The sequence below is a fragment of the Diospyros lotus genome, chromosome 6, assembly GCF_014633365.1.
Source record: "Diospyros lotus cultivar Yz01 chromosome 6, ASM1463336v1, whole genome shotgun sequence".
Classification (NCBI taxonomy): Eukaryota; Viridiplantae; Streptophyta; class Magnoliopsida; order Ericales; family Ebenaceae; genus Diospyros; species Diospyros lotus.
The window spans coordinates 8,665,064-8,727,989 of NC_068343.1; the positions used below are offsets into that span (position 1 = coordinate 8,665,064).

At 38.0% G+C, this 62,926-nt stretch overlaps 7 protein-coding genes, 1 long non-coding RNA gene and 1 other non-coding gene across 12 annotated transcripts in view; 7 read left to right on the top strand and 2 right to left on the bottom strand.

Moving 5' to 3' along the window:
- Positions 1-2,456: 2,456 nt before the first annotated feature.
- LOC127804628 (uncharacterized) lies at positions 2,457-17,113 on the bottom strand. Of its 2 annotated transcripts, none has more exons than XR_008023702.1 (4): positions 16,981-17,113; positions 13,368-13,464; positions 11,068-11,242; positions 2,457-2,642 (listed from the first exon to the last, which is right to left on the bottom strand). It is a non-coding gene; the product is annotated as an uncharacterized LOC127804628 (long non-coding RNA). The 2 variants fall into 2 exon arrangements; XR_008023701.1 differs by lacking the exon at positions 2,457-2,642 and adding an exon at positions 10,395-10,729.
- On the top strand, positions 14,711-17,742 carry LOC127804626 (BTB/POZ domain-containing protein At5g66560). Its single transcript, XM_052341508.1, has 4 exons — positions 14,711-15,359; positions 15,453-15,522; positions 15,622-16,920; positions 17,011-17,742. The coding sequence occupies exons 1-4, from the start codon at positions 15,319-15,321 to the stop codon at positions 17,614-17,616; spliced, it is 2,016 nt and encodes a 671-aa protein (XP_052197468.1). The 5' UTR covers positions 14,711-15,318; the 3' UTR covers positions 17,617-17,742.
- Positions 17,743-17,885: 143 nt separating this feature from the next.
- Positions 17,886-21,439, top strand: LOC127804627 (cold-regulated 413 plasma membrane protein 2-like). The gene is made up of 5 exons (XM_052341509.1): positions 17,886-18,449; positions 18,613-18,799; positions 20,320-20,427; positions 20,516-20,586; positions 20,957-21,439. The coding sequence occupies exons 2-5, from the start codon at positions 18,627-18,629 to the stop codon at positions 21,208-21,210; spliced, it is 606 nt and encodes a 201-aa protein (XP_052197469.1). The 5' UTR covers positions 17,886-18,449; positions 18,613-18,626; the 3' UTR covers positions 21,211-21,439.
- A 753-nt stretch (positions 21,440-22,192) lies between these two features.
- Positions 22,193-22,286, top strand: LOC127805437 (small nucleolar RNA SNOR75). The gene has a single exon (XR_008024162.1). It is a non-coding gene; the product is annotated as a small nucleolar RNA SNOR75 (small nucleolar RNA).
- A 10,131-nt stretch (positions 22,287-32,417) lies between these two features.
- Positions 32,418-34,454, top strand: LOC127804758 (oxygen-evolving enhancer protein 1, chloroplastic). Its single transcript, XM_052341735.1, has 2 exons — positions 32,418-32,775; positions 33,583-34,454. Exons 1-2 carry the CDS (start codon positions 32,536-32,538, stop codon positions 34,339-34,341), a joined length of 999 nt encoding a protein of 332 aa, XP_052197695.1. The 5' UTR covers positions 32,418-32,535; the 3' UTR covers positions 34,342-34,454.
- A 1,244-nt stretch (positions 34,455-35,698) lies between these two features.
- Positions 35,699-38,950, bottom strand: LOC127803216 (pentatricopeptide repeat-containing protein At1g20230-like). Its single transcript, XM_052339294.1, has one exon. The coding sequence runs from the start codon at positions 38,472-38,474 to the stop codon at positions 36,414-36,416; it is 2,061 nt and encodes a 686-aa protein (XP_052195254.1). The 5' UTR covers positions 38,475-38,950; the 3' UTR covers positions 35,699-36,413.
- A 1,053-nt stretch (positions 38,951-40,003) lies between these two features.
- LOC127803210 (pentatricopeptide repeat-containing protein At3g29230-like) lies at positions 40,004-44,343 on the top strand. Of its 3 annotated transcripts, none has more exons than XR_008023467.1 (2): positions 40,004-42,672; positions 43,618-44,343. XR_008023467.1 is itself a non-coding variant. In XM_052339288.1 (2 exons), exons 1-2 carry the CDS (start codon positions 40,111-40,113, stop codon positions 42,100-42,102), a joined length of 1,887 nt encoding a protein of 628 aa, XP_052195248.1. In that variant the 5' UTR covers positions 40,004-40,110; the 3' UTR covers positions 42,103-42,929. The 3 variants fall into 3 exon arrangements, 2 of the variants coding, with proteins under 2 accessions (XP_052195248.1, XP_052195247.1); XM_052339288.1 differs by lacking the exon at positions 43,618-44,343 and having other exon boundaries at positions 40,004-40,836; positions 40,942-42,929; XM_052339287.1 differs by lacking the exon at positions 43,618-44,343 and having other exon boundaries at positions 40,004-42,929.
- A 3,651-nt stretch (positions 44,344-47,994) lies between these two features.
- LOC127804205 (uncharacterized) lies at positions 47,995-48,572 on the top strand. Its single transcript, XM_052341015.1, has one exon. It carries the CDS (start codon positions 48,078-48,080, stop codon positions 48,558-48,560), a length of 483 nt encoding a protein of 160 aa, XP_052196975.1. The 5' UTR covers positions 47,995-48,077; the 3' UTR covers positions 48,561-48,572.
- A 13,697-nt stretch (positions 48,573-62,269) lies between these two features.
- The window catches only part of LOC127804948 (STS14 protein), an 893-nt gene continuing 236 nt past the window's right edge, over positions 62,270-62,926 (top strand). The window contains exon 1 of the mRNA XM_052342066.1: positions 62,270-62,926. This exon is cut by the window's right edge and continues 236 nt beyond it. Within this exon, the coding sequence (XP_052198026.1) occupies positions 62,413-62,926 (514 nt within the window). The 5' untranslated portion in view covers positions 62,270-62,412.

Consider the following 62,926-nt stretch of genomic DNA (forward strand, 5'->3'; position numbering starts at 1 on the left):
GTCGATCACCGTCGACTTCCTTCCAATCGTCATTAATCGTTGCGACCACCTATTTCAGCGTCTTCTCTGGCCATCTTCTTTCTAGACTGCTCGCCTTCTCCATAGTCTATCTCTCATTTGTCATAACTGTCGATGACTAGATTTGATCGTTTGGTTGCTTCGACTACTGCCTTCTTCATCTTCTCCAATTGCCACAATCATTGTTGTTGTCAAGCCTTCACCTTTGCTATTCGTTTGCCTTTGTCCTTTGTCAATTGACTTGCGACCATTGGTCTATGTTCTTCCATAGTTGCCTATGCCCATCATTGTCGTCGTCGACACCTCCCAAGCTTCTTGCCATCTTTGTCGTCGAGGTCACCGTCATTGTTGACCTTCCTTTGTTTCTGTTCGTCAATGGCTAGTTTAAGCCTAGCCCAGATCTGGTCCAAATCTAATCCATCAAGACTAGATTTGACTTGGCAGCAAAATTTGATAGATCCATATCTATCTCGCCCAAATTTGTTGTTAAGATCACTATGTTGGTCTGTTTTCTAGTAAGCCTTTTGTTTATTAACTTTTGACACTATTTAGGGTATTTGATATGGGCAATAAAATTTTTGAAGTATGATATTCTATTATTAAAGTGAAATAACAAGTTAAGATGCGTACAATTTTGGCACAGATGGATTTAGATAATACACTTTTGGACTTTGATAAAATATCATAATTATGGAGTACTAAAGAAAAACAACGCAAAGATCATAAATATTTATTTTAGATACATCTATATTCATCGAATTCAATTTTGTAAGATATTTTAAAAGAAAATACCACTGTTGCTCTATGGTTGATACTAGAACAATTATGAATGATTAAAAACTTAACAGTAAATTGCATCTAAAGTAGAGGTTACATTCTTATTGAATGATAGAAAATACGTTTATTAAAAGCTATTTAATAGTTTTTAAGGAAATTATTTTTGATTTGAAAAATATGGAGGTTAAATATGATGATAAAGATTTAGACTTAATTTTATTATTATATTCTCTATTGGTCTTGTGTATTCAACTTTTAGAAACACTATACTTTATAGTTGTGATATTTTCACCTTAAATGAAGTTTATGACGTTTTGTTCTTGAAATAAAAAATTGATATGTAGTTATTGAAAAATTTAGAAAATTAGGAAAATGGTCTTTTGATTAGATGGACAACATATGATAGAAATTCTAGTGGCAAAGGAAAATGTAGATCAATGTCTAAAAACAAAGATAAAACCTATAACTATTTTTAGAAGAAATGACACATAAAAAAATGAGTGTTTTAAGTTGTCGAACAAATTTTAAAATCAAGAATTTGATTAAAAGGGAAAACAACTAGATACTTCAAATAGAATCAATATTATTGAAGATAACACTAGTGATGGAAAATTTATAGCGATAACTAATGAAATTACCAAGTCTTGTAAAGATTGAATTTTTGACACAGCATGCATGTTTCATTTGTCTCCTAATAAGGATTGATTTTGGACATATAAAACTTACTGGTGATGTGTTGATGACAAATAATTCTTTTTATAAAATTAGTAGTATTGGAATAGTTAAAATTAAAATGTTTGATGACATTATTAGAAGTTTAATTGATGTTAAAGATGTTTCGACCTTAAGAGGAGTTTTATCTTATTGAATACTCTTGATTTAAATGGGTACAAGTTTATTGGTGAAGATGAAATCATAAGATTAATAAATGTGCTCTTCTTGTGATGAAAGGTAAAAAATAGCATGGAAGATTATATGTTCTGTTGTTACATGTGATACTTGAAAGGTGACGACCATAAGCGCGTTAAAAATACTAACATGGTGTGGATTTATGCAAGGGTTTTATAATCAAAATATTTTTTAATAGAAAAATAGCATAGCAAAAGCACAAAACAAACACAACGGATTCCAAAATTGACCTTGCAAGACTCAATATTCATCAGTCATATGTAACAAAAGAAAACCCATGCTATAGGGGGTTTTAGATATACCTTTCAGAGAAAGATCCGGTGTTGGTTGTTCACGCGGTGACTGCTTTCTCGCTGATTAGCAAGCATCCAATGATCTCCTCGTTCGCTCCTCGTCCTTGCAAGCACCTAGGTGACCAACCCGCTTCCACAAGCGTATAGGATCTAGTCGTATAATACCCCAAGAGCCTAGAGAATGGTAGTATATATTGAGGATAAGTAAGGAAGGAAACAATATCAGTTGGATACCTTTTGGGCTGAATGTAGGCAAAGTGTAACTCCCTATTTTCCCACAACGAGCGTTAACTCGAGATTTCGGGAATATTTTTTTTTTCAACATCGAACACACAACATAAGTCTCTCAATACATATACCTTCATCATAATCATTTCCCGTCAATCCCGATCGTACCTTCTTAGCATATCAAAATTTAATAATAAACTAAGACAGGTATCAACAATCACATCAGCGGAAGCAAGATCGAAACCTCAATGATATATAACCGACAATTCCTTTACAATAACCAAATCGATGTTTCACATGAAAATATCAAAATATTACATAACCTCTGAACATCGTAATCATGGACAAAACCTATGAAAACTAAACATAGCCGCTACATCTCGATGATATTCTTTCCCTTGGCGCCACTGCTTTCACCTGGAACGTTTGAATATTCTAGGGACATAGTCCAAATTAGATACTGAATCATCTAAGTGAGAGTTCAAAAACGTTTTCATGCAGATATGAAAAATCATATACAAAATCGATAAATCCCGACATGCACCAGCCTAAGAGAATCCCACATAGCACTTAACCCTAACCGGGGAAAATGCAATCTCTCTAAAGGCGACACAACCACTTCGGCCCATTGGCAAAACAGTCCTGCTTAAGAGGGACAACCTCGGCATATGAACCCGGGAATCACTCCATTGTCATTGTTAGGCTTTACGCTCCAACTCAAAAGCAATCCAAAACCCAACGCAACCCTAGCCCCAAGAGTGCCACATTAGCACTATCCTCGGAATCGACGTCACCTCGGCATTAATGCTATTGCTCAAAAGAACTTGGGGTGGTGTCCACTCGCAGCCCCACCACTTGAGCCAACAACCGGGGTGGTGTCCACTCTCAGTCCCACCACTTGGGTCCCGTAGGGTGAAGTCCGTCTCAGCCCCGTCCCAAGTGGGTCACCTAGCATTAAACCTAGGTACGCATCCTGAGTGCTGTCACTCTGGGCTACGTCACAAGTTACCAACCCACGTCCCACATGGACGACACAAAACAAGCCAATACCGAAAAAATCATAACATGCATAAAATCAACATTTCAATGTATGCAATTTTCCGTACGAAATTCAATGCATGTGTAAATAATTGTTGGACAACCATAATAAACCAAGCCATAGGGATGAACATTCACAGTAAACCATTCACATGTCACTTAAAGTCTTTTCGGGTAGAACCACTCACAAGTCAAAACAAAGTTGGGGGCGAACACTCACCTTTGGCTAAATTTCAAATTCTTCTCGACAAGCGCGGTACGCCTCGATTTGCGTGCCTGCCTCGATTTGCGTGCCTTCTTCGAACTTCGCACGAGTCACTTCGTCTCAACCCTCAAGGCACCCTAATCATCACATTTATCCAACAATTATAATTTTCCTTAATTTTCTCACAATTTTTCTATTTTTCTCCCATTTTCTTCTCTAAGAATCCAAAATAAATATCTACACAACTATTTTCTCAAATATTTTTACATAATAATTCATAAAACAATATTTATAAGCCTCTGGGATTTTCTGGAAATTTTCCAGATTTTTCTCCTATTTTCTCAAATTTTCATAATTACTTTTCCTTGAGAAAATTTATTGCTCATCGATTTACTTTGAATATACTTCAATAAAAATCACTGAAACTCATAAAATAAATTCCTTATACTTCTGGAATTTTTTCAGAATTTTCTAAAAATTCCTCCTATTTATTTTCTATTTACATTTCCTTTCAAAAATTAAAAATAATTATTTTCTCAAGAAATTTTCAAGATAAAAATTCATCAAAATAAACTATTCATATTTCTAGAATTTATGGATATTTTTTCAGAATTTTAATTCCTTTAATTCTATTTTTCCTCTAATTTTCTTTATTTTCAGAATTTAAAAAAATAAAAAAATACCTCCGGTCATCTTCTCCGGTGACGGCACACCGGAAAATTGAAGCGACGACACCAGGCTGTTCCTCTCCCTTAGTCGATCCCAAAGGTACCAATCTTGCTCGGAAAAGACCACCGGAAGCCTTCCGATTTGGCCAAAAACAGTCGGCCGAAGCTATCCCGCCACCGAACTCCGGCGAATCAAATTGACCCTCGATTCGAACTCCGATTGGCACGAAACTTTCCAGATCAGTTACCCATCACCTTGCGAACAAAAGACCCTTATTAGATCGCTCGATCGATCACTCTACAACCCGATTTGGTATTTCACGCAAAATGTATATATATATACGGCCGAATGTATATATATGCGAAAACACCCTCTATACTACCCCCAAAATTCTCAAAATCTCCAGAAATGATCCTCTTCCCTCAAGGATCAAAAGCCCTTATTGGTTTCCCTCGATTTGCTCTCAAAACCGAGCAATTTGATGCTTCATTTTCAGCCGAAACCCTTGGCTATTTATAGCCAAATTCGACCCCCACGTGGCCGATTTCCGGCCAAGGCTTCTTCTCCACGCTTCCTAGACCACCCTAGGCCACTCCCTGACGACCCTAGACTGCCCAAATTGTCGGAAAATCAGGCCAAAATCTCAGCCAAATCTGCCATGCTATGGCAGATTTTCAAAAATTGCGATTTGGCCCCCTTTGAATTTCCTTTTACATTTTGGCCCTTATTCTCAAGCCCCTTAATTATCCAACTATACCACTAAGACCCAAAAGATTATAACTTCTCATTTCTTTCTTGAAATTTTCAAAAATTTACCGTTTTGACCTCCCTCGGGCATTTTTAGAAAATTACACTTAGGCCCAACTGATTTATTTGACCTCAAATCCACTCGATTCAACCTGAAACCTCTTAAGGGTTGTTCTATACATCGAATACTAGTCCTTGATACCCTCATTTGACTTTGTGGACATCGTTTACAGCAATTCGGTAATACGACCTAATTGGCAGTTGTATTTTTGTTGTACCGAAAACTGTTCCCGATCTCATTTCTTTCATCACTAAAAATCATAATTTTAATTGCTCGTCAATACTATACCATTTTCCTTGACTATCTAGGGTCCGAGGTACTCCCTCTGATTAATTCGGTCGTCCAAAGCTGTGTTAGTGTGCCCTATAGTCTTATTTTTCCCAAAATTCCAATTATGCCCTTTATCAAACATCATTTTTATCCACAAAATTATTCTCGGGTGTTACACAAAGAACTTCCGGGTTAAGCGTGCTTGAACTAGGGAAGCTCAAGGATGGGTGATCTCTTGGGAAGTTCGTGTAGGCCCATCAGGGTAAATTGTTCTGATCCTTTCTATCGCTCGATGCGGGATGTTACTGGTGGTATCAGAGCTGACCCATGGTGAAAGCGGTTCGATGAGAGCGGGGAGTGGCATCGAGGCTCAAGGGCCTGTACAAGGAGCGGCTTCTGGCAGACTTCTAGGATGGCAGCCCCTTAAGGGGAGAAGATCTAGGACCAATTGCAAGGTCGTATGACGAGTTCTTCATGTACTCAAGTAGGGGAGAATGTAATACCCCAAGAGCATAGATAATGGTAGTATATATCGAGGATAAGTACGGAAGGAAACAACACCAGTTGGATACCTTTTGGGCTGAATGTAAGCAAAGAACTTTCGGATTAAGCGTGCTTGAACTAGGGAAGTTCAAGGATGGGTGACCCCCTGGGAGGTTCGTGTAGGCCCATCAGGGTAAGTTGTTCTGGTCCTTCCTATCACTCAATGCGGGATGTTATAAGTCGGTCCACGCCTAAGTTGCCACAGAACCCTCCAATAGAGCTGTGTTAAGACCCTCTCGATAGAGATGACCCAAAGCTGTGCGTGGTTCTTTCCTCGGTTGCTCGGTGGCTGTCCAATGATCTCTCTATGAGGGAGAGAGTGATGAGGAAGCTGTGCTAACCAAGCTCGAAGCAAGAACAAGCAAGGCTACAACTCAAGCAAGGAAGAAGAAGAAACGGACAACAAGTAAGAGCAAAGGAAATGGCAATGGCAGAAAAAGAATAAAGAAGAAGAAAACGCATAAAGGAGCAACTTGTGAGCCTCTTCACCCTCTCCAAAATCTCTTCTATTCTCTCAACCAACCCCCATCTGCCAAGGCCATCTCTCATCTCTTCTTGTAGTCCACGCCTCCACCTTCTCCCATACCTTGCCCATCACTTACATTTGACAGAGCTAATATGCGATAAGTGACAGAAACAGTCGACATCATAAGGAACCCAGTTGATCGTTTTGAGGCGGTCGACTTTCCTTATGCTCTGGTCGACAAAAGGCAATCGATCAATAACATGCGAGCATTGGTTGACCATTCCAAACGGTCAACTGCTCCATATACCTGTAGAAGATTCTATCTGCCTAGCCCAACTTCGTCCAAATGCCATTAAGGCCCTGCTATCAAATAGCAGATTCCCATAACTATAGATCCACGAGTCCCACACACACAAGCAACATACATCATTGATTAACAGCGACGAGGAAACCACTAACAACAATGGATCACTAATTCGTTACATTACTCAGTATGCGTGTGACTTTCTAAGTTTATAGCCATGTAGCAATCATGACACGTTAACTCCTTGACGTCAACCGATCCCCATCGACCTACTAAGAGGATCTTTCCAAATCTGCAGAGCATCCTAAAAAATCCTGAGTATCCTCTAACCAGGACTTAGGACGATCTTTTAATGTGTCGACGTTTGATTTCGGCCGACCGTGATTCGTTCTGGGCCGCGGTGAGTCAATCCAAAAATACCGAGAAGGAAAGGAAAACCTCCCTCCCCCCCAAAATTCCAAGCGTGTACACCAGACTCTTTTACGTGGTTCGGCCAGAACGATGCCTAGTCCACGGCCGCCGTCTGATTATTCTCTCAGAGTGGCGGTATCTGATTATTCTTTTCGTCCCTTGCCCCTCATGGTCTCTTTGATTCCCATTTATATTGAAGGGCTTTTACAATTTAGATAATATATAAAAATACAGTGATTGTATAGTGGGGGACAAACAGTTCTTATCGCCTTCAGTGGGATTCTCATTACGAGGGGCATGGGCTGTTACAGATAAAGTGATCGGACCCTACCTCTGACTTCTCAGCAGCTTTGCCACTCATGCGAGCTGGAGGTTTTAGGCCAGCGACCTGAATGGGCCAGCGATCTGGAGGATATTTCAGGAGCTCGTTAGTCGATTGCTTGGAGCTCGTTGGGGGATTACCGGGAGCTCGCCATACGCTCGCTTTACGAGTTCCGGATCTTTGGTGGAGGCTGGACTTTCCTTGACGAGGTCGTCCGGGCCTCCTTGGCCTTGGGTGATTGGGCCGGTCTATCGGACCGAGTCTGGCCCATGCGGGGTGATGCGGGAAATACATATAACATAATGGTAGCGAAGTCCAACTTTATATGAACCGATTAAGGCTTCTCGATTACCGTATACTATAGTCCTTCCATTGATTAACATTCTGGCCGAGTGAGAGTTATGAATTGATTGAACTCATAGGTCTTGGTAACTATGACAGATTCAACATGGTGTGTGATATAGGTAGCATGTCAAATCCAATATGACATTATAACTCTTTCCAATCTTATGCTCACATTAGCCAGGGGATTTTCTATCGCAATCACTTACAAGGATTACATAGGATGTTCGCCCCTAATAAATGGAGGTCAATGGATCACATCAATAAACATTTGCCTCCATACACCACTACATTGAGACCGTACAAAGAGCGTTCCCACCTCTTACCCTAAATGGTTCCGCTCAACGATAAATCCCTAACACCAGTACTGCACAAGACAATATGTCGCATGTAGTCAAATAATCAGATACACAATCGAGAGCTAGCGACGGATCATTAATCCTTAAGTTATATAATCTGTCGCAGGGTGTCACATTCAACGGATGTTCTTCCAACACCCACCCACATGTCTACTAACTACTATATACATCTCATGTAATGTGGCGTGTGACTCACCACCCTATCTCATTAGCAACTCCATACTAAACAATGGTAGTAGCTCATGTGCCAGTCTACTAATCGACATATCATAGTCTTATTCTAATAAGTCTAAGGACTGAGAATATTTTTAAAAAATCCTAGAATAGATATTCAAGTCATACAGTCTCGACACCTTGAGTGTCAGAAGTCTACCAAGAAGTGTAGGTACTCATTTATAGAAATGAAATAGAAAGATATGAATGAAATCATCAAGAATAATCAAGAGTGCTGCTCACTTATATCTCAAAGTGTAAATCTAGCATCTGTGGCACTTTCACTAACAATACTACTATTACTACTTATTCTTTGTCAAATGGTGATATCATTAAATTATGGCATATGCATCTTGAACATATGAGTGAAATAGGTATGACTAAATTAAGTAGAAAAGGATTTTAGATGGGAAAAGTACTAGAAAATTGAAGTTTTGTGAATATTGTGTCATTGCCAAGTAAAAACGAGTTAGAGTTAATAAAGGTATTCACAATACAAAAGGGACACTAGATTATGCCCATTTTGATCTCTGGAGTCCTACTAGAGTACATTTTAAAGATGGTGTCAAATATATGTTGATTTTTATTAATGACTTTTTTGGAAAAGTTTAGGTATTCTTCTTGAAATAAAAAAACTGATATTTTTGTTAACTTCAAATAGTGGAAGAATATGATTGAGAAACAAACTAAAAAGTAAATTAAGTTCTCCACAAAGATAATGGTTTATAATTTTATTCAAATGAATTTAATAATTTCTGTAGGAAAGAAAGAATTTTAAAGCATTTAACAATTTCAAGTATACCACAACAAAATGGTGTAACCAAGAGAATGAACAAAAGTTTGATGAAAAATGTATGTTGTATGCTGTTTAATTCTAGTTTACCTAAATCATTTTAGGTCGAGATTGTAAATACTACGTGTTTTCTAATTAAATGGTTTTCTTTCTTTGTCATTGATAAAAAAACTCTAGAAGAGGTATGATTTGGTACTTCTGCAAATTATTTTGATTTGAAAATTTTTGGATGTTCTATATTTGCTCATGTTGATGATGGAAAATTGGGACCAAGGTCTAAAAAGTGTCTTTATTGGTTATAAATCTGGTGTTAAAGATTATAAGTTATAGGATTTAGAAGTATCTAAAGTTATAATTAATATAAATGTTATATTTGATGAAATTGTCATGCTTTGTGGTTGTCTCCAAAAGAATTTAACCCTACAAATCAACAGGGTTATGATATTAGGTAGACCTTGAAATTGATAAGAGGTATACATACGAGTCTTCGTCTGAAATTAAGTCAAGCCTCAAGTCAAGTCTAAAAGAAAGTGTCGATCCATCAAAATATTGTATTACAAAAGATAAATCCAGAAAAAATATCAAACCTCCTCAAAAGTATGTTGAGATTGATCTTGTTGCTTATGCTTTGAGTATGGTTGAAGGTATCCACTGCAGTGAGCATTGTGTGGATTTGGTTGATATTTCCCATTGTGTAGATTTGGTTGATATTCATCAAAGAGATTAATTCTCCATGATTTTGTTGGAATAAAGAATTATGAATAATCCCTATTTAAATTTTGTGTTAAGGTGAAAATTGACTCTAAATTCAAATTTGATTGTGTGACTTTAAATTTAATTGTGATTAGGATGTCAAATTTGACTTTAATTGGGATACGTCTACAAGTAAAGATCTTCTTGATTTATTTTTTGATTAGAATATAGATTTGTTTAAATTATTTTTTATATACATTTATAGACGAGTCGTAGATTTATAAATAGGTATTTAATATCCTAAAATTAATATCAACTATATCACTATTGTAATAGCAATATTATCATAATGATATTTTATTTTTTGTACATTTAATTTTTCTTCATTTGAGTTTTTCATGTAAATTTTTTGTATCCCTTGATAATTTCATTGTTGTTTGTTTTAAATCCTAAATCCTAACACAAAATTATGAATCTTATACATTAATGGAGAAAAGTTTTGGGCCAGCTTTGGTACGCGGATGACATGCTAACTCAGTCATGATTGTGATTAGTGATGACTATGAGATTCCGCTTGGTATATATAACAGGATAAATTTTTCAGTTGTGATGGCACGTAGTCTTAGCCTGTTAGCCAAATGCGTATGAGAGGTTTGCACACAACCACCACCATAGGGTAACCAGCGCATACTCACAAGTCACAATAAATAGCCAACACAATTTACATGGAAAGACATTTCAACCTTTATTAATCAACTGAAATTACAAGAGATTGCTGGGTTTGTGTTTTCATTCTATAGCACTTGGTTGGTCACACAAATATCGCTCATCTTTAACTGTTAGGTAGTTATTGTCGGTTGACACTCCCAATTGCCTAGGGTTATAACCAAAGTTTTTTGTGCCCTCAGCTAGTGTCTGGACAAATATAAATTCTAAAGACTCCAGCATTATTAGTCCAAAGATTAATAGTACCGGCAGACACCGCCTCGGTTGTATCATCGGGATTATACCTCGTGAGATTTTGAAACTAGCGCATTGGTATCATAGGATGACCCGTGTGCTTACCCTCTGCGTAGATGTAGCTAGGTTAACTGGGGAAGGCATGATCAATTACGCAAAGCTCGTAAATCCTAAGACTATATAAAAAAATTAGCAGCTAGGTGGATTTCTACGCAGAACGATAGGTTCAAAGCTGCTCACAGAAGCAATCTACCATGGGACAAAATTCGGTGTTATCAAGGTGATTGAGATTGGCCAATAAAAACTGCATCAAAAGTGGGTAGAATGGCAGAATATACATATATATATATATATATATGTCCGATCCATTTGAGATATCCACAGAGAGAGAGAGAGAGAGAGAGAGAGAGAGAGACTTTAAAGCCAGAATAGAAAGAATGTGTTACCGGGTGGAGTGCAAGCAATGTGGCAAGTACTCATGGGGAGGGTGCGGGCAACATTTGAGCACCCTTTACGCCAGCATTGATCAAGGCCGCCACTGCTTGTGCCGCCCTTGGCCTGGCGTTGTCACCCCTCCACATAAGCAGCCGCCGCCATCTGGGTCAGGACCTGCTCCTCCTCCTGCACCAAAGGTATCTCATATATGTGAATATATAATGACCGCCATAATGTAACCATAAATCAAAATGTAATTATTACCTCATTAAAGTGGCATTTTTTATATTAGAGTTCTTCTAAAGTGTTGCTATTTCTTATTGATCTAGTTAACCTAATTTTGTGGTCATAATATGAATACGAATATTTCTAGGCTCTTAAATTTTGTGGACAGTATTGTTATGGGCATCAATTATGCATTGTGATTGTGTTATCGATATATAAACTTGTTTTTAGCTTTCATGGCTAGCTTTTGTAAAAGTTGAAGTCAATTTTATGTGGGAAGATAGCATGTGGCATGTGCAAGAAGGCTAAAGGCTATTGACTTCAAGGTTTCGAAAGTTTAATATCCTTCTTACCTCTGCTATCTTTATTTAAAACAACCTCTCTTTAAGCTATGCTATGGAGCTTAGGCATAAGGTTAGCTCCTAATTTGGTGGACAATTAAGAGGACAAGCCAGGTTGTTGTACAGGAATAAATCCTCAAGTTGTTGAAGAGCCACGGCCACGGCGCTCTGTTATATTTTATAGATGTGTGAGTCATTTTTTAACTCGTTTAGATAATATAGACCCATATCCTGTTTCCTTTTCAAGTTACAGAAATCAAAATTAGAGATGGGTACAGAACAAGTGGCAAAGGCAACTGTTCTCCTGCGTAATTAAACAACAAAAAACTGCCCCCTTCACGGGTGCAATCAAGAATTTCATTTACTCCCAACCAATTTGACATGGGTTTGTCTTCTTTATTTGTTGCAGATAAGATGAAATCTCGAAAGGTGCCTCTCTCCAGAACCAGTCATAAGGAGCCAAGCATAATAAGAACATGGTATTTGTTTGATGGGATAGTACACAGTGGATATGTGTTTGGGTGTTGGGAGAGATAGAGAGAAGTTAAGTCTTGACTTGAATAATGATAGGAAAATAAGGTAATAAAGGTCAAAATGCATTGACCTCCTTTACCTTTTGAAGCTGCTGGTTGAGGGTAGGGAATAATTAATGGAAATCCACAACCCTTGCACATCTCGTGCAGGGTGCCTCTATTTATCTAATATTTTTCACACTTATTCATGAGTTTTAAATTAATTCTCTCTCTCTCTCTCTCTCTCTCTTATTTTCTTTCACCCCAATGTTACTTTACATTTTACTTATTGAGGGGCCATATTAATCAGTTGTTAGAGACAGAGAGGAGGACATGATTGGGGCCGTGATTAGGGCGCGCCTTAAAATGAGACTAAAGCAGCGGGGAGCAAGAGCAACTGTGCTTCGTAAATGACAATGGTGACCCACGGACCAAAATCCGATGTGGCCCGAAACAAACCATGTTCGATTCATGGCTATGCTGCTGGCCACATGAAAAAGTACCCTAAGCCTAGGCCCCCCTACCCCCCACCCAGGGGTTAGGTTTCGTGCACTTTGTCCAATGATTAGTCGCTAATTCCCATGGATCCCATCACTAAACAGTAACACAACACAATCCTCCAACTCATTTACTGCCAACCTCTAAATGGTACCTCCTATCGTTTTCACATCCGTGCTCTCTTCAATTCTATATCTATACACTTTTAAGCCTTTATAAGAAAATCAAAATTTTATTTGAATGATAAAGAAAAATTTTTAAAAATTCATCAAACTCAATTAAGTTTTAATAAATTTTAATATTTATTAGTTAATATTTAATATTTATTTAATAAATTAAAAATGATACTTAACTTATCAAGTGAATAAATGGTTAATATTTAATATGATACTCATATTATAATTCTAGATATGTTATTGTTGTATATATATTATTTTATATATTTAAGAAATTATATGAATATCAGAATATGAAATTTCTAATTATTGATTGGCGATTAGATTCTTATGCTTGGTTAAATCCTAATTATATTTTTTATTTCTGAATATAATTGGAAAATTTCCAAAATGGGTTAAGGACGAGTGGATATAATGTAATATTCATACAGGAGGGGAGGGGAGGGGCTACCTCGCTTCTCCTCCTGTCCACTGTGCGGTCCAGTTAAGGAGGCAATGAATGCAACGCTACGTGGGGTACAAAGGGTAGATATGCTGTTAATTAGTGTCCAGTGCTCACCTGTTTTAATGCCCTTCAGACCGTTCGCCCGACGACGACTGTACATGTGTGAAACTACGTTTCAGGCACGGCTTTCAGAATGGGCTCAAAAAAGGTGCTGCAACAGAAGTATATATATTTATCAGCATTAATCTAATTAATTAATGGCTTCCTAAAATATTACTAGCAGCACATCACATTCACAATTACAATTTATGAACAAATCTTCTGACAGCCCAAAATACGACCTGGTAAGCTGGATACATGGGCCTTGCTGAGAAAGATGTACAGAGGAAAATGGAGTTATGCAAGGAGGTCACCAACACGGGCCACCCTTTTCCATTTTTTATTTTATTTTCTTAATAGATATACTATTATCACTATCATATTCTATAATAATCAACAGTATTTATTCCATTAACCATTGTTTTATAATTTAATTAAGGCTCTCTGGCCCAGAAAGGGAAGAAAACAAATGAGAGCCTAATAATGTCGGAATGATCATGGCTTCAAGATGCACGCCACTACAATTTGCACAGTCCTTCTGATTTCCAAAGAGTACTGGTGATTTTATTTTTTGGGGGTGGGCACTGGGGGGGTTACATCAGCAAAATTTAAAGATCACCTAATATTATTTGTTCTTTAATTCTTAAAGTAATATATCAACATTCTTTCATGTTCTAACTTGAATGGAAAAGAGTGCATGCTTGCCACTTTGCATGCTCCCCCACCCAAAATAAAGTGAGCATTTTCATTTACACATGGATTTCCCTCCCAAAAATTTGAACCAATTTGTTGTTCTCTTGCTCTTAGCTAAATTTATTTTTATGCAACAGTAAAGATAGGGATGGAAATAAGAATAAAACTCCATTTGTTTGGCACACTGATGCTTTCCAAATACCACAAAAAAAAGCATCTGAATAAAGACTGTTTAAATTGAAACAAACTGATGCATGGTATATGAGTCCATAAAAACGTGTTTCTCTTGCATATTATCCACACACAGATATGGAATGGTATTGAAATATCTACGGGACCGCTGCAACTTTGAAACTATGTATAATCATAGTAATCGTCTTAATCACACGCACGCACGCATATATATATATATATATATATATATATCTTCAGGATTAGAAAGAATCAACTCGTTGAGTTGAGAAAGTAAATGGTGTCTTTATTATTTAATAAAGGTCCTAGGCTCATCTGCATCATTCCTGACAGGGGAGATGAATTTTAGTCCATGAGGCCCACATGTGAAGGTGTCACTGTAGTGGCTAAAATACTGGGAAATATATTTAAAACAAAAAAGCAAAAGAGAAAAAACCAGTTGGAAAGCAATCCGTGCTGCGGCTGGTGTTAAGCAGATGAGGATCAATGATTCGTGACGCTCTCATTTGTCAAATAAGCTCGCTCTTCAAAAGTGCATTTCATTCAAAGTTGCCTTTTGTAATTCCCTCTTTTCCTCCTCCCCTTGAAGAGGGCGAAGAAAAAAAAAAAAAAAAAAAAAGAAAGAGAAAGAGGGAGATGATTCTCATCTGATTCAAAAAACGAAAATACCAACCTGTATATATATATATATATATATATATATAGTGTGATACTGATTCCCCCTTTTCCGATATTTGTTCAAGCCCCGTTTGTCCGTTGTGCGCTTCTCGATTCCAACCCTTTTCTCTACCTGCCCCCCTTTTCCCACATTTTCCTTCTTTTTTCTCCAGCCACCATCATAGCGCATCATAGCGGGCACTTTGATTTGATCCTTGATCCCCCAGCTCAATCTTCCGATTCAGTTCTCTATTCCAGAAAAGCAAAGTCCATCGATTTTTCACTTTCAGGTTCAGCTACTGAAAGAAAAGTTGTTCCTCTCGAAGGCCTTGCTAGCTACTCATTGCGCGTTGAATATTAATGGATCTGTTTTAGTTCTTGAAGCTTCTCCCCTCTCTTTCTTTGTCTGCAAAACACTCAAGATATGGCCGCCGAGAAGACTTCGAGTTCGAAGGGCCAGGCGTGGTATGCAAGTTCAAGCCTTGGTCCATCTCCTCTCCTCTCCTCTCTATGCTCTGTTGTAAATCTTTTGAGAGGCTGACCAATTTCCTCTTGCAGGTTTTGTACCACTGGGTTACCAAGTGACGTTGTCATCGAAGTCGATGACATGACCTTCCATCTCCATAAGGTCCGTTTATCAACTGAAACGTTGGGGATTTTCCCCTTTTTTTTTCTTGTTCAAATTTGATTCCTAACAGTGTCTGTATTATGTCGGTTGATTGGTCAGTTCCCTCTAATGTCGAAAAGTAAGAGGCTTCACGAGCTGATTACTGAGCAAGAGACGAATCCTACTGCTGCTAGAGTCCAAAATTCCTCTGCATCTGCAGCCGCAGGAGGGGGAGAAAATGACGGTCAGGAAGAGATAGAAGAAGAAGAAGAGCAAGAAGAGGAAGAGGACGCCTATTTCCAAATCTCTCTCCCGGAGTTCCCGGGCGGCTCCGAGGCGTTCGAGACCGCAGCCAAGTTCTGCTATGGCGTTAAGATTGAGCTCTCGTCTTCAAACGTCGCTCCTCTCCGCTGCGCCGGAGAGGTTCTGGAGATGACCGAAGAGTACTCCGAAGACAACCTCATCTCCAGAACTGAGAGGTTTCTCTCTCAATCTGTCCTAAAAAACATCAAGGATTCCATCAGAACCCTAAAGTCATGCGAGCGATTGATGCCTCTGGCAGAGACCCTCGGCATTGTTCAGAGGTGCATTGACTCAATCGCTGCCAGGGCTTCCTCCTCCGATCCGTCGTTGTTCGGGTGGCCTGTCAATGAAAAGGCCGGAAATGGACGGAGTACTGCTGCTTCCGTCGGAGCTGAAACTCTTGGTCGTCGGAAAACCACTGGTGCAGACTCTTGGTTTGATGAACTGGCACTTCTGAATCTACCGCTATATAAACGCTTGATTTTTGCGCTGAAAGCTCGAGATCTGAGTCCAGAGATTATCGAGAACTGTCTCATTTACTATGCTAAGAGATATATTCCAGGCATTTCTCGTTCTAATCGGAAGCCATCTTCGTCGTCTATTCCTTCAGAGAATGAACAGAGAGAGCTCCTGGAAACAGTAATTGTTAATCTGCCACTGGAGAAGAGCTCTGGATCTTCAACTGCAACGAGACTTTTATTTGGATTGTTGAGGACTGCAAACATATTAAACGTTCCGGAAAGTTGCAGAGCCGCATTAGAGAAAAAAATTGGATCACAGCTCGAGCAAGCGACACTAGACGACCTTCTCATACCTAGCTATTCGTATCTGAACGAGACGCTCTACGACGTCGATTGCATTGAGAGGATCCTAGGCTGCTTTCTAGAAGGCTTGGAAGAGAGATCGGCAGCGAGAATCGAAGGTGAGGAAGAGAATAGCGGCGTCCGGTCAGCAGCTCTGATGCTAGTTGGCAAACTGATCGACGGCTACTTGTCGGAGATCGCTTCCGATGCCAATTTGAAGCCGGACAAGTTTTACGAACTCGCCGTTTCTTTGCCTGACCACGCCAGGCTCTTTGACGACGGTCTCTACAGAGCCGTGGACGTCTACCTTAAGGTATAGACTGTTTATCTATGTACAATTAATGTAGTGAGATTGTGTTTATTGTGTTTGAACCTGCAAGTTACGCGTAATCTCCAATGGCAGGCGCATCCTTCGATACCGGACCCGGACAGGGAGAAGATCTGCGGCGTGATTGACTGTCAGAAACTAACGCTAGAGGCGTGCACACACGCGGCGCAGAACGAGAGGCTTCCGCTGCGGGCAGTAATTCAGGTGCTCTTCTTCGAGCAGCTGCAGCTCCGGCAGGCCATTGCCGGAACGCTCCTATCGGCCGACGTAGGGGCGGAGGATATCCAACGGACGTCAAATCCGCTGGCGGGGGGAGATGAAGTAGAAAGAAGCGTGGCTGTGACGGGGGATCAGGAGGCGGCGCAAGAAGGCGAGAGCAACACGTGGAGATCGGCGGTGAGGGAGAATCAGATGTTGAGGCTGGACATGGATAGCATGAGGTCGAGAGTGCAGGAGCTGGAGCGTGAGTGTTCGTCAATGAGGAGAGCGATTGAGAAGATCGAGAAGCCGAGGCCGAAGCCGGCCCCACGGGGCGCAGGCGGAGGGAGCGGAGGCTGGAGGGGCTCGCTTTCGAAGAGTTTCGGGTGCAAGTTCAAGACGCAAGTGTGTGACTCGCATGAACCCACGGTGGTAGAAGCCAGGAAAGGACGAAACCACCACCACCACCCCCATCATCAATAGACTCACTCCCATTCATTAGACATATTTTGTTTATTTATTTTCGAGTCATTTCACGACCTTTCTCTCTTGTGTATTCTGTAAGTCGGAACGGATCTGTTATACTGTGAAGCTCTTCATAATTTGTCACGCGGGTGCTCCATCGATTATGCCACGCGTGTTGACTTCTTGCGACAATGTGTATGGAGACACCGAACCCGACCAGGCGCAAGCAAGCGGAGTCACTGTAATAACTAAGGGATTAAAAATCTGTTTTAATCTGTTTAACCGCAAAATGTTTAATCACCACAATATATATATCTTTATATGTATATATGTATCACATCTTGCTTTAAGAGACTGTATATTATTCATTCTTTTACTATTATTTTTAAATGTTAATATAATTTATCAATATAATTCTATTTAAAATTGACTATGATTGATTACAGAATAAAGTCAAATAATATGCCGGGTGTTTAGTAACTATGTAAAAGGATCCGCCGAGTCCGTCCTTTTTCAATTAGACTAGGTCTGTATGCTGACGCAATGCTCAATTTCCGGACCAGAAAAGCCCCAAGACTCGGCTGGATGATTCGGTAAGACCCAAACTCGGATTTTGGCAATTACAGCGGAGCTAGAAACAGGGAAATAATACGTAGTTACGTACAGACAGTAAGAGACAAAAGTGTCGTCTCTCACTCTCCTGTCTTCCAAACTGGCTGCGATTGAAGCGCCAAACGCAGGGCAAAAACTCCAATCTCTCTCTCTCTCTCTCCATACCACCTGGTGGCACCCCGCAAAGTCGAACGAACTGGTGGTATCTGATGTTCCCCGATGGATTGACCTGGAAATACGTGCGGCCTCTTATTTCATCTATTTGTAGTTCGATTACTGTATTTATACCATACACTCTTCCTTTATCTGTTCTTCTTTCTTCTTATTATTATACATTCAAAGTAACTCTCTCTCTCTCTCTCTCTCTCTCTCTCTCTCTCTCTCCTGTTTGGGTTTGATCAGATCCGTGTGAGAAAATGGGGAGGAAAATGGAGTATCTGGCGATGCAGACAGACCCAGGGGATTTGATAAATTCGGACATAAATGACCTCAAGATCGCGGCCACGAGCCTGCTTATGCATCTCTCCAAGCACGGCGGTCTAGGGCTCGGTACTTCCTTGTTCAAATGGGTTGCCTCATTCGCTGCTTTGTGAGTTCTGTCAGCTTCTCCACAATTGTTAGTACTGACAAACAAAATAAAAAAATTCTTGAACTGGATTGATATTGTTGATTAAATTTTGTTATTGATCTCTCTCATAATGTAAGCAATTGCATTACGGTTATAACTTACATATTTCAAGAAATGGAAGAGTGTAGGCAGCCGTCATTTTGTCTTCCTTTTTGGGGAAGTGCGGATTCGTATTTGGTAACTATTTTTTGAATTGTGATGGGAATGAAGATGTCAAAGTCAGATTGTCACCAAGAAATAGAGAAAGGAATGCAAAATTATATGACTGCAAACAGGATGTAATTTCTGCCAAGTTCTGTTGTCAAAAATGGTAGGAGAGAATGAGTTGTATTCCATTTCCTATCAAGTGGATACTGTTATATCTTATCTAGTGCAGTTCTCTATCCTCCCTGTTTTGTATGTGACAGCTTGAGCTGTTTGTGAGTCTTGACTAATTCAACTATTTCTGTTATATGGCATTGCAACTTTGCAGCCTTTTATGACTTCGATAGGAAAATTCATTGGTGGGTTGATGTACAGAGAAAATGATTAGTTGACTTCTTGTTCTCTTTGCTTGTATGATATGAATAACCAGACAATGAAGCCTGTCCTCACTGAGGCAATCATCCAATCAAGTTCGGGTCCAGGGTTGTTGAATTTAATTTCCATTATGTGTCCCGTTTTTCATTAGAGATAGATAAGGATTGCAACTTGCAGTCGGCTAAATTGGAAGTCCATCAAGGCCCTCAATTAAGCTTTTCATTTATTTTCCAAAATTCTTTACTCTAGCCATGGACATGAAAAGTTGGACCACTAATTCAGAGCTGAAATCCTGTTATCAAGTTGGTGAATTTGTGTTCAATAACACTGAGTGCTTGTACTGGAAAATGTGTTATAGTTCGATCAAGTTAAATGATGATGAGAAATATGGGTGAAGGAAGTTTTGCCCACAACAAATCACAGCTTCATGATCAACAACCTTGCAGGCACCCAATCAACCCTTTGCCAGCCAGCACTTGTTGAATGATCATATCACCCACAGTTGGATTTTCGTTGCAAATGATACCTTAATAACTTTTTAGGGTGCTCTGACCGAGAGATATAAAAAACCACTCTTTGATTAGGAATAAAAACGCAAGCAAATTAAGCTAGGGTCAATCCCATTGTTTTTTTCTCTGTTTTTGCTTGAAATTTTCTTGCACATTAATATTCAGACGTGCAGCTTGTTGTGTCTGGATTGAAATTATACCTTCAAAGTGAGTGAGAAACAAAATATCTTTTATATAAATGATTGACATAAATAGATTGTCAAATGTAGATCAATGTGTACCACTTTTTTTGGACAACAGATTAGACCATATCCATCACCTTAAAATGGTCGATGGTACTGTCACTCTTTCTTCTTCACTATGTTGATTCTAAATGTGATATGAACTTGAATATTCCATTAACACTGTCCTTACAGGCTTAAATTAAACTATCGAGTTAATCGTTTATTGCAGTTACTTGCTGATATTGGATCGAACAAATTGGAGAACAAACATGCTGACTTCACTTCTAGTCCCTTACATCTTCTTAAGTCTTCCCTCATCCTTTTTCAGCTTCTTAAGGTGATGCTCTATATAATTTGGCAGTGGAATGCTCCCGCCTTCTTTTACTTGTGCATTAAATTGATGAGCAAATATCTTTACCCTTTAGACGTGATTTCGGGAAATGGGTTGCTCTCATGGCAGTTGTACTAAGGCTTTTCTTCCCCAGACATTTCCCAGGTAAGGATCTGGTTTGAGTGATGCTTAACAATTATGCTAATTGAACAGAATGTTATTTGTTCTTCCATCCATGGACCGCCGATTGTTTTCGGTATCTATTACTTTTGGTTTGCCGTTACCAGTTGATCACGTTGTTCTAAATTTATTGGGATTTTATTGCGACCCATGCATTTAAAGAGAGAGAATCCATCCATATTGTTGTTATGCAGTTGAAATAAAATTCAATATCACTTCAATTTGTATTTTTTTTCCCCCCGTCTCTTTTAAGTAATTTGGAGAGGCAACATCACTCGGCCTTTATGCTCTTATCACATTTTTGTTTAATTTAAAATTTTAGTTTCATATTCATGGATTATGATATGATAATCAGACTGCCTGGAGATACCCGGGTCGTTGATTCTGCTTGTAGTTGTGGCTCCCAGTTTCTTCGCGCACACGGCTAGGGACAGCTGGGTGGGCACCGTTATATGTCTTGGCATTGGTTGTTACCTTCTGCAAGAGCACATCAGGGCATCTGGTGGATTCAGAAACTCCTTCACACAAAGGCATGGTGTCTCAAACACGCTTGGCATCATCCTTTTGTTAGTTTATCCAGTCTGGTCGCTCGTCATCCACTTCGTGTAGCCAGCGGTTAACTACCTTTTTTTGGTCCAACTTTTGAAGGTTTGAATTGTTGTTGGTATCAGACCATAATGTTGTTCAGTAATAAATACCTTTGACGAGCCTGTTCTTTGGGAGTGGCTTTTCGCACCCTTTAAATTGACAAAAGATGCAATTTAAGGAAGTGTCTAGCTTTGCAAATTTCTAATTCTAAGATGCAGATAATGCAAAATTCCTTAACGTCTTCTGCATGGGCCATGGCATGGCCTGGACAGAGTGCCCTCCCAGTTATACTAAGTAGCAAGGGAGGGTTAATTTCAGGTTCAGCAAGAGATGCAGAATCAAATAATTTTGGTCTCCGTACCTTTCCAAATCGATTGTTGTTGGTTTTTTTTTTTTTTTTTTTAAAAAAAGAAGTTATTTGACGTTGTAAATTTCTAATGATAATTTATATAATTATAACAGGCCCACCGTGTTAGTCATAGTAATCAATAATCATCTTTTGAAAATGACGGGAAAGTAAAAGTATGGGCTTAACAAATCAAGCAAGCATGGTTATTTTAACAATTTAACTTTTATGCTTCCTTTTTCTTAGAAGGGCCAAAAAAAAAAAAAAAAGAGACAGAGAGCGCCTGACAAAGGTGGTGGGGATAGTGGTGGTGGGGGCATCCCTGTAATTTCGAAGAATTCGGTGGAGAACCCTGATCTATGTTCTAACCCTAAGGCCCATTCTCGTCCTCGCCTATAAGTACTGCCCCTTCAATCGTCTCCACTCTCTTGCCGAGCTCATAAAAAGGGCTACGCCTTTGAACTCTCTGTTTTCAGGTACCTGCCCTCTGCATTCATCCTGTTTTTTTCTCACTGTTTGCTATTTCTTTTTTCCAGCTAATAGCGGGTAATCATTCTAGTTCTGATTTTCGAGTTTTCTTTCTCTTCCTTTCTCCCTTTTCTGTTGTTTCTTTTCCATGGCTGACATTTACGTATTTGTGTGGGGGATTAAGGTGTTTCTCTGTGATGAACAAGAATATTGATGACGAGTCCGAAATCATAATCCATTCCTTTTTCTTCTGACGACAAATCGAGGCATTTGTCTGAGAGAAATCCGACCTCCCCTTTCTTCCATTGCCCCTCTCTTTTTTTTTTTTTCTTTTATTATGTCTAAACCTCTGTTTTTGCACATAATGATTTGCTATTTTTTTAATTATTGTTTTATGATTTTTATCAATAGATTGTTTTTAGCTGAGAAGATGGGGCACAATGATGTTAAAGCCTTTATCATCTGAAGTTTTTTCTGGGTCTTCCTTCTAATTTTTTTTTTTTCTTTTCGTATCACCAGTTTGATATCTAGGTTTGGGGTCCAGCTCCCCTCTATCTAGGGTTAATGTAGGATGACAGTGCCATCAATTTCAGAGTAATATTTTTTTATAGTGAATATGCTAGGCAGGGATATGGCTGCCAATACAAAATTAATATTTCTTTCTTTGTTATTAGGGAATAGTGAAAAAGATTTCTTTTTTCTTTGTATATACTTCTAGGTCATCATAGTTAAGGGTGTTTTGCACAGAATTTGCCAATTTTCAATAAATGATTCATTCATGCAGCGAAGTAACCGTTTTCAGAAATTAGTTACATTTGCTCCGACCATTTAATAATATATACTAATACTTGGTTTTCACAATGAATCCAACATGTTGGAAATCAAAAGGTTTCAGAAAATAAACATTCTTGTAAGTATTACCTTTTGCTATGCTTTTGAGTTTTATTGTTTAAAATAATATGCAGCCTGAAGATGATTTTCTAGTTCTTTTTTCTTTATCTACTACTCTTATCTACCCAATTTTGGGAGTAGCAAGATAATGTGGCAATGATGATAAAACAATCTCTCTCAATTCTATTGTGCAATGAGGGGCTACTCTATGATTGTTTTTCAAGCACTTTTGAGCCACTCTCCATTCATCATTTCTATTGAAAATTATTTTCTCAGTTCATGATTGTGTGTTGTCTGGATTTCCTTTTCTTGTTTGTGAAGTTTCAGTTCCTTTTTGTGTCACGGGGATGGATGCCCCAGTTGCTTGTGATTATTATTATCATTATTGCATTTCGAGAGAGAAATCTCAACTGGAAGGAAAGGAGTCAACACTCTTGATGCCCAAGTTAACGTACAATGTTATGTGGGTCAATTTAAATTATGAAGTTGAAGAAAACAGTACTTCCTGTAATCACGAAGAAGAAAGCAGAAAGGGAGGGAGAAGGACAGAACCCAAAGCCCTACCCGTGGCTGTGAGCACCTTGTGCCTTGTTCATTATTAAGTTTCACAAAAAAATAAATAAATAAATAAACAAAAGAAGAACCCATATATAATAAGTACTTATTGCTTTATCCTTTAAGATTAATGTTCATTCCTATGATCCATAATAAATGGGTTGAAAATTTCCATTTTGTTAAGCAGTTTCTGGGTTAGTTAACCTGAGATACCTGCAAAACTAATTTTATTTTTCTATATTAAATTGATTACTTAATTGAAATGATTTAAATGATGATTTATTTTTTTAATTTTAATTTTATTATGGACATGGGGAGAATGAGAATACAATGGGCGATTTTGTTTGGATACGATAAAAGTTTGGTCATTCATTTGAGCATACACCGTGTAGAGAAATTCTTGTGAAGGCTTCGTCAACCACTTGAGCAAATTAACTATACTTGAGTTTAATTAAATTAACTATCCAAAACATGAACTGAGAGTTAATTATACTAGAGTTTAAGATGTGTTATCAATTTTTTGACATGTGATAGTCTTATTGGTCCTGTGTACAAGCTGAAGCGTCTCATCATAATTTTTCCTTTGGGAGGGCATTCATCCATATATTTTTTTATATATTTTTTTTTATAAATACATAAACATATGCAAGGACTTAGTTCTAAAATGGTTTAATCCAAGCGTTTTAATTTTAATAATAGTGTCTCGATTTGATCGATTAAGTGTAATTTTATCCAAAAATTTGAATCTAATTGGAGAGATATGTGCATTTGCTGATGTGGTATATTATTTGGTATTTTAAAATATTTGAGTGAGTCTATATGTACATGTGTAAAAAAATAAATAAATTAATATTATATATATATAGAGAGAGAGGGGGGGAGGGTGTAAGGATGGACGACGACAATGCTGGGTTAGAGGCGGTGATCGATTTAGAAGTTAGAGGCAATGATAAAGGCCAATATGGAAGGAGGAGGAGGAAGTGCAACGACTGTCATCTTTGCGTTGTTGAGTGACAATTGTTTTTTTTTTTTTGTTTCTATTTTGGGCTTTATCTTGCTCACAACCACCTCACAAAAATCGATCGATGGCCCTCTGCTCTTGCTGATCGATGACATCTTTTACTAGTTGCCTCGATCTCATTGTTGGTTGCCTAAGTTGGCCCCATTGACATCAACGATTGACCATCAAGCTTTCAGATCGGCCTCTATTACTGCCTTTATCTTCCAAATCGGTAGTTGTCTCTAGTCCAACACTATTGTTGTCCTCCTTCATCGCTTTCACCTTCCATCCCTGCCCTTCTTTCTCTCTCTCTCTCTCTCTCTCTCTCTATATATATATATATATAACATATCATTTTATTTTTTACTTTTTTATATGTATACACGTGAGGCCTACTCAAATGTCATTAGCAAAGGCACATGCCTCTCTAATCAGATTCAGATTTTAGATAAAATTGCATTTAATCGATCGAATTGGGACACTATTATTGTCGACATTCGATTTCAGCCGACCTCGATTCGTTTTTTGGACCGCAGTGAATAAGTCCAAAGTGCCAAGAAAAAGAAAAACAAAGATCTCGGACGTGAATCGACACCGGGATTTTTATGTGGTTAGGCCATAACGATGCCTACTCCAAGACCGCCCTTTGATTATTTTCTTAGAATGACGGTATTTGATTATTCTCTCTGTCCCTGCCCCTCATGATATCTATGATTCTTATTTATACTGAGGGGCTTTTACAATTTAGATAACATATAGAAATACAATGATTACATAATGGGGGACAAACAACCCTTATCGTCTACACAAAACCTGGAGTGAGATTCTCATTACGAAGGGCATGGGCTGTTGCAGATAAAGTGAATACTCACTACCTTTGACTTCTTAGCAACTTTACCACTTATGCGAGCTGACGGTTTTAGGCCAGCGACCTGGCAGTTCAGCGAACTGAGAGTTTTATAGCGAACCAATTAGTCGATCGTTGAGAGCTCGCTCGGGGGTTTTACCAGGAGCTCGTAAGATGTTTGCTTTACGGGCTTCGGTGGTGTATGACGAGGTCGCCGGGATTTTTCCAAGCTCTGGGTGATTGGGCCGGCCCATTGGACTGAGCCTGGCCCATAAGGGGTGATGCGGGAATAACGTATAATATAAGCCCCCAGCTCGCGGTGCGATCTTCGTATTGGGGGCTGACGCGTGCCAGCTGTTAACCCTTCAGCTTCTACCCAATTGTTTTAAATCTCGTTGTTCCACGCAGCACGCCTTGTCGATAGTGCATTTAATGCTCACGTTCCTCAATTACTGTCCATGATTACGCCCATGGGACCCACAAACTGTCGTGCGACCGCTGGATGTGGAGCATGTGATAAGTCGCTCTTTGATCCGATGGTTGGGATCGATTAGGCCATCAGCATAAATAGTAGGGAGTGTCCCCCCCCCCCCCCATTTTCCCTCTTTCACGCTATTTTTGAAACCTCTTTCAGCTTCCGCCTTCCTCTCTCTCGCCTTCCACTACCGCCGTTCTCTCAAACGCTAATCATTCTCGCCCGGTGCTTAATACAAGTCTCCATACAGGCGTCAGACTTAGTGTTTGGTAAGTTTGTCGTGACTTTCTTCACTTTTCTTTTTCTTCTTCTTCTCGTGAGGCCGTCCATCGTCGGTTAGCCGTTGGTGGTTTCTCTGGCCTCGCCGATCGATGTCGCCTTCTTTTTTTGGGGAAGTGACACGATTTGGTTTGGCGTTTGCTGAGCTTTTGGGCACAATGACCCTAGAATTAGTTTCCCATGGAATACTGGGCTTGCGGCTGCAGCCCCTCCACCTTAGGCGACACCCCATTGCAAAGCGCTCGGCGTGAAAGATTTAGGGGACATTTTTAGGGTTTTTCTAGTTTCTTGAGGTCTGGTTCGCGACTTGCGACTTGACTGTTCTTTCTTTTCCTTTGTAGATGTCCGATCAATACCGCAGAAAGTCAAGTCAAAAGCGCTACAACCATATCGTAGGGGAGAACGACACTTCAAACTCCGAAGATTGCCTTGTCATGGAGGGTCAAAACTTTGAGGGTGCGAGCTCGCGGTCTAGGGAGGTCGTCATCCTGACCTCTTCAGAAATCGAGCTGGAGGTCCAAGATTAAGTCGTTGAAGGGAGTACTGGACGCGCGATCTTCAAGAGATTCCCATCTAAAGTCAAACCTCACGAGATGATGGCTTGTATTCGAGAGTTTTGTCTCCCCGGGAGCTGCCGAGTATACATCCATGCTTCGAGTTCTCATGCAGCTTATCCACCATCCAATTTTGTAGCCATTAGCCCCCAGCACCTCGAGTCTGGCCTTAGGTTCCCTGTAGCTCCATACCTTATTGCCCTTCTGAACGACGTCAAGCTCTCTCCCTTTCAATTAACACCGAACTCGTATGCCCAACTCATTTCTTTGGCTGTCTTATTCCTCAAAAATAAACTTCCTCTTCCTTCGCTGAAACTAATAAAGTTTTTATTTTCCTTCAAAAATGCCAAGGACGGGTTGTACTACCTAGCAGCTCGTCCTTCCTCGTATAAAGCCGCCCTTCCTCAGGGTAAAGCGAAGGGGAAGTCCAATGTGGGCAATTACAAGTCTAGTTGGTTCTTCGTGTCTTGCCCTTCGCTTTCCCTACTTAGGAACTATAGCTTTGTACTGACCCTTCGTAAGAGAATATCAGCTCACACGGATCCTTTTTTTTTTTTTTTTCTTGAGTACGTGTTTTAACCTGCTCATCTTTTGATGCAGATTTTGGGGGCAAGAAACCAATTTTATCGACTGAGGAGACCGACGTCCTCGACAAGCTTGTGGCTGCGGGTCGAGTTCGGAGATTCTTGAGCTTTCAGATGAGCTTCTCCGAGAGAACGAGCTTGACCCTCCTCTCGGCGTCGAGACCGTTCAGGGGGACCATATCAAGGATTTGGGTGCAGAGATCCCCCCATCTTCTTTCCAGGTCGCAGAGCCGAGTAGTTCAAGAGGAGAAGTCGATCAAGACGAAAGTATGGTTGACCTCGACCTCCTCTAGCCGGAGCGATCTAGGGCTAGATCAGGAGCTACCTCGTCCTCAACCCCGACCTTTGGCTCGCGGGGTGGTAGGTCGGAACAGTCGCAGCCGCAACTGAGTCCCCAGCAACAGCAATAGTAGACTCAGCAGTCGCGGGGTCATCAATAAGAGCAGCGACAAAGAGCTCTGCCCCATCAACCGCAATAACAAAAGCAAACCCATCAGCAGCCAGGGCATCGGGCCCTTGCCTCCCGCCACCATGGTTCGAGTGGGGCCCGTGGGAAGGAGGTCGCAACGAAGGTTCGAGATGCTCTTGCTGCGGGTTCGAAGAAGAGGCCTAACCAGCTGCAACAGAGGGAGGACATCAGGGCCAAACGGGCTAGGGTCCTTGAGAAGGAGCTAGTCTTGGAGGCCCTGCTAGGAGGGGTCTATGTTAGCTCCCTCCTAGACTCCATGCCCGACCTCTTGGGCGTGACCTCGAAGCCCCTAGACGACTCAAAGCTAAAGGGGATCCCTCTCTGCGATTTCATGGCCTGTCATAGTCTGGGGGTAAGTGAAAATTTTTCGTACCTTGGTTCCTTAGTTTGCTTTTTAATGGGCTAACCTTTCTTCTTTCACAGGCTTTCCTTACTGCCATGAAGCTCCAAGCTTAGTACAAGGATTTTGAGGAGCAGCTTCAGACGATGAGCACGTCCCTTTAAGCTGAAACAGTGAAGCTTGAAGACAGTAAAAATGCTCAAAAAGCTGAAATAACGAAGCTCTCGGACGAGAAGAAAGCTCTCCAGGTCGAGCTTCTCACTACCCAAAAAGAGGTGGAAGGCTCCGAGATGCGCCTGAGGGTGGAATTTCAAAAAAATAAAGATCTCGACGAGGAGCTTCGTAGATCGAAGAACATGTGGGAGTTCGCTAACTTCGGGCTCATCGGTGAGCTGAATAAAGTGATTGAGAAGTTGCGGAAGGCTCAGAAGCGACTGAAGTCGACTGAGGCAGAGCTGAAGGCAGCGAAAGAGAAGCGAAATCAGGTAGGTGATCGTGCTGCCTGATGTGAGGAGCTCGCTAAGAGGACCATTGATGATATAAGGGCGGAGGTTGGAGCTCGGATGGACGCTGTGCGTCGGGAGACCAAGTCCGACATCTGCTCGGCGTTCCTGTACACCCTTCGGGTGAATCATCTTGAGATGGACTTCTCATTCTTTGGTGCGCAGGCCGTCGAGGAGGTGGAGCGGTACGCTACCGAGGCCGCAGATGACGCCGACGATGCCACTCTCTTCGATTCATCCGTGGTCGTGACGCAAGCTACCCAGGTCGAGGCCGAGCCATCTGGGGCTACTGAGGTTCAGCCCGAAAATGTTGACACACATTTTTGTAACACCCCGCATCGAGCGATAGGAAGGTCCAGGACAACTTACCCTAATGAGCCTACGCAAACTTCCTAAGGGGGTCACCCATCCTTGGATTACCCCAGGTCAAGCACACTTAACTTGGGAGTTCTCTGCCTACATTCAGCCCAAAAGGTATCCAGCTGGTGTTGTTTTTCCTTCCTTACTTATTCTTGATATATACTACCCTTATCTGGGCTCTTGGGGTATTACACACATTGTGTCATCATGGGCCCACAACCACAGGTTAGCTCAAGTTATCGCCCTTTGACGACTAGGAGTCCCGCCGCACTTGTGAGCCTCTCAATCACCCTCTGGGTGACCGAGGTGGGACATACCCAGTCCATCCACACCATCCCCCCCGCAGGTGTGGTGGGACTCTATCGGCCCCTCTCTTATCGGGGGTTGTAGGGACCATTATGGGATTTTCCACAGACGACGCCAAATGTTGACACACATTTTTGTAACACCCCACATCGAGCGATAAGAAGGTCTGGGACAACTTACCCTGATGGGCCTATGCGAACTTCCCAGGGGGGTCACACATCATTGAATTACCCCAGGTCAAGCACGCTTAACTTGGGAGTTCACTGCCTACATTCAGCGCAAAAAGTATCCAGTTGGTGTTGTTTTTCTTTCCTTACTTATTCTCGATATATACTACCCTCCTTTGGGCTCTTGGGGTATTACACACATAGTATCATCATGGGCCCACAACCACGGGTTAGCTCAAGTTATCGCCTTTCGACGACCAGGAGTCCCACCGCACTTGTGAGCCTCTCAATCACCCTCTGGGTGACCGAGGTGGGACATACCCGGTGCATCCACACCATCCCCCCTGTAGGTGTGGTGGGACTCTATCGGCCCTCTCCCTTATCGGGGGTTGTAGGGACCATTATGGGGTTTCCCACAGACGGTACCAAATGTTGACACACATTTTTGTAACACCCCGCATCGAGCGATAGGAAGGTTCGGGACAACTTATCCTGACGGGCCTACGTGAACTTCCTAGGGGGGTCACCCATCCTTAGATTACCCCAAATCAAACATGCTTAATTTAGGAGTTCTCTGCCTACATTCAGCCCAAAGGTATCCAACTGGTGTTATTTTTCCTTCCTTACTTATTCTCGATATATACTACGCTCATCTGGGCTCTTGGGGTATTACACACATCGTGTCATCATGGGCCCACAACCACGGGTTAGCTCATAGCTATCGCCCTTCGACGACCAGGAGTCCCGCTGCACTTGTGAGCCTCTCAGTCACCCTCTGGGCAGTCGCCATTTGAGTGACTGAGATGGGACATACCCGGTGCTAAGGCACCACCGCAAGAGCCTCCCCCTTAAGTGCGGTGGCGCTTGTGGGCGCGACAGTCTCAGAAGTGACAGAGGATAGTTTGGTCACTGGCACTCACCCACACAGAGGAGCTCTCAGGATCGAGTCTGCACGGAAGCAAGGAAAAATGTTGGAATTTTTGCTAGCCAACCAAGCGCCCATGTGTGGGCAAGCGCCATGCGCGGCCACGCGCACTCCATGCACGGCCAAGCCGCGCCACGCAAGGCAATGCGCGGCCCTGTTGCTGCCACACGCCGCCAGCTGCTATCCTATGCTATTGTCATGTGTCCAAGCCGCCATTTAGAAGCTCTGGCAGTGGTGCATTAACACTGGGTTTGTCCCACCTTTGTCACCCAAAGGGTGACTGAGAGGCTCATAAGTGCTGTGGGACTCCTGGTCGTCGAAGGACGATAGCTTGAGCTAACCCGTGGTTCTGGGCCCATGATAACACGATGTGTGTAATACCCCAAGAGCCTAGAAAATGATAGCATATATCGAGAATAAGTAAGGAAGGAAACAACACCACTTGGATACTTTTTGGGCTGAATATAGGCAGAGAACTCCCGAATTAAGCATGTTTGACCTGGGGTAATCCAAGGATGGGTGACCCCCTGGGAAGTTCGCGTAGGCCCATCAGAGTAAGTTGTTCCAGACCTTCCTATCGCTCGATGCGGGGTGTTACAAAAAATGTGTATTAACATTTGGCGTCGTCTGTGGGAACCCCCTTGGCCGAACTATTCTCTATCACCTCTGAGATGGTCCGCGCCCACGAATGCCACCGCACTTAGGGGGGAAGGCTCTGGCGGTGGTGCATTAGCACCGGGTTCGTCCCACCTTGGTCACCCAAAAGGTGACTGAGAGGCTCACAAGTGCGGTGGGACTCCTGGTCGTCGAAGGGCGATAGCTTGAGCTAACCCGTGGTTGTGGGCCCATAATGACTCGATGTGTGTAATACCCCAAGAGCCCAAAAAATGGTAATATTTATCAAGAATAAGTAAGGAAAGAAACAATATCAGTTGGATACCTTTTAGGTTAAATATAGGCAGAGAACTCCCAAGTTAAGCGTGCTTGACCTGGGGTAATCCAAGGATGGACGATCCCTCGGGAAGTTCGCGTAGGCCCATCAGGGTAAGTTGTCTCAGACCTTCCTATCGCTCGATGCGGGGTGTTACAAAAAATGTGTATCAACAATTATCAAAATTGAAATGTTTAGATTAAATTATAAAACCTCAAGAAATTTAATTTTTTATTGCTATTAGCCCTATTTAATTAGTATAATCATGAGAAACTAAAAAAAATTAAATCAAAAGCGACATAAAAGAGCAAAACTATACCATTTACCCATAGGTGTAAACCTCTAACACAGTGGATTCTTACATAGGACTGCCAATTGAGAGTAATTTTTTGGTATGAAAGTTTCATACGGTTTCTAATATTTCCACATCCTTAGTGAAATCAATTAAACTAAGAATTGGCCAAAAAAATAGATTCAGTTCATAGCCAAAATTTGGCTGGTTTTTCACATGAATCATGGTTAGACCCAGAAATCGGCCAAATTAGGCCAGTTGAACTGGTCAACATTATTTTATTTTTATTTTTAAATATTAAAAAATATAATAATAATTTGAGATATTTAAAAAGAATTAACATCTACTATTTGAATATCATCTTGTAATTTAAACATTTGATCATAAGTTTTATTTTATTTCCATCGTAAATTTTTGTTAATATTGTTATAAAGTTCTTTTAATGAATGTCACTTAATATACTTCTAAATTCTTAAATCTTATGCAATAAATTTTATTTTTAATAATTTTTATATTATAATTTTAATCAATATATTTTTATTATTTTATAAAAATACGTATTAGTTCGATGTTGGTTAGCCCACAACTCATTAAACTGTGAATTTCTTCCTTTTTTAAATTCAATACCCCAGCTTGATTTTTAAAATATTACTAAAGAAAACTCTTAAATTCATATGACGAAATAATACAATCAAAATCTTTTTTAATTTAGTATCAATATAAGATTGGATTGAAGCCCTAATTTCGCAGTGCAGGCTGCAGACCACATGCGGATTGCAACCTGATTTCTAGCGTTATCCCAGTTGGAGTTAGAATCTTTATCCCAAATTCCATGTTTGCCAGATGGCACCACAAGAGAGCAGTGGCAATAGCCACAAGTATCCAATGAAAGAAAAGCTTATCCTATCCCCTTATCTTCACTCACAGCAATGCCACCAAAACAACTTAGTCCCACCCCCCTCACCACACAAACCCATTTCCTCCTCCTCCCCCTTCTATGCCATAGTGTTTGAAAGGGGTTGAAACTCTGTCTCAGAGCAGAACGGGAAAAGAAATGGCTGCCTCACTGCAAGCAGCGGCCACCTTCATGCAACCCACCAAGCTGGCTGTTCCAGGCCGGACCAGCGTGCAGCTGAGGCCTTCTCAGGGCTTGTGCAAGGCCTTTGGGGCTGAGCAGGGCACTGCCAGGTTCGCTTGCTCTCTGCAGGCTGACCTCAGAGGCTTGGCCCAGAAATGTGCCGATGCTGCCAAGGTTGCTGGATTTGCTCTTGCCACTTCTGCTCTTGTCGTCTCGGTATGATTCCTTTAATTCTTTTCATGATCCAGGGAAATTTCATATACAGCTCTATTAAAGAGTTAGCTTGGAAATGGTTTTCTAATCCAACAGTTGGTGAACCATATTATTACTTCAGCTGCCATCTTCAGCATTTAGGCACTAATATATAAGTACTCATTCGGTTACTGCTGCAAGTAGTATTGTTCTGATTAAAGTTGTGTTCTTTATGAGCGGAAAGTTGAAGGAGAGCGAGTAGTTTCAAACCATAGAGATACATAAGTTGAGAATGTTTTTAATATCATTCATTATTTTTCTCTAATATTAAACCAAAAATCTGGTCATAGATAGACATGAAATGAATGGTCATAAAATCCCGTAACCTATCGCAGCTAATGAGGTTAAGGCTTAGTCCGCTGTTGAACAAAACCCAATTTCTGCAGTTAGCATCATCACTTAAGCTGAGCTTCCAAATCAGGTACAACTAAGAAGAAACAGGGGTTTCCTTGGTGTATTTCAAGTTCAACCTGTGATTTTCAATGAGCCCAATCATAGTTCAGTGTAGTCGCTTTTATGTTGTTGAGGTTCGAGGAAGATCATCTTCGACTATGACAATGGCAGCTGTGCAAGTGTTGATACTAATTGGCCCTTTAAATTTCAAAACTCCATTGTTCTTGAATGAAAATTGTTAGGCATTATTATTCTTATGATCTAGATCTAGAAATAGTGATAAATTCTCATAGCTTAAATGCTCTTTCCTTGCCAATTTTCTCTTTGTTTTTGTGGGTGGAGAAAATTCACTGACATGTACACTTCCGGGAAATCCAGGGAGCAAGTGCTGAGGGAGTACCAAAACGTCTGACCTATGATGAAATTCAGAGCAAGACATACGTAGAAGTGAAAGGAACTGGAACTGCAAACCAGTGCCCAACAATTGAAGGCGGTGTTAACAAATTCGCCTTCAAGACAGGCAAATACAACATGAAGAAATTCTGCTTGGAACCCACATCATTCACCGTGAAGGCTGAGGGTGTGGGCAAGAATGCCCCCCCTGAGTTCCAAAAGACCAAGCTCATGACCCGTTTAACCTACACCCTCGACGAGATTGAGGGGCCTTTCGAAGTATCACCTGATGGCACAGTTAAGTTTGAGGAGAAGGATGGAATCGACTATGCTGCTGTCACTGTTCAACTGCCAGGGGGTGAGCGTGTGCCCTTTCTCTTCACCATCAAGCAGCTGGTAGCATCTGGCAAACCAGAGAGCTTTGGTGGAGAGTTTCTGGTGCCATCATACCGGGGTTCATCTTTCTTGGACCCAAAGGGAAGAGGTGGATCTACAGGTTATGACAATGCAGTTGCACTGCCAGCAGGAGGGAGAGGAGATGAAGAGGAACTCACTAAGGAGAACATAAAGAACACTTCGTCATCAACAGGGAAGATCACCCTGAGTGTCACCAATAGCAAGCCTGAAAGTGGAGAGGTGATTGGAGTGTTTGAGAGCATTCAGCCATCTGACACCGATTTGGGAGCAAAGGCTCCAAAGGATGTGAAGATCCAGGGAATCTGGTATGCTCAGCTCGAGTCATAATTAAGGCCTTTCTTAACTTCAATGAAGTCTTCATGAACTTTACTGTAACCTTGTGAGAAATATTGAGATTATTATCATGTCTGTATATTATCATGCATGGCTTCTTGCAACAATATTTTAGATTTTTAAGTTTGTCCCTAGAATTTTTGAGAGGATACCAGCCAAATCCACGCCGAATGAGCAGGCGGCGTCCAATCCACCCACATTTTTAAATAATTTTTATTTTTATTTTATATACACTTAATTTTATTCTTCTACACGAGGCATATATAGGGTTTTTTTCTAAAAAAATATTTTTTTTAATGTTTCAATATTCTAATTGTCAAATTTAAGTTTTTATACTTTATCTATTATTTTTATTTTCTAAAAGTTCATTTTTATTTTTCAATCTACAAATTACTTTACTATCAATTAGTTTTTTTTTTTGCAATAATTTATTTTTTAAAATTTTAGTATTAATTTAAAACATGGGACATAATTTGATAGAAAAATAATATTGAAAATACAAAATAATTTTTATGGATAAAAAATTTTTTCGTTAAAAAATTATTTTTTAAAATCATTTATAAATTAATTGAATAATAGGTATTAAATGATTACTTATTATCTGATAAAAGGGACAATGAGAAATAAAATAAATTATCTTATATGGACGGCAATGGGAAATTAAATAGATTATCCAGTGGGAATGAAAATAAAAAATTAAATAAGTAACACCAAAAAAGAAAAGAGAATCCAAACCCAACCCAGTATCATTCCTGCCCTATATTAAATCAAGTGAGTGAATTCTCAAACACCTATGTATAGTTGAGATCAAGCAACAACTGATGTTGGAAGGACATCAGCTTGCCATATTTAAGGTGTTGATAGTTGAGAGCTGATCTTGGGTGCTCCTCGAAGGCTCGAACCAACTTCTCGTCGGACTGACAAATGAAAAATGACCATATGGCTCATGGAAAATATCAGACTCCTAGGACAATTGAGAATGACAAGCTAAAAAATTCATTTGACACCAGGGATCTATTAAGATTAGCACAAATAGAATTATAGTTATTATCCGGTAAGGTAAATAAGGTTTCTGTACAGAGCAGACATGATACGTATCAAGATCATGATATCAGAACAAAAAGGATGGGCCAATTTGAGATACTGGATCAAATCAACAAATAATCAATGACAGTTAGAAGCATAGAAAACTTGTAAATATTTTTTATCCTAAATTGCCAATAGTATATATACTATATACAGTCTTTCCAATTCTTGAATATAAATAGGCATTTTATGTGGTTTTATATTATATCACTCAACAAATGTAAAAGTAGAATTCAAAGGAAAAATTGAACGTTTTAATGCCCATTTTAACATATTGAACCTGTATAGAACTGTTTGAGATTGTTCAAAAAGTTCGATTTTGCCTTTGAAAAAAGCTTCTGGTACCATCATTTTTATTGTTCACTAAATCTGTTTGCAACCTTTTGCATAATTGTACTTGTTAAAAGTTACAAACCATTTGGAGGCCTTTCTCAGTTCAGAGAATAGGAATGTTCACCTATTGTACACCTTGACAGCTGTATCTTCAGCTCCTGCTCAATGACTAAGAAAAATCTAGAACTTTCCAAGGTACATGCCTTCCAGTCCCTGTGGCTCTTCCAACCAGCTTGCAAATGGGTATGCTAGGAACATTGTCAGCTTTGGCGTTTAGATGCCATTTTGTACTCAAATCTGAGTACAATTTGCAAGCCTTGTTAATGAGAACACCGTCAATTGGGCTTCTCGAAGTGGGGAATTCTGTTGGCAGCATGAAAGTCCAGAAGCGTGAATTCTGCTCAGAGAGCACACTCTCTTATCCTACAGATAACTTTCTCCCATAAATTCTGATCTTCTTGCCCCAAACATAGCTTACCCCTGTAGACGCGAAATCGTTCACAAGTGTTTGCACATTCAGTTACTGCAAACATGATCGTGCATATTCCATTAGATATTGAGGTTCCACTGAGCAGCATGCCAGCATCCATCTTTTTCAAACTTGATATTTTTTCCAAAATTTCAACTCCTACAAAAACTGATAGGACTCACCAAAAGTCTCGACAGGAACAAAACCCATCTTTGAAATGGTGAAACCTTAGTGAATCTCTGACAATGATTTGCACACCAACAATCTTGGCAATAAACTTAATAGCGCTGTGACAGTCTCCACATATTCTCAAGTTCTTAAACACCCGAATTGATGAGGCTCCATTCAAATTGAGTATCCCAAAAGCAACAGCAAGCTTCTCGCTGTGATTGCACAAAAGATCTTCTTTCTCCTCTTGATCCACATCTTGCAAAACAAATTCAGTATTGGGCATATACCCTGCTACCCTCATCTTCTGACCCAACTCATCCAAAAATCTGTCAATCTCATCGCTTTGATCAATCTTTTTATCACCTGCAACGAAAGTGTAAACTTTATTTCTCACCTGCACCCAACTAGAACCAGGAATTTTTTTAACTCCTCTGTCTCTCATCAGTTTCCTAGTCTCTGAGGCCTCTCCCCATAGTTTGGCAGTAACCAAGATGTTTGATAATATTACATAGTTTCCAGGGTTTTTTGGTTCAATCTGAAGTAGCTGTTTAGCTGCAAGTCTTCCCAAATCAACATTCTTATAAACTCTACATGCACCGAGCAACGCTCCCCAAGCACTAGCTGATGGTTGAACAGGCATGTTTTTAATGAAATCATATGCTTCTTCTAAGCGACCAGCACGACTAAATACATCAACCATACATGAGTAGTGCTCAGCATCAGGTTCAATCAAGTGATCCCTACTCATTGAGTGAAAAATTGAGAGGGCTTCATCAACAAGTCTTGAATGGCTACAACCGGACAAAACAGCAGTGAAAGTCATGGCATTGGGTTTGATTCTTGAGTTTAACATTTTGTGAAAGAGTGACAAGGCTTCGTCTCCATTTCCATGCATTGAATGTGCAGAAATCATAGTGCTCCAAGCAACAGCATCTCTTCTAGGCATCATATTGAAAAGCCTATGAGCAAGTTCCAAGTCCCCACATTTAGCATATGTTAAAACCAGAGCGGTGGTGGCTGTTAAGTCCTCAAAAAACCAATGCCTAAATGCATATCCATGGATCTCCTTGCCACCCCTTAAGCTTTCTAAAGAAGTGCAGGCAGGTAAAAGAGTAGTAATTGTGATTTGATTGGGTCTGAATCCCAGAACTTGCATTTGGCTCAGCATCTGCAGTGCTTCTTTGGTTCGCCCATTTTGCATACACCCACCAATAACAGCATTCCAAGAAGCACCATCTAACTTGATCCCTTCGGTTATCATTTGTTGGAATAGACAAAGAGCATTCTCACATTCTCCATTTAAGAAGTGTGCTGTAATGATAGCATTCCAGGATACAATATCCCTCTGAGACATGGTTTCAAATACCAACTGAGCTTTCTTGATGCTTAAACAGCTAGCGTACATATTTACAAGAGCGCTATTCACAAATACATTGTCCCCCACTTCGTTTCTTATGATAAAACCATGAATCTGTCTACCAGAACTCAAATCCTTCAACTCTGAGCAGGCAGGAAGAATGGAAGACAGTGTAACTGGATTAGGTCTCACACCATTTAATCCCATCTCGTGGAAGGCTCGAACAGCCTCCCCAGGCAGCCCACAGTTCATGTAGCATGCAGCAATGGAAGTCCATGAAATCACATCTTTTACAGGCAAACGAGCAAAAACCCTTTTTGCCCCTTCAGAGTATCTGCATTTTCCATACATATCAATCAATGCATTACCCAAGATAAGATCTGGCCCAAAGCCAAATTTGATTGCGTCTTCATTAATCTCTTTTGCTTTGTAAAGATCAGATGAAGCAGCGCATGCCTTGGCAACTGACAAAAGTAGCAATTTATCTGGTTGGATGTTCTTTTTCTGCAATTCTGCGTATAGGCTTACTGCTTCCTTTGGGAAACCATGTTTTGTATATGCATCTATTATGACAGTCCATGTGCGCAAATCTGGTTCAGAAATTGTGTCAAACAACTGGCGTGCGCGACGTAAGTCCCCAGAATTAGCGTATATCTTGATGAACTTGAGACCCAGATGAGGTGGAAGGTTAGAGGGCAACTTCGAAAGCATATGGTCTTCTGATTTTTTCCGTCTGGAAAATGATTGGAGATAAAAAAGCGGCCGCCGGGGGGGAAGGCCACGCCTGTTGGAGGTTTCTTAATTCTTTCTGGGTATCTCAGAAACGGCAGAAATGAAAATAAAACAGAACCTCATATCCAATATATTCCGTGCTGCGCTAATTAGGGGTCTCAAAACGTTCCGTCGAGATTTTTCTTCTATTTTCCACAAAACAGGGCATTGGGTAGTAGTTCAAACTGTCTGCCTTCGTAACGGTATTAACGGTAATGAAAAGACTGACGCTGAGCAGTGAGCACGAAGCAGGTCGCTGCCCATTTGGTGCAAGATCTATAGTTTTTGGACTGTGCTACATGTACTTACAGCTTACACACAGCCTTATACACACAGCCTTATACGTACGCATAAAATGATCAAAAAATCCCACTTATTTATCGCCTCCTCTTTGCCCTCTCTCCCTGCTCGCAGTGGATGAGATGAGTGGCGAAGCTTCGAAAAAATTTTAGTTCGAATCAAATTATAATTTTAGTATTCACAAAATTATAAAAATTATAATTATCTATAATAATATATATAAAAAATCAAAAAGTCAGTTGGGCCAAGGCCCCAGCTGGCCAAAGTGTGGCTTCGCCATTGTCAATCAAGCTTCATCGGTAATGAAGTCCGATCGAGCTTCATTCGGGATGAAGCTTGGTTGGCGCAAGGCAACAGTGGCCAGGTGATGAGGATGCAACGATGAGGTGACAACGACGATGAGCGATGACGATGATGCATCAACGAGGCACGCGAGGCGATGACTGCTAGAGGCAAGGCGACAATCATGAGAAGGGAAGAGAGAGGAGAGGGGAGGCGGCAAAGAGCAAGTTGGTGAATTTGTAATTGGGTGACAATATTTTTGTATTTAAAGTGTATTTGTCAATTATTTTTATAAGTAGTATTTTCTATAATTTTTTATTTCTCTTCTTCCTATTAATTTTTTAAATTTTTAAAAATTCAGCTTCAACAAAATAATATTTTAATTTACATCATGATTTTTGCATGATGGGAATTTTTTATGTTAGTAATTTTTTTTATTTTAGTAGTTAATTTATAAAAAAGTATGAACTCCTCTTAAGATGATTGTTTTGTGCGATTTTTGGTGTTCGTACTATCGATTATGTTATAAGAAGTAAATTACAACTTGGGCGTTTGACCTTTGCGCATCAAACTCGTAATCTACCAAATTGATACGACATATTATTTATTCGATCGCTTGATCTATACTCTTGAGACAAAGTATGACGTTCTCTTGATACTATCTCATATTGCTTTAATTTCAATGGGTATTTGATTAATTGGGTTCATTGTAGAGTAATTTTGTAATTGAACTAAATTAATTAAATTTATATATAATAAAATCTTCAGATTTTTAAAAATCAATTTCACTGAAGTTAATCAAAATATCAAAATGACTCCGATCAGAAAAACTAAATTTTATTTTAAAAATTAATAAAAAATTCTTTTTTTTACAGCATAATTGCCAGTTGCCACCCACCCTTTGTCCGAATCCGACTAAAGAGTAAAGAAGGGTTGGGTGGGTCGTTAATGGAACCAATTGGAGCTCGAAATCAATGAGACAACTCACAAGAACATGTTTCTTTCTCTTAAACGTTTGACGGTTTGTTCCCGCCACAAGAGCGCGCTCTTGATATTCAATGCTCTACACACCACCAGTTTGGATCCCATGCTCAAATCTCCACCACAAGAATCCATCCAACTCCTCCTAGACAAATGCTCAACCACGACAGAACTCAAGCAAATCCATGCCCGGATCATCCTCGGCGGACTCAGCGAAGAAGCCCTCACTCTTGGCAAGTTAATTGCTTTCTGTGCTGTTGCCGACTCTGGCGACCTCCGATATGGGCAGGCCGTGTTTGATCAAATAGCTGAACCCAATCGGTTCATGTTTAATAGTTTGATAAGAGGCTATTCAGGTAGTGATGACCCATCAGAGGCTATTTCACTCTACCGCAAAATGGTTGGTTCCGGCATTTCTCCGAATGAATTCACTCTCCCTTTTGTTCTCAAGGCGTGTGCATGCGAGTCGGCATATTGGGAAGCTGTGCTTGTTCACGGACAGGCAATTAAACTGGGTATCGGGTCCCAAGTTTGTATCCTGAACGCACTTATCAGTGTTTATATTGGTTGTGGGTTGACCTCTGGTGCCCGTAAAGTGTTTGACGATATTAGTGACAGAACTTTGGTGTCGTGGAATTCAATGATTGGTGGGTACTCTAAACTGGGTTGTCTGAAGGAAGCATTTTTGCTCTTTCAAGAAATGAGACAACTAGGAATAGAGCCTGATGGTTTTACGTTTGTAAGTCTCCTTTCTGTTTCTTCACAAACTCGTGATTTGGATTTTGGACGATACGTACACCTGTATATTGAGATTACGGGGACACCAACTGATATATATGTGCAGAATGCCCTTGTGGATATGTATGCTAAGTCTGGGGATCTGCATACAGCTCAAGAACTTTTTGATCAAATACATAATAAAAATGTGGTGACTTGGACGTCAATGATCAGTGCATATGCTAATCATGGGCTGATTGAATGTGCTGAGAAGATCTTTGACCAAATGCCGATGAAAAATCTGGTTTCTTGGAATTCCATGATTTCATGTTATGTCCGAGAAGGTCACTGCCGGAAAGCTCAGGATCTCTTCTACAAAATGTGTCATAAAAAGGTAGTTCCTGATGAAAATACTCTAATTATTTTGCTTTCAGCCTGTTCTCAACTAGGTGATTTTGTTATGGGAAAGAAAACTCACAACTATATCTGCAGAAACAATCTGTTACCAAGTGTTTCATTATGTAATGCTCTAATGGATATGTATGCAAAATGTGGCGCTATAGGAATTGCTTTAGACATCTTTGAACAGATGTCATCAGAAAAGAGCACTGTGTCATGGAATGTGATCGTTGGGGCCCTTGCATTGCATGGGTATGGATATAAAGCAATTGAGGTCTTTGAAAAGATGCAAGTTGACGGAATAAGTCCTGATGGAATCACCTTCACAGGGTTGCTTTCTGCATGTAGTCACTGTGGACTTGTAGACAAGGGGCAATATTACTTTGACAGTATGACCCGTATATATGGAGTGCAGCATGAAATTGAGCACTATGCCTGCATGGTGGATCTTCTTGGCCGAGTAGGCCTATTGGAAAAGGCAATTAAGCTGATAGGAGGGATGCCTATTAAGCCTGATGTTGTGGTTTGGGGTGCTCTGCTTGGTGCATGCAGGATTTGTGGTTATACTGGAATTGGAAAGCTAATTCTAAAACAGCTGTTAGAGCTGCAGCCATATAGTGGAGGCCTTTATGTGCTTCTCTCGAATATCTATTGTGAAGCTCAAAGATGGGAAGATGTAGACAAAATAAGGAAACTAATGAAAGACCGTGGAATTGAAAAGTGTATTGCCATTAGCTCTATTGAAATTGATGGATGTATTCATGAATTCATGGTTGATGACAAGAGATATGAAGGTTCAGATGGTATCTTTGTCATTCTTGAGCAATTAGCGGATCATCTTAAGTTAGTAGGGTGTTTAAGTGCAATTTTGGATGAAGAGGAAATATAGTACTCAGCCAGGGAAAGGTTTATCTCTAGGTTTATCTGTATCACAACGATAGTGGGAATGAAATATTGGCAAGCAACCCCAGGTAAACCTTTTCAATGGAACCATGTGGGGTTTTAGAAGTGCCAGATAAGGATGCGGCATCATGGAACGTTAGGATGTGTGGCATCAGGAAGTTAAGCATGAAGATGCAACCATTGTTGGCTATATGGTCTGGCTTCATGGACCCAGTTTCAAAAGTCTTGTGCACAGTATTCGCTATCCAATGCCATTCAAGTTCTAGATGCATTGGATGCTTGCACTGTTGTCGTGTTGGAAGCTGAAAGCAGTACTAAATGAGCTACAGGAGTTGGTAGCATCTGCTGGAGCCCTTTCTGTCCAACTAAATTTATATGTGAAACAAATGGAAGTCTAGTTCAGAAGAGATTTACAAATAGAGCCAACATAGTACTAAAAGATGTTTCCAGTCCTTTCTCTCAATGCAGACATCTAATTAAGGAATGGCATACCCTAGAACAGCTGAGGAAAAAGGAGTATTGTGTAGTTTCACCACTAAACCTACCTGCTGTTGAGGTTAGATCTCTCATTCATATGAATATGTTTCTAACAGATGTTTTATGTTTTCCTTGATTTATACCAATTTGCCTCCTTTGGTATATGTTTTATATTATTGGGATGACATTGGATATCACCCACAAAAAATGTGCAATATTCTTGAGATAAATATGTGGAAACAATAGACGAGTACATATGTACCAGTGTAAAATGCATATAAATGGAAATAAAATGTTATTTGGCCTACATGTGGTCAATAGTTTCTTTTAGAACAAAATTTGTGGCATCTACCAAGAAGCTGTTTATTTAGGGTGGAGAGACCTTTCACAATCAGATCCTAGTTAACAACTGGCCAACTCTTGCATCCTTTATTTTCTCCTGATAGTGCGTAAGGCTCATCTATGTAGTTTTAAGGCTTAACTATGTAGTTTTCTTATGTTGCTTTCTTTATCTTCTTTTCTGTGTTTTATTCTTGTTTTCCATATTTTCCTCCTTCCATAGCCATGGCCAATAGCAGTTGTGCAGTTGTGTGACGCACAGACTATTTTTGTTTACACCTAAGGACCAAGGTCTATTAATCTCTTGGTTTACATGGTTTAAGACAATTACTATGGTTGCTGTTGAGCTGATACCACAACTGCAGATCTCTATAACATAAATGTTTATACTTTCAAATGGAATAATCTGGCAAAGATAACTGGTTTTTTGAATTAGTCTCCTTTAATTAATGGACTCCTTATTCCTTCATCATGGATTGATCACCAATTTCTTGTATATGAATTAGAACATTGTCCCAGCTACGCAGAAATAACCCAGAAAACAAATAATCCTCAGGTTGGTGAGTATGCATTATTGTTTTTAAGTCAGAGAGGGTTTTTTTTAGGACATTAGAGCATTATATCAAAATAAAAACTTCATTCATGTCAGTTTCTGATATTTTTATTCGTTTTCTTTTGGTAAAAGTCAATGACATGGAAATCAGCAGACCAAGACAATGCACCATTAGTTAATGGCCTTGCAAGAAGCAGAGTTCCGTAATTCATCACATTGTAGCTACTTCTGTAAGGGCTGCAATGGGGATACCTTCTGTGAAAGCTACATTGAAAAGGATAAATTGCATCAAGGCCACCAAATACCAAATGCCAAATTCCCTCCTCCCATTAGAAACCTCTACTTTCTCCTCATTTCATTATTCTTTATTTTTTCCAGCTAGTAATCATTATTAGTGTTAAAAACTAATCCCAATTTGGTAGTTTTTTAGTAGATCCAAGATAAGATGAGTTCGGAAAAGAAGGGAAACTCCGTACGTTCCCCTCGCTATTAGATTATCTGTGTTCATATTCTTTACCTTAGCCAAGCTCTGAGAAGAATAAGACCAAATATCTTGTCTGCAAAATTTTTGTTCACAAGTGGAGACCATATTGTTCTTGAATACCAATTTATATGCAAGTGGAAACCATTGTAATATTGAGCAGAATTTGAATGAGATTCTCATTGAACCGTATTATCCCTACATCCCAAGTGATTTGCCTGTACATGATATTGTTTTGCCGGTTGGTGCTGGGCTATGTTTGCTTTGCTGTATATGCTTATATCAAAATCTATCCAACCAAACAGAGAAACTTCCCTGGAAAAATGGTGGTGGTTCAGATTTTCCAACAACTCTCTGAATCTAACGATTAAGTGCAGGCAAAGATGTAGAGGCTCACACATGCGCTTGTGTATATAACTATAGGGGTTTTTTTTTGGCCTTTATGGCACATGATAAGCCTAGTTATTATAACAAAATAGTTGTTATCATCTTATTGTTTTTAATTTTTTTTTAACAAAAATAACTTCTTTATTTTTTTTATTTTTTTTATTTCACACTATCATGAGCCTCCCATGATGCCCCATTTTGAGGAGAAAGTTAAATTAAGAACCCAACGGCCAGATTCGATCCCAAACATACCCACAAATATAATGACAGAACACTCATCTAATGAATTACTTTTAACCGTTGGACTATGGGGGGCAAAAAAAAAAAATCTTCCTTAACCAGAAGGGTACTATAGTTCAAGAATAAAAACAGTGAATGTAATTTTAAGTTTTAAAATTATTTTTAAATATTAATAATTAACTATTCTTATCCTATGTCCTAAGAAGTGAAGATAAAAGAACACAAATACACGTGTATGTGAATGTCTGTCAGAAGCAAGTGGTCAATGGAGGAAGACCTGGTTTAAAAATTACCGAAATAATAGATCCCAGATCTCCCCTGTCGTGGACAACTCACATAGCACACGGGCAACCTAGTATTTTACTTGGAATAATAATTAAATTATTTCTTGAGTTGGGCCCGGTCTTCATATTATTGATGGACTGGAAAACCAGACAACCTCTAGTTTTGGCCCATTATTGAGTTTTACCGGCTTTTTAGTGTAAATAGGTGTTTCTGACCACGTGCATTACAAGAGAATGATAATGATATTCTTACAGAAATTTTTATACAAAAACATTAACGAGCGAGACACATCATTTATATGAATATATTATGGAGCCAGCTATATCTGCTTATCTACGTTATAAGATGTTGCTTCTATATAATTTTATTTTGAAAATAATATTTTTGTAAAATTTGATACATAAAATTAACCTAAAATCATAGACAAGGTTATTCTTGTAATTGTGGGTGGTTGCTTCTGGATGCAGTTTTTCTTTTGGAAACGTGAGGATATCTGAAGCACATTATTGGGCAAGTTCACTTTTAAAAAAAAAAATAAAAATGCAAGTAAAGAGAAAAAGTTTGGGAGTTGAAAAGGGAGAAGAGAAGCCTTTTGTTGGCAAGAAAAGCTTTTAGAGCATGCAATAGTAGAGAACAATGATGGACGGACAAAAGCCAGAGAGAAAAAAACAAATGGGTAAAATAATGCAAAGTATTTGGTCATAGATCTGCCATGGATGGAAGCATTCCCCCATTCATTCAATCTTGAGCAGCTTGTCCCAGATGCTTAGCCCGAGAGGTTTCCAGGGTACACAAATGAAGCTTCATGGAGGGTTACAAGCTGGGCCCAGTATATTTTAACATTCACATAATCATTCATCTGAGTATAAGAAATCCAAATGGGATCATGAAAATCTCATAATTTGATTAATTAAGCTTAATATATATATATATATATATATGCCAAAGGAAAAGGCTTCGTTAGGCTTTCCTCCGAGGACCCACCTACTTGTTTTCTTTAGGCACTTCCCATATTCGAATCCTTTCGGAAGTGGGATTTGCGGGCTTCCTCTTTTGCTGCCTGGACTTGCCGTCACGGATGGATGTATCATGTATCTGATCAATAAAGAAGATCAAGACTGCAATATATATGTTAGTGCTTGCAATAAAACAAACCAAAGTTTTGGTACATTACTAAAATAGTTGTTATTATACGGCAGGAGACTTGAAACGTTTCAAGAAAGGTCTTGCATATTTATAAATCTTTTTATAAACAGTGGGTTCTTTTTATTTTTTTTTTCTTTAGAGGTTAGAGTTAAAAGAATAATGCTTTCACTAAAACCTATTGAAAGGGTATTACTGATCCCATAAAAGATGTTTGGTGTTGTAAGAGAAGGTTAATATTGTATGGAAGTGGCCCCATTCCAGGCTAACATCCAATAAGTGGTGAGAGGCCGAGAGGTATTAAGATCCATTTCTTTTGCGCATATATATATCTAAAGGGTTTGTTTGATTAATAAAAGTCATAGGAAGCGTTAAGGTAATCCAAGGGGGGTCGCTTATTGTCAGTGATTTATTAAGGCAATTAGAAGTAGAAGGTGTTTTGTCGTGTAGTGGGGAGCGCAGAGAAGAGAAGTATGGGGGGCCGGTGTGAACAGAAACAGACGACTTGTATTTGGGCGAGGTATTGTTTCGTCGAATTGGGGTCTATTCCACGTGTCCTTTCTCATGCACCGCACCGTAGCACCAAATGCTCGGCCGGCCTGCCACGTGTCCCTCTAACTTCACCCATTCCTCTTCTCAATAATAGACGAGTGTCTGTACCCATCGATTTGCTCAAAATTACGAAACCAATGGCCATGGCCGGGTAAATAAAGAAAGCATTTTTTTTATTATTAGAATACAAAGCTTTCTTATTTTGCACTCCTCCTTAGTCCTTCCTTTTGAATAAGAATTCCCGATTCCAATTACTTACATGCGCTAACTAAATTAAACTGGGAACCCCCCCCCCCTTTTACTTGCTAAGCTAGCTGAATGTATATGTATATGTAGAATAGAATCATCTTTCCCGTTCTACCAGCAAAGCAGCATTTGCCACGAATTGCTTCAAAATGGTTGCCCCAGATGACATTTAGATCCTTTCTTTCCCAAATAGGAGCATCAATATTCTCCCAAGATATTGCTTTTATATTTCACTACGAATATTTATCTTTTATTGGGATTAAATAATATGATTATTATCAAAAGAAATATGAAATATACAAGTACTTGGGTTTTTAAAACAAGGAGGATAAAAGAGAACAAAAGGTAGAATATTTTTTATGTCATGGTAAGAAGTTCAAATAAATTCTTTACGCCCAAAGTTTAAATCTTTTCAGGGTAGGTTGACGTACAGAGATTTAATCAAATTATTTAATAAATTTATACCATAAAAGAGTAGCGGTGTGGTTAGAGAAATATGCTGTCCTGTCCTGTCCTGTCCTGTCAACTAAAAAACCAAGTAAGAAGATGCTTTTCTACGTTACTTTGGACACTAAAAAACTTGCTAAAAATGGGAAAGTTTTACCATTCTGTTCTCTAAAAAGAAACCCCTTTTATTTTAGTGAGGCAATGAAAATGAGTGGTTGGCGCGTGATGTTACTGTTAAGAGAGAACCTTAAACCCTTGGTCAGAGACAAAATTCACCGCTGTGATAGTCAGCAATAAACTTTAAACCGTAGTCGTCCAATTCCATCTGGATCCCATGTCTTTTGAGTTATCACTATCATCGACGGTTCTCTCTTATATAGATAAGATACATAACAATATAGTCAAAGCGACATACACGCTAGCTAGTGTTCTTTTTCCTTTCTTTTTTTTCACCTTAATCTCTGTCTAACTTAGCTGGTGATGTCACGCCGCAGTAAAATAGCGACGCCGCCAGTCCCTGTCTCCGTAATTTCACCAAAAACAAGGGCCATTGGTTGAACGTCACTGCAATCTCTAATATTTACAACCTGTCACCAACGCATTTACAGGCTGGCAGCCCCTGCCCGCTGATCGAAAAACACCATAATTTAATTTCGTCAATCCTACGTGTCAAGCTGGGTCATTTTACGGTACAGTCCCTCCTCCCATATATATATCTCTCTCCATTCTCGTTCTATTTTCGCAGAGTTCTGCTCCGATCGTTTGGCTTTCTCTAGCTAACTCCCTCCCCTGTGGATCAATAGATAAGAAAATGGGTATATGCAGTTCGTGTGAATCTAGTTCTGTTACTACAGCCAAGTTAATATTGCAAGACGGACGATTACAGGAATTTTCTTACCCAGTGAAGGCGTCGTATGTGATGCAGAAAGATCCTTCGTCGTTCATTTGCAACTCCGACGAGATGGAATTCGATGTCGTGGTGTCGGCGATAGGCGACGACGAGGAGCTCCAGCCGGGCCAGCTCTATTTCGTGCTGCCAGCTAGCCGGTTGAGGCACCCCCTCCAAGCGGAGGAGATGGCGGCATTGGCGGTGAAGGCGAGCGCCGCGTTGATGAAGAGCGGCGGCGATAAGTGCAAGTGCAGCCGGAAGCCTTTCTGCCCGGGGAAGGGCGTGAAGGCGGCGCAGAAGGTTGCCGATTGTGGCGGTGGGACGAGAAGAGGGCGGAATGGCGGTGGCGGCGGTTGTGGAAGAAGACGAAGCTTTGAGGCGGAGTTGAGTGCGATACCGGAGTAGGGTGGGGGGGGGGGGGGGAGAGATTGGGAAATGAATGGGATGGCAGTTGTGTAAATAATGTAACAAGTTGAGGGTACGTTTTTGTGAGTCGTATTTCGTGGCTGCTCTCATGAATGGGGTCGTAAATGCCATTCGGCGTTTACCTTTTCAAGTCCAGCCATTTTAGTGTCCGCTTCCAATTTTGCCCCTTGATAAGCACCACTTACCAGCCATTTTAGTCGTATACGTTCATATTTATTTTCAGATCACGAGGACCAGTTAAAGCACTTGAATCTTGCGATTAGGAGGATCCCGTTCAAGCAATCATCTAGAAAACAAAAATCATACAAGCATTAACTAATGCTACACCTCTCAATAGGTTGGTCTTAACTTGGAATTATTATTTCTAAATACTAAAATAACATTATTCAAGTTATTATTGTAAAAATAACATTAGAAGTGATGTAGCTGCTGTAGGTGTGACCAATATTATTCAAATTTTGGAGAATTAGAGGAGCTACAGCATAGGGCGGTGTTGGATTTGTCGGGTCTTATTTATATATATATATATATATATATGTACATGTTTGATTACCACACAAACAGGTAACAGTTCCCCTGAATGGTGGATTCATTCTCTGTCGGGGCGGGGCTGTCCCTGAGCTCTCTCGATCCACACGGAAATGGAATGGACTCATCAATCATAAACACATTAATTATAATAATTATTGATGTCATAATTGAACCATAAAATCTTATAAATAACATTGGATTTAGCTAGGTAATTAATAATGTAATTTGATTCAGTACTTGTAATTGCTCTTTAAGAGTACAAATATATGATTTGGGGCAAAAGGGGGGCAAGCAATATATGTGTGTGTGGATGAGTTGGTCAGTTTGGGCTTAAAAGTTAAAACGCGTAAGCGTAGGTGAGAGTCATAAGAGACAAGCGTGCGCCATCTTCTTCCTCAGCCATGCATGTCATTTCACTGTCATTTGGAGTTGGAGATGGTAAATGAAACAGACAAGAGTACGTTGTACAAGCCAACTAGCCAAGCCCACTTGCTTCCAAGAATCATCCATCAGCGGTACTACATCCTACTGTTACTGTAAATGAATCAAGGAATGGAGCCAAGCAGCTATATATATATAGCTAGCTGGGGGGATCCAATGTGCTCATCTGCCAATTCCATGATGTAACCTTTCTTTCTTTGACTAGCTAGTAATTGGATGTATAGATCCATATCGCCTACGCATAAAGCTAGCTAATTTCACCACAAGATATATAGATAATGTCAATTCACAGCTAAGCTAGCTGTTCACTGAAGAAAGCTTCTCTCGTGACTCGTGAGTTGGTCCATAATCCCTTCCCTTCACTGCCCTGCTTGCTAGCTTAGCTTATTAGCTACTTAATTAAAAGTAGTAGGGTAGGACTCCCCAATAGAACTGCAATCCAAGCGAGACCTCCTCCTGATTTGGAAAGCTTATAATATATATATATATATATATATACTCGCATCATCAACTTTACTTTCAGAATTTATATTAACAGTTTGTATTATCTTGAGTTGGAATGTATGGAGCTCAATTGGTTCAAGGTTTTTTGGTGGGGGCGGGAGAGAGAGAAAGAGAGAGGGTGGCAAATAGCTTTCAGGGGTCCAACTCAATATTATGGGGACTGAAAGGGAACCTTCCCTTAATCTTCTCCATTTTTCTTTTCAAAGCTTCTTGGTTTGGTGCTTCATCAATGCTTGCTGGCTCTATGCATTATGTATATATAATGATATCAAATCATACCAGATTCCTTGGGATTCAATTTGTGGGTTCTGCCCAGCTCTCTCCCTGGTCCACATTTCGAGCTAACTTTCTTGTTTTTTCCACCATCAGAAACTAGACTAGCTAGAATGAAAGGAAAAGATCGATCTCTTATTTGTTCAATAATTCTGAATATTTTTATTGAGTGCGCACAATGCTAACATATTATATATCTCACGCATGCGATACATGACGCATATATATCTTACTCTTTTTTCCAAATGATTGTTAGCTAGTGACTACTTATATACAAAGAAATTTGTAAGATGGTATACAAGATATATATATATATATATATATTCTCATTAATAGTGATTGACCGACAAGTATGATCATGATGGAATTAATGTTGGATGATAGATATCGTATACGGCAGGGGAATGAGGAATATTGTAGTAGTCGTGTAGATGGGAGTTGCTTAATTAGTCCTGAATCTTCAGCTGTTTCCCACAATGCCCCTGCCATTTTAGAGGTGAAGAAATGGGCAACGTTGCCCCTAGTAATTGATGGTGGCTGCTTAAGGAAACCAGACGAGGCAGCACGCAGAAAGAGATGATTCAATTTTTAGTATTATATATATGGCTACAGTGCTGAGAAATTCGTCTTGTTTTCACAAAACAGCAATAATTGGTGGGAGCTAGCTAACTTTGTCGTTCCTCCTCCTCCTCCTCCTGTAGCTCTACCTTGTTGACCTCCAAACACGGCTAAAAAAACGTGTCAAAATCAAAATGGTGGACGCATCCTTTTTCCTATTCGTTTGTTTTAACTGTTTAATTTGCTTTAAACTCACAAATTAAATGATGGTTTTAAAATTAAAAGAAAGGTATTAGATGGTGTTAAAGTTAAAAGAAAGATATTAAATGTGTGAGGTTTGAGCATATCGAAAATGTTATGATGTTTGCATCGATAACATAATATTTATTAGATGGTGTTTGTTAATCAATATAAGAGGGAAAACATATCAGATATGAAAAGCATTCCGAATGTTTGGTCTTTTCAACGTATTTGTTAAGTTTATTTGACCATTTTCAAAAAAGTCTCACGTAACCTCTTATTTCCCATTTTCAAGATAAATTTATCCGACTTCTCCCCTCAGATAAATTTATTTGGCTCTTTTAAGATAATACTCAATTACTTATATGTTCTTTGTAGGATAGTTAATGCCATTTAATGGATTTTAAATATTTAAATTTATTAAAAAAATTATTTATTTAAGTTTTATAATTAATATTATTTCATTCATTTTTAAATTGTTATACATTTTTAATACATTTATTTACTAATATAATTCTTTTCACCAATTTTTAAATTATTTTATTTAATTTTATATTTTATTATCTATTATAAAAATATGTTTTGACCATTTTTAATTATTTAGATGGAATTATTATAATTCTAATAATAATAATTTCTACTTTCAACTCTTTTTAAATTATTTTTAAACATGAATTTAGAAAATAAAATATTTATTTTTATTTTTATTTTTTTGACAATTCATATTAATCATAAAATAGTATTTTAATCATAAATTTAATAATAAGGATATTTTGGTAAAAAAACTCTTATCTTGGTACTTATCATATGCATTAACAAACACATAAAAGAAAAAAATACAAGTATCAATGGATTCTAAAAAAATTAACAAATACTCTGAAAGAAATCTTAGAATGTTTTCCTGTCTTATCTTAATCATTCCATATCTTGATCCGGAATGCATTCTAACATTATCTTGACACCTCTTATCTTGCTCATTTTAACAAACGCCTCTTAGATATGTAAATAAAATAAGAAGAAGGCGTGGGCCCCACTCCCCAAACACTCCTTACATGTTTGAGTTGAACAAACTCGATATGAATAAGAAAACAAATATGTTGAGCATATAGAAGATAGGATATATTGAGATGCAGGCATAAGAGTTGCAAATTAGGTCTTCGCTTTTTTAAGCAATTTATAAATGCCAAGTGTCGAGCATCACACTGTTATTGCTAGGTTTCAACGTTAACATTCATGTCTAATTTAAAAGTATTTACCACACTAAATAAAAACAAACTACCAACATAAAATAAACAAATTATCAATACCTCAACTTCTCCATATGTCATTCTTTTTGTTTGATAATAATAGATTGAATTATATTATGGGTATTTTCTAGACCACACTACATGGGTTGAAAACGGTCTAGTGGATCAGCCCAATGCTTCGAAACCCCATAAGTCTCGGGTTAAGGACATCAGGGCAAGGTCGCAAGTCGCTTCAACTAGGCCCAGATCACATAATGTCTTAAGCTACGAGACACGTCACTAGGCTATTCAGCTCGCGCCACGAAGAAATAACGAATTTATCGGTAATGGTTAGAGAAAAAGTCAACATTCCTAATCTGAGGCAAATCAAATCCCTATTAATGCGAAATTCGTTCTTGATTATGTGAAGCTAATAAGGAAATATTATCTTCATGATATTATTCTTCTATTCTGTATTTGATTCACATTATAAACACCACATACTATAAATAGGGGTCGAAAACTATTATATGAACACTAGCAATAATATACTATTACTCTGTCGAAATAATCAAAGGAACAGTTGTGAACTAGGCATCGTTTAAGTAGAACCACGTAAAAACTTCTTTGAGCACTTTCTCTCCCTTTCTTTTTTATTAGAATCGTATTTACTTTGTCAATGCGAGCAAACGAATCATGGCCGACTGATTCCCAATGTCAACAAATTATTTGTATAAAAAGGCTTAAAAGACCAATTTACTTTTTTTTTTATAACATTTTCTTTAATCAACTTACACATAAATAATTTAAAACTGAATAAACTCAAAATTAAATTTAATGACCATGTTATAAATCTATAGTAACTTATTCTCGTAGTCATACTTTTCAATTGTACACCAAATAAATTCATTGTGCGCACATCTAAAAACTCTATAACATAAAAATCTATCACTCATCCTCAAAAAAAGAAAAAAGAAAAGTTAAACATCATCTTCAAAGTAGTACTCTTATTGGGTGGTGGTGTCACTTTTTGGTTGGCATTAATTAATTATACATCGGCTAATGAGAATCCTTAATTCTCATTCATCATACGCAATCATAGCATTCAACAAGTGAAACCTATTCAATCTTTACCTAATTCTATAACTTTATGGGTGGTCAATTAATAAAGTGAATTATTAGGCAGAGCAGCAGCACGTGATATCTTCATTATCTAGGTTAGATGACAAAGTCATTTTTCTTCTCGGTTACTATTATTGTGTTGCCCTGCCCCCGACCAGATTTTCGTCACCCTAAGCGCGAACCGGGCCGAATTTGGGTTACGATTTACGAAGGCTAATTAGGCCCGCCTTTCTCACAACCCATAATCCATCAACAAAAAATTAATATTTAAGGCACCCTATTACCAGTGTTTTTAAATTTGGAGGGAAACTGATATGTGATTTAGATAAAGAATTAATTGACTTATCTTGATTTAATCGATTTGCTTTCACCGGTTGACAATTACTTAAAACATTATCATTTTGAGCAGTATAAATAGTTAAAAATATTGCTTTTCCTAAAAATCCTAACACCCTTTCCACACTCTGATAATTCATCACTTCGAGTTTTTCTGTCGACCTTTGAAGCACGAAAACAATTTGAAGACGTCGTCGACGCTCCCGTCCGTGGGGTTGATTGATCTTGACGGGGTGTCTTGTACATTGATTTTGTAATGGGATTTGATATTTTAGTGGTTAATCTATTCTTATTATTGTGCCTTATGTAACTGCCATTTGATAAAAAAAATTTACATTCATCAAAAGACTAACGTTTTAAATAAGGATTTTGTTGGCACTAAACACTTATTAAAGTATATTTAATATATTTTATTTTTAACATCTAATTAATCATTTCTATAACAAGTGAGTAGCACTTTTCACGGCTTATATATGTACCTGATGGCTAAGAAGTGTTGTATTAATTTTTTATTTTTTTATTGATTTAACACTAAGATTGATCGAAAGAAAGCGTAATGCTAACTAAACTCTCTTAAAACATTTTCTTCTTACCACTCTTACTCTTATTCCACAAGAAAAGAAAAAGAGTGAACAAAAACAAAAACAAAAAAAAATGTTTAATAAGCGAGTATTGTTATTGGTATTGCTATCACTTTTCCATACTAAAATACTTTTGCTTGCATTTCCAAGTTTCCAACCACTTGTTCACATTTGCAGCCATCCGTTGGAAGTGCCAGCAAAAACCATATATATAGAAAAACAAAACAATGTGGAACAGTGGAAGTGGGCAAAGGAAACAAATGGCCATGTCTGCCTTGCCTTTTGGCTTCATCTTCTTGTATCAATTGCCAATTTGAAATTCAAACTCCATAAGGCTGGTTGGCTATATAGTACACAACATGCCAATGACACATACAAATCCTCCGCCATCCCCATCCCCCACCCACATTCTCTCTTGTCCTGTGCCAAAAGTGCAATGTTTCTTCTGCAATCAGATCCCCCCACCCGCCCCATGCCATATACGCTTAGCCCTCTATGCATCACATATCGGATGAGCCCCCATTAATTAATGTAGTGGGATCGACATCCACTCTCTCCTTTAAACTTACGAATCAATTTTAATAAAACTCACTTGAATAATTACAAACTATCATAAGACTTTAATCTCCTCCGTGCATTATTGGCAATATTAGCAATGGAGCTACCACATTCACCTTGTTGTATGTTGCAGTGGACATTTGTTTCACCTGCTTGATCTCATTTTATAAAATTTAAATTATTTTGAAAAGATTCGAACAGGGTTCGTTAGCATCAGAAACAACAAACGACGGCCGAAAATTGAGGGGGTGGTGGCAACAGTGGAGGAGAGTGTCGACGGTAGGGCTGGGCCGAGAAGGGGGTGGTCGGTCACGGGGGAGGGAGGGGCATCGACGGCGGGGCTGAGCCAAGCAAGAGGGGGCGAACGACAGCGAGGGGAGGGGGCGACGACAACGACGTTGGGACTAGGCAAAGATGGGGTTCCCGCAAATGACAAAGATGGGACGAAACGGGTCATGGGGAGAAAGAGGGAGGGGGGATTTTTAGTGAGTGGAGAAGAAATTGGGATTTTTCTTGTATAAATGCTAAGAAAAAAAAATCAAAAAGAAATTAAAAAATTTCCCTAAAAAACTCCCTGTAGGAGTTTTGGGACGTATAGGAGTTCCGAGACATCTAACATAATCCTTTTCTTTTTCTTCTCTATTAATCTTGTAAACTACCAGTTGCTCATCTCTTAAGTATGCAACCATATAAAGTTGACTCCAATAGCCTCTCCATCCTATTTTTTATTATATTATAAATAATTTATTTCCCTTATTTTTATTTTGTCTCAAAAATTACATACGCTCCAATAATATTCTCTTTTCTTCTCTTTATTTGACTCATTATTTTATTTATTTATTAATAAATTTTAATTCTATTGATTTTAATATACACATAATCAATAATTAAATACACAAAATAATTAAATGCACACATATACAAAATTAATAATCAAATATATATATACATAAAATCAATAATCAAATACACAAATCAATAACCAAATAGATAAATACATAATATCACTTATTCAATACATAAATAAAGAAATAAATAATTCAAAAAAAATCACAAACCACATGAATGATGGTCGTTCTGCTAGTTTTGCAAGCTGTTAGTCATTCGTGGAGCCACCGTAGCTGGTTGATGTAGCTGGTCATTTCGCTGGTTGCTGCAACCACCGAATCTGATGGTCAATTTGTCTTTCACAACACCTACACCTCTCTTCTCCGGTCGATCATTCTCTTTTTTAGCTGATATCATTTTCTTCCAGTATTGATGGTCATTGTAGGGAGCGAGATGGCGATATTGTCCTTGTAGATTTCGATCCCATAGTTGGCGATCGAAATGAGCTTCACCAGAAATTTAGCAAATGAATTTGGCGATGATAAGGTCTGTTGGAGGCATGATTTTTGGGATTGGTTTCCTAAATTTATCGATGGCAATCAATTTAGTAAACTGTCTAAGTAAGCTTAATTTATTAATATATTATCACTAGTTATGCACTTTTAATATATATATATATATATATATATACTTTTATGAATTTATTTATTTAGTAAAAAAATTAAACAGCTTAACCCCTTTTTCAATTTGATATCTGATTGGTTCGGTTGTGAAAACATTGCCTATTACAATCTAATTATATCATGTATGAATAATTGAACATAAAATTACAAATTTAGTTATTCATAATTTATATAAATGATAAGATATAATTAAATTAAAATACTACACTTATATTAAATATTGTTCTTTAGATAGACCAAAAAATTGATGTAAGAGGATGGATGGGTGTTAAATCAAGGTCTTTTTCGTCAAACATAAAAATTGCTGGCAATATGAATATTATTATACTAATAGAATTCTTATATTATTATATCTTTATGCATAACAGTATAACCTATTAATTAATACATAAAAATAAAAAAAAATAGAATATAAATATATAAATTAAGGAAGTAGTGAAAAATGGCAAACATATGGAGAATAACGTTTAGGAAAATGAATTTTTGGCCTTAAAATGGGAGCAAGGGTGAATTTTAATTTCATTCTCTCATGTTAGTTTAGTTAGAAAAAAAAATTAAAATAAAATAGCCAAATGACCTCATTCCTTCATGAACCTTCACTTTAACAATTTTGATATTAAGAGACATTTAAAAACACCTCAATATGTAGTTTATTGGGACATTTTTACTATTAGGCACTAATAAAAGTGTCATGTGTAATTATGCCCTCAAAATTTATTGAGACGCTTACAAATATTGTGTAAATTCATTAAAATATCCTTCTTAAGTTTACATGTAGTGATATTTAAAAATGCTTCAAAAACAAATACGGTTCTAATTGACTTAAGGACGCAAGGCCTTCCTTTTTGTATGATATCTCTCTCTGCAGCACATGATGCTCTCTCCCCCTCTTGATTATTCCTACAAGGTCTTCTCTTCGCTCATGATGAGCCCTATGAAACGGCCGCGTGGCAAGTTAAAAAATAACTCCAGCGTGCTTGCTTCTCCCTTGGCTCGAACCCTAGACCTATCATTCTTTGTGCGTATGTGTGACCACCTAATTTGCAAACCTCCTTGTTAATATATGCGCCCATATTAATTTTATAATAAATTGACTCTATTATGGTACTTTATCATAGGGTCTCATTATAATTATTTTATTAGAACACTTCAAAAATTTTGCCCTATTAAAGTTTTTTATGAGAGCAATTCACCAAAGTGTCTCATTAAAATTATTTTATTGAAGCATTTAAAAAATTATGTCCTATTAGATTTTTCTATTAAGACACTGTATTGTTGCATTTTATTAAAATTATTTTATTGAGACATTTCATTAAATCTTATCTTAAAATAATATTTTATAGGGTATTGTTTAAAAAATACTTTATAAAAAATACCTCAATAAATGTTTTTTTGTTGTAGTGCTTCCCAGCTATGGGACCTATTGGCTATGGATAGCCGGGGAGTGTAACATCTAACATTACTATTTACTAGGTTTGATTGTAGCAATATTATTAATATTGGGTACATATATACTACATGCTTCTGTTGCTCTCTTTTTCTGTTTAAAAATAAATAAATCAGAGTTTTGATTTAAGCCCTTTGGTAAGATTTGAATCTCATCCCACCAACGCCATTTATTTATTTATTGTTTTGTTTTTTTAGGAGACATGAGAGAGGGGATATAAGAGATAAATATGGTCATTTTATATTTTTTAATAATAAAAGATATTTTTATAAATTTTTAAATAAAAAATGTGTCCTTGGAAGAGATTTGTGTAATTGACATTATTATTTGTCGATTGAAATTTTTCGTTTTGGCCGCGATGAGTGAGTCCAAAAATGCCAAGAGGAGAAAAACAAAGATATCAGATGTGAGTCAACATAAGCGATTTTCACGTGATTCGTCCAGAACGATGTCTACTCCACGACTGCACTCTGATTATTCTCTCAGAATGACGGTGTCTGATTATTCTCCTTGTACCCCTCATGGTATCTCTGACTTATATTTATAATGATGGGCCTTTATAATTTGAATAACATATAGAAATATAAGAATGACGGTGTCTGATTATTCTCTTTGTACCCCTCATAGTATCTCTGACTTCTATTTATAATGAGGGGCTTTTACAATTTGGATAACATATAGAAATATAAAAATGACATTCTGGGGGACAAACAACCCTTATCATCTACACAAAATCGGGAGTGAGATCCTTATTACGAGGAGCATGGGCTGTTGCAGGTAAAGTAAATAGACCTTACCCCTGACTTCTCAGCAGGTTTGCCACTTATGAGAGCTGGAGGTTTTAGACCAGCGATCTGGATGGTCCAGCGAACTGAAGGTTTTGCTCGTTAGTCGATCGCTGAGAGTTTGCTAGGGGTTTTGCTGGGAGCTCGCAAGGTGCTCGTTTTACGAGTTTCGAATTTCAATAGTGTATGGACTTTCTTTGACGGGGCCGCCTAGGCCTTTTAGGCTTCGGATGATTAGGCCGGTCCATTGAACTGAGTCTGACCCACGAGGAATGATACGAGAAATGTGTACAACATTATTATTACTATTATTATTATTATTATTATTATAACTAGTGGATTACCCATGCGATGCATGGATATTGTAAAAAAAAAAATAAATCGTTAAAGTGAAAGTTGTATAATTTAGTAATTATAATAAATGAAAACCACAATAAATAAGTAAAAAATAAACAAAATAATCGTGTTACAATTATGAGAATACAACAAAATGATTATAAATTTTGAAAGATTTCCTTATATACATTCAAGGGTAGACAAATAATAAAAAATACATAACTTTATCCCGAAAACCGTATAGAAAATAAACCTAAATTAACATGTAATACAATAAGCAATGCGTAAAAAAATACAAAAATTACACGATAACAGGAAAAAAAAAATAAAAGATAACCAACCTCTTTATTCTAAAATATGCATTCAATGATAGACATTTTTTTTTTTATTTTCACATGTATTTGTCTCATATGTGCGTGCCACACGAACCCTCAATGCTTAATTTTTTCTAGTTGTATTCATATCACTCACTTCATAGAATAGTGGTGCTATGTTACACCAGAAGACCAAACCGGATAAAAAAATACGGTTAAAATTTACTAAATAAAAGTAAAGAAGAAGAGAAAATTTAAGAAGAATAATTGAGAAAGGAGAAGAGAGGAAATGAAAGTGTTGAACGGGAATGAAGAGGAAGAAGACAGAGAGATATTTGTTTTATTCTATTAATTTTTATTTCTTCAAATTCTTCAATTTCTCTCAATTTATCAAATCACATATCACCATTAAGTTTCTCTTTTTTTTCCACGCTTTGCTACACAATCTGAATCTTACTTAACATAATTTTCAAAACACAAATTTAATTTGTATTTAATTTCTCAAAGTCCAACATATAACACATCTTCGGAGTAGACCAATGGAAAAAATGAGAATTAAATAAATGACAATAATCAATTAAGTTGAAAAATAAAATTATGACATTTAAAATTATAAAAAATAAATTTAAATTAATTAAATTGTATGTAAAATAAAGATAATTTAAATAATCAATTAATTATATAAATAATAATAATCAAATTTTCAAAATTGATTATTCAACTTTATATATTTCTCTTAATAATTAATTACCACATTGAAGATAGGTCAAATTATTAAAGAAGTAAAAAGAAAGTTAAAAAATAAGATTATAACATTTAAGTTATATTTAAAATTATACGAAAATAAATTTAAATTAATTAAACTATATATAAAATAAAAATAATTTAAATAATCAATTAATTATATAAACGGTAATAATCAAATTTTCAAAATTGATTATCCATGATTTTACATGTTTAACAATCAATTACCACATTTAAGACAGGTCAAATTTTAAGAAAATAAAAAAAAAAGTTAAAAAGTAAAATTATAATATTTAAATTATATATAAAATTATAATATTTTAAAATATAAAAAATAAATTTAAATAATCAATTAATTATAAAAATAATAATAATCAAATTTTCAAAATTGATTATCCATATATGACTTTACATATTTTTCCTGACAATCAATTATCACATTTAAGACAGATCAAATTTTTAAGAAAGCAACAAAAAAAATAAAGTTAAAAAATAAAATTATAATATTTAAGTTATATATAAAATATAACATTTAAAATTATAAGAAAATAAATTTAAATTAATTAAACTACATAAAATAAAGATAATTTAAATAAATAATTAATTATATAAATGATAGTAATCAAATTTTCAAAATTAATTATACATACATGACTTTATATATTTTTCCTAACAATTAATTACCACATTTAAGACATGTCACATTTTTAAGAAAACAACAAATAAAAATAAAGTTAAAAAATAAAATTATAACATTTAAGTTATATATAAAATTATAACATTTAAAAATATAAAAAAATAAATTTAAAATAATTAAACTATATATAAAATAAGAATAATTTAAATAATCAATTAATTATATAAATGATAATAATCAAATTTTCAAAATTAATTATCCATATATGACTTTACATATTTCTCCTGACAATCAATTACCACATTTAAGACAAATCAAATTTTTAAGAAAGCAACAAAAAAAATAAAGTTAAAAAATAAAATTATAATATTTAAGTTATATATAAAATTATAACATTTAAAATTATAAGAAAATAAATTTAAATTAATTAAACTACATAAAATAAATATAATTTAAATAATTAATTAATTATATAAATGATAATAATCAAATTTTCAAAATTAATTATACATACATGACTTTACATATTTTTCCTAGCAATCAATTACCACATTTAAGATATGTCACATTTTTAAGAAAACAACAAATTAAACTATAAAAAAATAAAAATAAAAAGTAAAATTATAACATTTAAGTTATATATAAAATTATAACATTTAAAATTATAAAAAAATAAATTCAAAATAGTTAAACTATATATAAAATAAAGATAATTTAAATAATCAATTAATTATATAAATAATAATAATCAAAATTTTAAAATTTATTATCTATACATGATTTTACATATTCCCTCTAGCAATTAATTATCACATTTAAGACATGTCACATTTTTAAGGAAATAATAAAAAAAATAAAGTTAAAAAATAAAATTATAACATTTAAGTTATATATAAAATTATAACATTTAAAATTATAAAAAAATAAATTTAAATTAATTAAACTATATATAAAATAAAAATAAAATAAAAAATTTACTTGGCAGTTGGTATTCGACGGTATTACCTGATATCTCAAGATTTCTCCCGATTTAAAAAAGTTTCATTTTTTTGTAATTTATTTCAATTAATATTTTATATTAATATTTAAAAATTAATAATATAGATTAGATCTTGTCTCTTCATCTACCAGCATGCTTACACATTTTCCAAACTCTATTCAACCATAAAAAAATCATTTACGTGTTCCAAGAACTACATGTTTTTCACCAATCTAGACTTAATTAATGACCTATAAAAATTCTATTTCGGGTAAACAACAAAAATTAAAAAATATAATAAAATATTAAAATAGTAACTGAAAATGGGCGGGAAAAATTTTGACGGCTGTTTTGTTATAATATATATATAGATAAGAAGGAGAGAGTCAGCCGGATCACGTGCTCTGCTCACAGTCCCGGGGCTGGTCACGTGCCCTGCCGATCTGTCCAATGCGCTCTTTAATGAGTCACGGAACCCCTTAATGAGTCACGGAACCCCTTAGGCCTTAACTCAACCTCACTCCCTCCCCATGTGTACGAAATAGGAATACCCCCCTCCTTCACACAAAATGACATCAAAATCCTCCCTCGACCCTCTCTCATTTCTACCAAAGTCACACAAACCGAGGCTATTTACGTAAAACGAGATCTATACGAACATTGCGCATAAATATTATTGCCCTCTTACTAACATGCCGACACCTCAACATGGCTGAAGCGTTACTACTAGCGGCAGTGGTGGCTCTAGCCATATGTCAACCCAACACCGCACGCGGAGCAGCACTGCCGACAGCCACCACTCCTCCGCCGGCGCCGCCCAGCGCCAGCCAGGAGTTCCTAGACCCGCACAACCAAGCCAGAGCCGCAGTGGGCGTGGCCCCTCTCAAGTGGAGCGACATGCTAGCCAACGCCACCAGCCGGCTGGTCCGCTACCAGAGGGACAAGAAGGGCTGCCAGTTCGCGGAGCTTAGCAGTGGCAAGTACGGCGGCAACCAGCTGTGGTCCAGCGGGATGCCCGTGCCACCGCGTGCGGCGGTGGAGACGTGGGTGGCGGAGAAGCAGTACTACAACTACACCGACAACTCCTGCGAGCCGAACAGAAAGTGCGGCGTCTACACCCAGGTGGTTTGGAGCAAGTCCCTCGAATTGGGCTGTGCTCAAGCAAGCTGCGCCAAAGATCAGTCCACTTTAACCATATGTTTCTATAATCCTCCCGGAAATG

Bases quoted from the DNA above. Each gene is read 5' to 3' on its own strand.
- LOC127804205 (XM_052341015.1), top strand. From the start codon at position 48,078: ATGGGTATATGCAGTTCGTGTGAATCTAGTTCTGTTACTACAGCCAAG.
- LOC127804626 (XM_052341508.1), top strand. From the start codon at position 15,319: ATGGCCGCCGAGAAGACTTCGAGTTCGAAGGGCCAGGCGTG. The intron at 15,360-15,452 runs GTATGCAAGTTC...TTCCTCTTGCAG, and splicing joins AGTTCGAAGGGCCAGGCGTG to GTTTTGTACCACTGGGTTAC. The intron at 15,523-15,621 runs GTCCGTTTATCA...TTGATTGGTCAG, and splicing joins TGACCTTCCATCTCCATAAG to TTCCCTCTAATGTCGAAAAG.
- LOC127803216 (XM_052339294.1), bottom strand. From the start codon at position 38,474: ATGCTTTCGAAGTTGCCCTCTAACCTTCCACCTCATCTGGGTCTCAAG.
- LOC127804758 (XM_052341735.1), top strand. From the start codon at position 32,536: ATGGCTGCCTCACTGCAAGCAGCGGCCACCTTCATGCAACCCACCAAG. The intron at 32,776-33,582 runs GTATGATTCCTT...CGGGAAATCCAG, and splicing joins CTTCTGCTCTTGTCGTCTCG to GGAGCAAGTGCTGAGGGAGT.
- LOC127804627 (XM_052341509.1), top strand. From the start codon at position 18,627: ATGGGGAGGAAAATGGAGTATCTGGCGATGCAGACAGACCCAGGGGAT. The intron at 20,428-20,515 runs GTGATGCTCTAT...TTTACCCTTTAG, and splicing joins TCCTTTTTCAGCTTCTTAAG to ACGTGATTTCGGGAAATGGG. The intron at 20,587-20,956 runs GTAAGGATCTGG...TATGATAATCAG, and splicing joins CTTCCCCAGACATTTCCCAG to ACTGCCTGGAGATACCCGGG.
- LOC127803210 (XM_052339287.1), top strand. From the start codon at position 40,111: ATGTTTCTTTCTCTTAAACGTTTGACGGTTTGTTCCCGCCACAAGAGC.